This window comes from Zootoca vivipara, chromosome 16, assembly GCF_965207765.1.
Source record: "Zootoca vivipara chromosome 16, rZooViv2.hap1.1, whole genome shotgun sequence".
Classification (NCBI taxonomy): Eukaryota; Metazoa; Chordata; class Lepidosauria; order Squamata; family Lacertidae; genus Zootoca; species Zootoca vivipara.
The window spans coordinates 42,028,977-42,083,280 of record NC_142599.1 but is presented as its reverse complement, the minus strand read 5'-3'; the positions used below and the strand labels follow the sequence as shown (position 1 = coordinate 42,083,280).

Genomic DNA, 54,304 nt, shown 5'->3' with positions numbered 1-54,304 from the left:
CGCCTCTTCCTCTTCCAAAGGGGTCTGGGTCTCCTCCTGCGTAACCTCTGCCTGCAGTTCGACCAGCTCCTGGGTGCTCAGCTCCTGGTCTTGCCCCTCCAGAAGCTCGCAGACGTCCTCCGCTGTGACCTCAAGGCCAATGTCCCTCCCCAATGAAACAATGTCCTCCAGCACTGTTGTCTCTGGTGCAGGCGCAGAAGCATCAGTGTCTCTTTTTGCCACACAGTCTGTCCACAGCTTGTGCCAAGTGGAGTTCAGGACTCTCTGGCTGACCCCGTCCCAGGCTGTGACGATCATCCTCACGCAGCTGGCAATGTCGAAGTGGTTCTTCCAGAAATCACGCAGGGTGAGGTTGGTGGTATCGGTCACCTCGAAGCAGCGCCTGAAAAGCTCCTTGGTGTAGAGCTTCTTGAAGTTGGCGATGACCTGCTGATCCATTGGCTGCAGAAGTGGGGTAGTGTTAAGCGGCAAGAACATGATCTTGATAAAGCGGAAGTCCGGCAGCAAGTCGTCTTCAAGGCCTGGAGGATGAGCAGGAGCATTGTCCATCAGAAGCACAGCCTTCAGTGGCAGGTCCTTGTCCAGCAGGTACTGCTTGACAGCAGGGCCCAAAACCAGATTGACCCACTCCACAAAGAGGACGCGTGTGACCCAAGCCTTACTGTTGGATCGCCACAGCACTCTCAGCTTGCCTTTGTCGATCTTGTGTTTCTTGAAGGCCCGTGGGTTCTCTGACTGGTACACCAGCATGGGCTTGATCTTCAGGTCACCGCTGGCGTTGGCACAGAAGAGGAGGGTCAGATGGTCCTTCATGGGCTTGTGGCCAGGCAGCTTGGCCTCCTCTTGAGTGAGAAAGGTCCTTTTGGGCATCCTCTTCCAAAACAGCCTGGTCTTGTCACAGTTGAAGACCTGCTGTGGAAGGTAGCCCTGCTCAGCCACGACCTGAAGGAACTCTGGGGCAAACTTCTCAGCTGCAGGAACATCCGAACCGGCCGCCTCTCCATGCCTGACCATGCTGTGAACTCCAGATCTGGTTTTGAACCTTTCAAACCAGCCTCTGCTCGCCTTGAAGACTTCTGGTTCCGCGTCTGAGGATCCTGCCTGTTGCTGGATGAGGTCTGCGTGCAAGGCCTTGGCCTTCTCGCAAATGACAGCCTTGGTCACTGTGTCCCCTGCACGCTGCTTCTCCTGCATCCAGATGAGGAGCAACTTCTCGACCTCCTCAAGAACAGCTGGCTGGTTGGGCATGATTCTGGTGACTCCCTTGGCTGCATCCATCACAAGGATCTTCTCCCAATGGTCTTCAGGATGGTCCCAATGGTGGATGGATTCCTCCCGTACTCCCTGGCGAGGTCTGTCACCCGCATGCCATCATCATGCTTTCGGATGATCTCCTTCACCTCTATGGTGATCTTTTCCTTGGTCCTCTTCTCGGCCGCTGCTTGTTTGGGAGCCATGTTCATACAGTTGAAAAAAAGAAGACAGTTTTAAAAACTTAAAGAAAGACACTGAAACCCTTAGAAAATTTTTTTTATGAAACATTTAAGAAAAGTGCAAAGAAACTTACCTCACTGTAAGATGTTGGGCACCTTTCAGAAATCTTCAATCTTCCACTGCACGTGGAGAAGTCACCCAAGTCAGTATGAAACTAAGAAAAATGGGAAGGAATAGGAAACCTTAGAAGGCAGTCTTAAAGGAACACTTTTTTCATCCAAAAAAAATCAACCCTACCCAAGCAGTTTTTAAGAACTGCAAAAAAACTTACCTGACTGTAGATGAACACCTTTCAAAAATCTTCAAACTGAACGTGGAGAAGTCACCCAAGCCAGTCTGAACCTGAGGAAAAAGGGAAGGAATAGAAAACATTAGAAGGCAATCTGAGAAAAGCACATTTTTTACAAAAAAAACCCCTATGCAACCAAAGCAGAGCTAAAAAGGCACATTTTTACCAACAAACCCCTATGCAACCAAAGCAGAGCTAAAAAGGCACTTTTTTTTTACCCCAAAACCCCTATGCAACCAAACCAGAGCTAAAATGGCAGACTTTTGGCCCAAAACCCCCATGCAACCAAACCAGAGCCAAAAAGGCACTAAAAACATTTAAAAGTTTTTTAAAAGTTTTTAAAAGTTTTTAAAAGTTATGAAAAGTTGAAATAAACTTACCTTAAGTGCTGAAAAGCTGGAAACCTTGTACTGCACACTGTAGAAATCCTCCAAAAAGTTTTTCTCCTCTCTCTCTCTCTCCTCGAAGTCAATCCTGGAACTGCCCTCAAGAAGTGAGCCCAGGGTGCATTGGGGAGGCTTTCTAAAGCCCCAAACACAATGCCCCCTGGGTATTGGGACGTTTTTCCGTTAAAAGAAAACGGGGGGAAAGGCAGGAAAACCGGGGGGGGGGGAAATAAGGGACAAAAATTCGTCTAGCGAGGAGGTTGTGCACATGCTCTAGCTTGAGCCAGTCGTCTGCCTCGGAACTCCCCTGCCACGCTAAACAATTTATGGCCTAAAGGAATGTAAGATAAACTGAAAAAAGAAAACAAAGATAAAAGAAAGAGTGTGAAGCCTTAGAGAATCCGGGGGTGCCAAATTCAAGGCTGCAAACTTGGTAAGCAAGTTACTAAATTAGCTTTAAGCTTAACGGACGCCCAGCAGCTTCCTCTTACCTACTCAACAGTTTAAAGATGGCTAAATCAATGAAAGATTTGTCTGCTCAGCTAGCAACTTTTCAGGACTTAATGCTTACCTCCCGAAACAACATTAGAGACGATATTAAGTCAGTGAAGGAGGATGTCCTACAGATAGCAGTCGAAATCAAAGGGGTGAAGCAATTAGCAATTCAAGCTAAAGAGCTAGCCCAGGAAAATGAAAAAAAGCAACTACTCTAACCAGACAGGTTACTGGCTGAAGAATTCAGGGTCGGCTCGCCCATTGATCCTAGTGGCGCCATGCACCAGGGCGCCTGGGGGCTGAGAGGGCGCAGAGGGGCACAGAGGGGCGCCCCAGCAAGTGGGGGAGCTGCGCGGCGGCCTCCCTTTTCCGCTCTGCAGCTCCCACCTTCCGGCACTTGTCGCTTACCGCTGCCTGGTCCGGCGCCACTCCAGCTCCACCTCGGGTCGGCGGGAAGCGCGCGTAAAAGGCGGCCAGCTGTGCGCCCAGCCCAGTTCCGGCTTTGGCTCCTGTTGCGGTAGCGGCAGCGGCTCCGGCTGCCCTGCTGCCGGTACCGCAGTAGAGCCCCACGAACGAGACACCCTGCGCCGGCAGCGAGGCCACGGGCACCGGCAAGCCGTCGGGCGCCGCTAGCGCCTCGCTCTGCAGCGCCCACCTTCCGGCGCTTGCCGCTTGCTGCTGCTGCTGCCTGGTCTGACACCGCTCCGGCTCTGCCTCGGGCCGGCTGGAAGCGCGCATAAAAGGCGGCCAGCTGCGCGCCCGGCCCAGCTCCGGCTCCTGCCGCCCAGCTCCGGCAGCAAGGCCACAGGCACCACCGAGCTGTCGGGCGCCGCTAGCGCCTCGCCCAACAGCTTAGCCAGCGGCGCAGGTCCACAAAGACATCCCCACCGAGCCCCACGCAGCTCCCGCCGCCGCTGCCAAGCTGGAAGGACTGGGGGGGGTCCAACTCTGGGAAATGGGGGGGGGGCGCCGGAGGGATCTTCGTACCAGGGCGCCGGGTATGCTTAAGACGGCCCTGAAAGAATTGGAAGAAACATTGAGAACCTGGTTAGGCACCCAAGGAGTTAGTTTGAAGCCAGAAGATGTGGAACGAGCTCATCGTTTGCAAGGGCCCAAGGGGAGAAAAGGCCCCAGAGATGTAATAATCAAATTTTCAAGAGAGAAGTTGCAACAACAGGCCTTCCAGACCTTGAAGAAAATTAAAGAGTTGAGTTTCCAAGGAAAAAGAGTATGGGTAAAGCGAGACTTCTGCCAGGCTACTTTAAGGCAAAAAAGCCAAATGAAACCTTATGCACAAAAACTGCATAATAACGATATAAAGTTTTCCTGGGAATACCCTGCCTCTATACTTATTTTTAAAGATGGAAAGAGGCTTATAGCTAAGAACCCAACAGAGGCTGGGACTTTGCTGACTCAGCTGGGAATCGAAGTGGATGAGTTGCTGATCCAGGAAATGGAGGAGGAGATGGAAGAGGTGGACCCAGGAGAAGGACCCTCAGGAGAAGCTCCAACACGACCAGAGAAAAGACCAAGAACACACTCGCAGGATGATACACCCTAAAGGAAAGTAAAAAGGCAATTTAACTAAGTGTATCATTGAAATGTTATGGTTAAGGGGAGGGAGGGGATGTGTGCATTCTCGGAAGTGGAGAGAGGGGATGAAATTTCTTCCCCAATATATTTTCTCTTCCACAGGGGGGGGGGGAGGGAGAGGGGGGGTTAAAGAGTAGTAAGAAAAAAATTCCTCAGCTAAACAGTCACAAAAATCAAAACAACAAAGAATATGGTTAACTCAATTAAAATTATTTCACTGAATGTCAATGGTCTTACATCCAACCTAAAACGCTATAGGTTATCTAGGTTCGCCAGAGAACAAAGAGCTGATATAATGTGTCTTCAAGAAACCCACAAACCAAAAAAAGACAAAAAGCCACTATTTAATGACCCAGCCTGGGAGGTATTAGCAGAAGCAAGGAGTAAAGCGAGAGCAAGAGGGGTGGCAGTCCTGGTAAATAGGAGAATAGACCATAGCTGCCAAGTTTTCCCTTTTCTCGCGAGGAAACCTATTCAGCATAAGGTAAAATCCCTTTAAAAAAGGGATAACTTGGCAGCTATGGAATAGACATTAAGATAACAGAGATGGTGCTAGACAGGGAAGGTAGATTTATGCTGGTCAAAGCTAAAATGGAAAACAAAATGCTAACAATTGTAAACATATATGCTCCAAACAAAAGGCAGAATAAATTCCTAATTAAAATACTAAAAAAAATCCACCAGTTCTCAGAGGGCGAAATTATTATAGCAGGTGATTTGAATATGGATATCACAAAAAATAAAACAATTCTATTGAGTAAATGGGGATTGCAAGAAGCACATGAAACCCTAGGTTTAAAACCCAAATTTACACATATCTCTAGCAGACACAAAACAGTATCCTGCATAGACTTTTTTATTCTGGGAAAGGCTAGTAATTGGATAGTGAAAGGGATTACAACACACCCAATAATAATCTCAGATCATGCACCTTTAAGTATTGAGTTAGAACTAAGAATGAGTGAGCACAAGAGGCCCTGGAGATATAATAATTTAATAATGGCTAAAGTTCAGGACAGAGATTATATGGAAAATCAGATCAGGTTATTTTTCCAAGATAATAAAGGATCAGTCACTCCAGATATTCTCTGGGATGCAGCAAAATGTGTTTTGAGGCGGCACTGTCTAATGAAAAAAAAACTAATAAAAAAAGAATGGTACTCTAAAAGACAATTAAAAATTCAGGAACTAGAAATATTACAGAACAAACAAATTATTAGATACTGTTCCAAAACCCAAAACAAAATTAAGGAGATTAAAAAACAATTAGAGGAATTAGATCTGACTTTGCTGTGGAAGAAAGAAGTAATGGTCAGAAATGATTTTCAGAGGAACAATATAAAATCAGTAAAAAGACTTGCAAATTATCTTAAAATAAGGAAAGAGAAACAAAAAGTTAAAAGTATAAAAATAAACGGTATTAAAATGCAAGACCCAAAGGAAATTAAAGAGGCCTTTGCAAGCTTTTAAAAAAATCTATATAAAAAAGGGAGGTAGCTGTGAGGGACAGGGGATATCGCGAAGTCCCTCCCCTCCTGAGTTCAAGCCAATCCCCGAGCACAGGGGGAAGCAGAGAGAGTTCCGATTCCAGTGGGGAAGCAGGAAGTCGTGTCCGAGGCTCAGGCAAGGTAGAGGAGCCAGGGTCCCAGGTGGGACAGGAAGGGGCGAATAAGGGCGGGAGACCCATCCCCCCAACTCCGGAATTACGCAGAAAGAGGAGGGGAAAGAGGATGGGTCTGCCAAAGCTTTTGTGTTGGAGAAAGACGCGCCAAAAGCCATTAGGAGGTTCTGAAACCGACTGACCACATCACTCCGTGTAAATAGCAATGACTTAAGCACTGTAAATACGCAGCACCAATAAAAGAATAAAATGCAGAGCTGCGTAGCGTCGTTACTCTGAAGTAGTCCACTCCGGCCACTGTGACAGCAACCTCCTAATCCTTTTTGGGCTACTTTGGAGTTGCCGGGATGAGCGTGTCAGAGGCGGAGAGATGGCGGCAGATCGCGGAGCAAGCCCAGCAAGAACTGCAGCAGCTGTCGCTGCAGGCGCAGGGGGAATTGAAGGCAGCTAAAGAAGAGACTAAGAAGGTCCAGGACGACCGGCTACAACTTGCGGAACAGGTGAGAGCGCTACAGGAAAGAGAGCAGGAATTAAGGGCGGTGGCGGTAGACCTCCAAAACAAGCTGGATGCAGAGAAAAACAAGGCGGGAGGGGCACCCCAAGTCCAAGTGCTGCCAGGAAGGAGAGCCGGGACGCTAGTAAGCAAGTTTAATGGAGACCCGAAGGAATATCAGGGCTTTGAGACTGAGATTGTGTATGCTCTTGAGCTGCACCACGATGAGTTCCCTGATGATGAGCACAGGGTAGCGTTTATTGTGGAGCACCTTACCGGGGCAGCCAGGGAGTGGCTAAGACCGTTAATTGCAACAAAGAATCCTTGCATGAAGAATGTCAAACTATTTCTAGAAGGTTTGAAAACGATGTATTCGTCCGATAGTCATATGGACCAGACTAAGGAGGAACTTCACAATTTACGCCAAGGAAATATGACAGTTCGCGCGTATTGGGCGAAATTCACCATGCTGGTGCACAGATTGGGGTGGGAACTAGAGTCACCCCCAATGCAAGCGGCGTTCTACTTGGGGTTGCATGAGGAGGTGAAGGATGAGCTCTCGAGAGGTCCAAAGCCCAGTAATATGGATCAGCTGAGCAAAGCGGCTCTGGCGGTGGGGGTGAGACAGGAATCCCGGTGGAGCGACAAGCAAGCAACGCGCGCAAAGCGGGCTTGGTTCCCACGGTCGCAGGAGAAGCCACTCCCCCAACAACCCTTTCAAGCCACGCCTGGGGCCAGTCAGGACCAGGAACCCATGCAGATTGATAGCGCGCGCGCGCGGGCTTTTCAAACCCCAGCGGCGCCAAGACGCAAGGAGGGAAGGGGTGGGAATTGCTTTCTCTGCAACTCCCCCCAGCATCTCGTCAGAAACTGCCCACATCGCAGGGAGTGGCAAGGAAAGGCGGGAACGGTTGTGCCCTCCCCCACTGACGCAGCACCACAGCAGGGAAACGGGAAAGCCTGGCTGCAGGAGACAAGGGGCAGCAGCCAGGCACAGTCAGCAGACAACAGCCCCAGCCCACCCACCCGCACAGAGAGGAGCAGAGCCAGCCCACCCCTCCCAGAGCAGGAGTGGTTCTAGAAGTGACGCTCACGCTCCCAAATGGCTATCCCCTGACAGTCCTCGCCTTAATTGACAGTGGGGCGTCAGCGAACTTCTTCTCGAGGAACTTTGCAGAAGAGCACCAGATCCAGCTTCTGCAGCTGGATTTTCCTCTGCACGTGGCGACCATTGACGGCAGAGAGCTGCTGGGAGGGGCCATCACTCATCAACCCCCCCCCCATGAAAATGACGGTGGGAAGGCACTCAGAGACACTGGCATTCAACGTCACCACCATCTCAGACCCCCCCATCGTCTTGGGCATGAGCTGGCTGGCGCGCCACGACCCCTCCATCAGTTGGCACCAGAGATGCATCACTTTTGGATCGGACTTTTGCCTGGAACATTGCATGCAGCACCAACCAGGGGAGGGGCCTCCGATAGCCACGGTGGCCACCATGCACGTCAAAGGGGGTGAGGCGATACCCAAGCCGTACTGGGACCTGCAGGAGGTCTTCAGCGAAGCGGAGTCCGACCACCTACCCCCACACAGGCCTTTTGACTGCCAGATCAACCTGGTGCCAGGGGCAACTATACCCCCAGCCAAGCTGTACGCCATGTCAGACCAGGAACTGGAGGATCTGCGCGCTTTCATCGACAAGAACCTCAAGCGGGGGTTCATCAGAGAAAGCAAGGCAGCAGGGGGCAGCCCGGTCTTCTGGGTGGACAAGAAAGACACGCAACAGCGCCGTCTGGTGGTGGATTTTAGACGACTGAATTCAGTGACAGAGCCAGTGGCTTTCCCCATGCCCAGAGTGGATGATCTCCTGACAGCGGCATGCAGGGGCAAGATTTTCACCAAGCTAGACCTGAGGGGGGCGTACAACTTGATCAGGATCCGGGAAGGCGATGAATGGAAAACCACGATGTTCACGCCTCTGGGCTCTTTTGAATATCTGGTGATGCCCTTCGGGTTGCAAGGGGGCTCAGCATGCCTCCAGGCCTTCATGCACCACGTCCTGGGGTCCCTCCTCTTCAGGAAATGCTTGGTCTTCCTGGATGACATCCTTATTTACTCCAATGACCCAGTGCAGCATGTGAAAGATGTCAGGGAGGTGTTGCAGCGCCTGAAGGAGAACCACCTGTATGTGAAGCTGGAGAAGTGCAAGTTTCACACCAAGGAGGTGGACTTCCTGGGCTACAAGCTGTCAGACAAGGGGCTGGCGATGGACAAGGACAAGGTGCAGGCCATCCTGGACTGGCACAGCCCCAGGACGCGCAAAGATGCCCAACGCCTACTAGGCTTCGCCAACTTCTACAGGAAGTTCATCAAGAACTTCTCTCGCGTTACGGCTCCCATCACTGACTGCCTGAGAGGCAAGCAGAAGTTCAGGTGGACACCAGAGGCGCAAGCAGCGTTCGAAAGCCTCAAGAGGGTGTTCGCCTCAGACCAGAACCTGTTCCACGTGGTTCAGGACGCGCCCCTACGCGTGGAGACAGATGCTTCTGATAAAGCTGTGGGCGCCATTTTGTTGCAACTGGACGCCAACAGAGAGTGGAGACCCTGTGCCTTCTTCTCCAGGAAGTTGACCCAGCCAGAGCGAAACTACACGGTGTTTGATCGGGAACTTCTTGCGATCCACGCTGCGTTCCAGCACTGGAGACACTTCCTGGTGGGCGCCAAGCACCCCATCCAGGTGTGCACGGACCACAAAAACCTGGAGTTCTGGAGAACTGCCAGGGTGCTCAACCAGCGGCAGATACGGTGGGCAGAGTTCTTCTCGAACTTCAACTTCTCCATACACTACATCCCGGGAGAGCAGAATGTCAGGGCGGATGCCCTCTCCCGCAAGCCAGAGTACATGGAGGAGGAGGCGCCACCGGCACCCAGGCACATTTTCCCTCCGTCAGCATGGTCCTGCGGAGCAGCAGTGGTGAGCGAGGCAGAACTCACAGCACTGACGGCAGCGGATGAATTTGCCAACCGCATCTTCAGAGAACTGAGAGGGGGGGGGAGCAGGCAAAAGACTTTGCAGAACGCAGGGGGCTGCTTTTCTACAAGGGTGCACTGTACCTGCCCACCACCCAGCTTAGACGTACGGTCCTCAAGCAGATGCACGACAACCCAACGGCGGGTCATTTTGGGAGGGACAAAACCACTCACCTAGTCATGAGACACTTCTGGTGGCCAGGGGTGAGGGAAGATGTTCGAGACTATGTAAGGGGCTGTGACACCTGCCAGCGGGCAAAGGTGGTCAGAGCAGCGCCACCGGGATTGCTGGAGCCCTTAGCCACGCCACACAGGCCGTGGGAAGTGGTGTCCATGGACTTCATCACAGATCTGCCTTCTTCCAGGGGCAAGACCGCAGTGTTGGTGGTGGTGGACCTCATGTCCAAAATGTGCCATTTTATACCGTGTGCCAGGGCGGTCTCTGCAGAAGAGACAGCCAAACTGTTTGTGGATCACGTATTCAGACTGCATGGATTACCCTTAAGGGTTATTTCGGATCGTGGCCGCCAATTTGTTTCCAGGTTCTGGCGGCGGCTCATGAACCTCCTGCAGGTGGAGGTCAGCTTGTCGACGGCTAGACACCCGCAGACCAATGGACAGGCGGAGAGGGTCAACGCCATTCTGCAGCAGTACCTGAGATGTTACGTCAGCCAGAGGCAAACGGACTGGGTGGATCGCCTGCCACTGGCAGAATTTGCCTACAACAATGCGGTGCACGTCTCCACAGGGGTGTCGCCCTTTAAGGCCAATTACGGGCGTGACCTCAGATCTTTCCCTGAGAGGGAGGGGGAGGAGGAGGAGGAGGGCCCACAGGCTGAGGATTGGGCAGAGGAACTGGAGACGGTGCACCAGCAGCTCAGAGAACACTTGGAGAGAGCCAAGGAAGCGTACAAGAGGGGGGCAGATCGCCACAGGCGACCGGGGGAGGTCATTAGGGTGGGGGACAAAGTTTGGTTGTCCTCGGAGGGCCTTCCCATCAGAGGGCGATGCAAAAAGCTGGCGCCCAGAAGGTTGGGCCCCTTCACGGTCACGCAACAGGTCAACCCGGTGGCATACAGGCTGGCACTGCCAGAGGACATGAGGGTGCACCCAGTGTTTCATAGATCGCTGCTGTCGCCGTACAGGGAAAGCAGCAGGCTCCGAGACAGCGAACAAACCCCTGAGGGAGGGGGGGAGAGGGAAGGCAGGGAGCAACTCAATGAGGCCACAGCCATCCTGGATTCAAGGTGGGGGGTGGGGGGACTGGAGTACCTCATGGCATGGGAGGATGCTCCACCGTCCCAGAATGAATGGGTCCCAGCCACTCAGATACAGGAGGAATTCCTGGTAGAAGAATTTCACGCCCTCTTTCCCCATAGACCCAAGCCCTGGCACATGGAAAGGGAGGGGGAGGGGGAGGAAGCACGGGAGAGCAGTTCACCATGGCGCTGGGAAGCGGAGTTTGAGGAACCAGAGGATGAGGTATGGGTGTCACCGAGATCCACCCAGTCAGAGGAAGGAGCAGATTGGCAGAACATTTTTACCCCCACCAGCTCTGACGCCACAGACTTTTTGGGATTCCCGTCCTCCCAGGCGGAAGGGGGGGGCTTGCAGGACTGGGGGGAGGTGTTCACACCAACGGGCTCGGAAAGCACTGAGTTCTTAGGCTTCCAGTCGTCACCGACACCTGGGGGGGACCTGGGGAGGGGTGAAGGAGAGCTTGGGAGGGGGGTGGATGTGAGGGACAGGGGATATCGCGAAGTCCCTCCCCTCCTGAGTTCAAGCCAATCCCCGAGCACAGGGGGAAGCAGAGAGAGTTCCGATTCCAGTGGGGAAGCAGGAAGTCGTGTCCGAGGCTCAGGCAAGGTAGAGGAGCCAGGGTCCCAGGTGGGACAGGAAGGGGCGAATAAGGGCGGGAGACCCATCCCCCCAACTCCGGAATTACGCAGAAAGAGGAGGGGAAAGAGGATGGGTCTGCCAAAGCTTTTGTGTTGGAGAAAGACGCGCCAAAAGCCATTAGGAGGTTCTGAAACCGACTGACCACATCACTCCGTGTAAATAGCAATGACTTAAGCACTGTAAATACGCAGCACCAATAAAAGAATAAAATGCAGAGCTGCGTAGCGTCGTTACTCTGAAGTAGTCCACTCCGGCCACTGTGACAGCAGCTAATTTTCAGGAGAATATAAATTTAACACTGGATCAGTCTGAGAAAAGTAAACTAGATAGCAAAATTACAATAAAAGAAATAAAGGACATAATCAAGGAATTAAAAAATGGCAGATCACCAGGACTAGATGGCTTTACGGCCGAATTCTACAAGGGAATGGTAGAAATTCTGGCCCCTGAACTACAACAACTTTTTAATAGTATACTAGAAGGGAAAAAAGCCCCAGAAACATGGAGAAAGGCAGAAATAACGGTAATCCTAAAACCAAACAGAGACCCTAAAGAAGTAGGTTCATATAGACCCATTAGTCTATTAAACCAAGATTATAAAATCTTCGCCAAAATCATGGCAAACAGGTTAAAAAATGCCACCCCCAAAATTATAAAAGAAGACCAATATGGATTTGTTAAGGGTAGAAATATTGCCCACCCGATTAGAAATATTATTAATGTATTGTATCACGGACAATAAAAAAAGCTCGGGTTAATGAAATTAGACGTCTTTAAAGCATTCGATACACTCTCACAGGAATTCTTATGGGAAATAATGACTAAATATGGAATAGGAGAGGCTTATCGGTTTGCGATACAAGAACTATATAAAGATGGAACAGCAGTGGTAAGAGTCAATGGAGAACACTCCCAACCCTTCCCAATACGCAGAGACATTCGGCAGGGGTGCCCTCTCTCGCCATTCCTATTCATAATGGCTATAGGACAACTAGCGGAAAGAATAAGAAACTGTGGAAGAATAGAGGGTTATAAGATCGGGAAAGAGGAGATGAAAATTAACTTGTTTGCAGATGATATTATTGTAATCATAACAAATCCCAAGGAAGGGATAAAAGAAATAAAGATAATATTAGAAGATTTCGAGGAATACTCCGGAGTAGGGGCAAATATAACTAAATCAGAAATAATGTACTTTAATGTGAATCTACCTGAAAAAAAGAAATAAATAGCATAACAGGTATGGGCCTGGGTTCTAAAAGAATAAAATACCTGGATATTGAACTCTATAGGAATATTAACAAGACCACAGAATTCAACTATAAGAAGATATGGAATAAAATACTAAAAGATATGAAAAGATGGAGAAACAAAACTTTAAGCATTACAGCTAGAGTCAAGGCTACTAAAATGTTCTGGGTCCCCAAGCTAAGTTATCTTTTCCAAGCCATCCCACTAGAGATGAAAAAACAGCAATTGGAACAATGGAATGGTGAGATAAGACAATGGATATTCGGAAGTAAAAAACCAAGGACACAAAAGAGGTTTGTGTATAACCACAAATCAGAATTAGGGTGGGGCCTCCCCAACATTTATAATTACCATGAAGCCATCCAATTAAAAACTTTACTAGAAATTGGAGCAAAAAATAAACAAAAGTGGATCAGATTTGAGGATGAGGCCAACAACGGTGCAGCAAGATTTGGAATCTTCACAAATAATGTAAAGGAAGATCTAAAATCTGCAATAGGACCCAGGATATTGACACTAGGCATATGGAGGAGATGGCAACCTATATGGTTAAAAAGTATCTCTCTGTGGGCACCCTTAGAAAGCATATACGAGGCAACAGACGACCCCAAAGGGTGGAAAATTCTTAGTGCTAAGGGATATCACATAGTCCAAGATATGTATAGAGGAGAGTCCTTAAAGTCATTGCAGGAAGTAACAGAGAACATAGGTAACCTATACTGGTTAAAAATTGGAGGGTTATATAATAAAATTCGTAAAGCCCAAGAGATAGGAAATAGGAGATTGGAAGAGCCAATAGAGGAACTATATAAACAAATGGAAAAAACTAAACAAGGAATGATAGGAAAAATCTATAAGAAGATGATTACAAATAAAGAACTGACAACCCAACTTATTCAAAAGATATGGAGTAAAGAAGAACAAATCAGCGAATCAAAGGTCGAAAGGATAATGAAAGGAATAGATGAGATTAAAGTAAGCAAATTTAGGGAGCTCGAACTAAAATTCTTTCTAAAATGGTATAGAACTCCGGCCCAGCTAGCCAATATGATACCAGGATTGAACCCTAACTGCTGGCACTGTGAACAAGCCAAGGGATGGTTCTCCCATATGTATTGGGAATGCCCAGAGGTAGGGGGATTTTGGAATAAAATCCTTAAGGTTATTAATGAAGTTTTTAAAGTGAAGCTACCTATAGACTTCAATCTTATGACAATGGGTATACTAGGAAACATGGCCATAGAGAAAGGTGACCAGCACACCTTCAAAGCAATGATACTAGCAGGAAAGGCAACAATAGCTTTAGGTTGGAAAGATAGAGAAAAATGGACAGTAGAGGTCTGGACTAATTATTTGTTTGAATTTATTCAGTCAGACATCGTGGCAGTAACGTCACAGGAAATAACATGGAAGGCCAAGTCTACTATTATAAGGACCAGATGGAACCCCTATCTTCAATGGATAACAACTACTGGACCAGAAGACATTCAGTGGAAATTAAAGACATTGTGCCCATGGCTGAGGACAACTGTTTGAACCCTTCCAATGGATTATGGGTGGGGGAGGGGGTGGGAAGGGAAAGGAAAAATGGTACAGGAAATAAAAAATTGGAAGGAGAGAATATAATGTATGTAGAAATTCTCGTACTTCAATAAAAATCTTTTTTTAAAAAAAAAAATCGTCTAGCGAGTTGCGGCCGGGGGAAAAACCATTCGTTAAGCGATGCAACCTCCGCTCGAAAAAACCTTTCGTTAAGCGGAAATTTCATTAAGCAGGGCATTCGTTAAGCGAGGTACCACTGTATATGGCCTAGGACCCTCGTACCTGGTATGCCCCACGTATGCCTTATGTTCTGCTAACAACGCCTTAAGATCCCGGACCACAGGGAAATTAGACTGCCCTCGACTAGAGCCAGGGCCTTTTTGGCTGTGTCCTCGACCTGGTGGAACGCTCCGCCACAGGAGACCAGGACCTTGCGGGATTTGACATCTTTCTGCAGGGCCTGCAAGACGGAGTTGTTCCGCCAGACCTTTGGGCAGAATGCAGTTTGAGTTACTTTCCTTTCTATAAAACAAGTCTGAAGGAGGCCCCCAACCTGCTCACAGGTCCTTCTATGATCAGTGGAAACAGTTGGTCCTGTCAAGTATTAACCACTCTCAATTCTAACCTGATAATTACCACCTGCCCAGATTTTAACTTGTCTGAATTAATTTTAAGATGTTGTTGTTTAGTCGTGTCCGCGGACCATAGCACGCCAAGCACTCCTGTCTTCCACTGCCTCCCGCAGTTTGGTCAAACTCATGTTTGTAGCTTCAAGAACACTGTCCAACCATCTCGTCCTCTGTCGTCCCCTTCTCCTTGTGCCCTCCATCTTTCCCAACATCAGGGTCTTTTCCAGGGAGTCTTCTCTTCTCATGAGGTGGCCAAAGTATTGGAGCCTCGCCCTCAGCTTCAGGATCTGTCCTTCCAGTGAGCACTCAGGGCTGATTTCCTTCAGAATTGATAAGTTTGATCTTCTTGCAGTCCATGGGACTCTCAAGAGTCTCCTCCAGCACCATAATTCAAAAGCATCAATTCTTCGGCGATCAGCCTTCTTTATGGTCCAGCTCTCACTTCCATACATCACTACTGGGAAAACCATAGCTTTAACTATACGGACCTTTGTCGGCAAGGTGATGTCTCTGCTTTTTAAGATGCTGTCTAGGTTTCTCATTGCTTTTCTCCCAAGAAGCAGGTGTCTGGACCTAACGGTCAGGGGTACCTTTACCTTTATTTCAAAAATCTCCAAGGAGTGTCCCAAAAGAGAAATTTTAAGATGTACTGTATTTAATTTAATTGATGTCTGTTTCTATGCATATTGTGTTGTTTTTATGATGTTAGCTGCTCTGAGCTTGACCTCGGCTGGGGAGGGCGGGATACAAATAAAAAATTATTATTATTATTATTGTTATTAATTTATTGTTACAGCATGTTTAACCAAACTACAGCTGCAAATTGAACGACCATACCCTCCATTCCTTCCCAAGTGGTTTGTGCAAACATTGAACAACAGTGGGCCCAGGACAGAACCCGAGGACGCTCCACTTCTCACAAGGGCCACCAGGAACCATTAACTCTGAAAGGAATCTTACCCCGGTAAAGCCTCCAGAGGGCGGCATTGAAGCGCGGAAACAATCTGAGATTAGCCTTGGCTTCCCGTCCACCATCCTCCATAGGTCCAAATCAGTTTGTGTTTCCCCTTGCTTTCTGCTCCTCCAGCAGAAACACTCTCCCTTGTCTCCCCACCCTCACCTTGCCTATTAATCTGAAGTGAAAAGCACCCTCCATTCCTGTGGGGTGCCCAGGACAACTGTGTCTCAGTCCTTCAAGACTCCCGGACGGACGTGAGAGCCAGAGGCCGGGACTCGGAGTGCAGAAGGTGAAGGATCCTGCTGCAGCACCCCAACCCTCGTCACCAACAGGGCGGGAATGACCCTACCCCCCAACGGAGCCAAGCAGGGCCATGCTGCCCCACTTGCCTGCCCGCCCGACCACGCAGCCGGGAGCCCGCCCAGTAGACGCAGCACTTGGTGGGCACTACCAGAACCGTAGCTGGGTAATCTTGAACCCCTGCCAGAACCGTCCAGATTCCGCCCCCTAGCCACGGACAAGTTGGCCCTTCTTTCCACATTGGCGGAGGAAGGAAGTGGGGTGCGGTGGTGGGGGTTTTCCGCCCGGGTGTCATGGGGGGGGTGACATCGCCGCGGGGCCCCCCACATTGACTGCGGACAGCGCCCGCCCTCCCCTCTCCGTGCACGGCTAGCCCTGCCCCCGCACAGCCCCGCCCCCGCGTACACAGCATGTGCACCACTCCGGGTGCCGGAGCACCTAGTTCTACCTCTGCACACACATCCCCTCACCGCCACCTTTGCCCTGGAACCGTTTCCCCCCCTCCTACAGCGGGAGACGGACCTCTTTCTACTTCGGGAGGAACAATCTGCACATGCCCAGAGGCACTCTGATAATTCTTATTTCCAAAATTATATCTTTGCACTCTGGAACTCCCGCAGAGTGCAAAGATATAATTTAACCAAATAAATCCAACCTCGGATAACCTCTACACATGGAAACTCTACTGTTGACAACCAATTTACTTTTACTGGAAGGGGCACTAATTTTCCCTTTGGTCATACAGTCATATTACGTCTTAGTAATAATAGATCATTTGAGGAAACAGATCTACGGAGAGGTACTGAAAGTTGAATGAAAGCCAGATACACACATACAAAAAATTTTTTACACACAAAAAATATTTTCATATTTGGAGAAACTTTTCTCCACCCTTTTTCAAACACTTTTCCAGTTTCTCCTTTCTCCGGATTGGCCCTGTTTTAGATTGATCAAGTCCAATACCTAGCTTCTCTTAGAAAATACTTGTCTTAGGAAAGATAAATTACCTGGGGTTTTTTGTTGTTCCTTTAAAAGAAAATGAAGCAAGCTTGCCTTTAAAACTGCACATTTAAGATAAACAGCAGCAGCTGAAGTCAGGATGTTACCTTTAAGGCCAAATTAAACTCAGGGAAACTTCAAACTCCAAAACTTATGGCCAAAAGTTTTTCTTAACATTTCTAAACCTTAAGAGTGCAAATCCTGAGTTAACCGAAGCCTCTGAAAACTACTATTAACAATCACAGTGTCAAATGATATATACTGCCTATTTTTATGCCATTTAATAACAAATGTGTTGAGCTTTGTGTGTGTGCGGGTGCAAACGTGCATGGAGTGTGCGTGTACCAGACTAAGACTTTAACCCGAGTGAAAGAAAGCCTAGGTTTCCCCTTTTGCCACTAGCGAGCACTCCGGGTTTAGTCAGTCAACCAGCTGCAAATCCACCTTGTCCAGCCCACATTTGTATTTATATCTCACCCTTTCTCCAAGGAACTAAAGGTGATGTGAGGTGAAATAAAAGCTGGGGGTTTTTAACAAAAGAAAAAATCCTGAATCTGATTTTTAAATCCTTTCTCTTTTTCTTCCTCCAAAAGGAGTGCTGTCACAGTTAGCATTTGGTGCAGGCAGGGACAAAATGTGAAAGTCCCAGAAGTTCCAACTCCCCCCCCCCCAAGCACCTGTCCTGGATCTGGCTGCTCTTGGCAGAACTTCCCTCCTCCGCAAACCTCGCTCCAGCCATTTCTGTGACACCTTCACCCAGCACGCGTTACACCCCTCCTTGGTCTTCATCACACTCACACTCCTCACAGCTGCTCCAGCCTGTCCTTAATACCATAGTAGGGGAGGCTATTAGGGCAGGTTCCAATCTGAATCAGTTACAGGTGCAGGGAAGACATACTCAGTCTATACTTCCAGCCCTATCACTACCTGACTAGGCACAGCTGTGAGCGTTTCCTCAGGCATTCCCCACCTGTGTTTAATTCCCTCCAGGCTGCTGATCAAAGTGCACACAGCTGCTGGCAGGGAAATTAGGCTTTCTTCCAAGGAGTCAAAGACTCAATTCAGCACTAACCCCTCCCCGCCCCATGTGAGTTCACACCCAGTCACACACACAAGAAACTCAACATGTTTGTTCCTAAAGGGCATAAAAATAGGCATATTATTTGAATAAAAATTTTGGTTTATATCTAATATTTCACTGATTCCCAACATAATTTACACAACAAAAAATGCAACATGGCATATAACTGCAAGGGGGGAAAGAGGGGAAGAAAACTTTTTTACAGTATAAGGAGATGTAATGTATATCAATTTATAACATTATTATGGGTAGAACTGGGAACATGCCTGATCAGGAATCCGGGGGGGGGGGTTTGCTGCCAACCAGTGCAGACAATACAGCTTCCTAGACAACCTCTGAGATATACTAGGATCCTGCACCATTTAAAGTTCAGTCTACAGCCACAGCAGATTCCAAGAAGCAAAGCAGAAGGAAATACACCCCTCCCTCTGCTAGGCCAGAATGTGTGTGACCACTGAACCCTCCAATCTACTTTCCACAGAGGGGCTTGCAGGGGGCCCAGCAGCAGGACACAAGGCAGTGGTTTTTTTCTTCCTTGTCTCAGGGAACTGACAAGCAGAGGCAGCCAGAGTGCCCCTGGGCATGGAGGCACTATGCTCAGCTCTCATAGTTAATAGCTGCACTACAAATCCACCAAAATCTCCCTGCGTCCCCACAGGAAAAAAGCACTGGTTCTATGACACTACGTCAGAAAATACAAGGTGGCGTCCCCAAGCCACCTGCCTGATGTCATTTCTGAAATGCGTACACACACGCACAGGCATGGCCAGATTGAGGTTTGATGAGGCCCTAAGCTACTGAAGTAGTGGGGCCCTTTATATGTCCAGCTGTCCTTGTCAACAACAAATTGTCACTGTTTTTTGTGTTGAATAATAATAATAATAATTTATTATTTATACCCCGCCCATCTGGCCAGGTTCCCCCAGCCACTCTGGGCGGCTTCCAACAAAATATTAAAATACAGAAATCCATCAAACATTTTCAAGCTTCCCTAAACAGGGCTGCCTTGAGATGCCTTCCAAAGGTCTGGTAATTGTTGTTCTCTTTGACCTCTGGTGGGAGGGCATTCCACAGGGTGGGTGCCACTACCGAGAAGGCCCTCTGCCTGGTTCCCTGTAACTTGGCTTCTCGTAGCGAGGGAACCATCAGAAGGCCCTCAGCGCTAGACCTCAGTGTCCGGGCAGAACGATGGGGGAGGAGACGCTCCTTCAGGTATACTGGACCGAGGCCGTTTAGAGCTTTAAAGGTCAGCACCAACACTTTTAATTGTGCTCGGAAGCGTACTGGGAGCCAATGTAGGTCTTTCAGGACCGGTGTTATGTGGTCTCGGTGGCCGCTCCCAGTCACTAGTCTAGCTGCCGCATTCTGGGTTAGTTGTAGTTTCCGGGTCACCTTCAAAGGTAGCCCCACATATATGCTACAGTATGAGCTCCCATTGCTTGGTCCCAGCTCCTGCCAACCTAGCAGTTCGAAAGCACGTCAAAATGCAAGTAGATAAATAGGAACCGCTACAGCGGGAAGGTAAACGGTGTTTCCGTGTGCTGCTCTGGTTTGCCAGAAGCAGCTTTGACATGCTGGCCACATGACCTGGAAGCTATACGCCGGCTCCCTCGGCCAATAATGCAAGATGAGCGCGCAACCCCAGAGTCGGTCACGACTGGACCTAATGTAAATCTGGCACTGCGACACAGAACTGGCATTTGGCTTTTCATAAGAGAAACCCATCTGGCATGTTTCGTCACAGATGTTGGATGCGGACCTTCAGAGGTGAGGCCTGGCTACAAGTTCCTGATGTTGCAGAAATGGACTTGGATGGAGGCTGAGGCTTTCTCCATACAGTACATTTTGTTTCCTTTTACACCAAATACGTGTTTCCTTCCTCTGCCTCCAGAGTAAGAGAGGTTTCTCAGCTGAGGAGGACAACGAAAACAAGGAACACGATGGCACATGGAACTGTTTTCCCGGGGGCTCCAAATGCACTTCCACAGATTCGTTTTTAATTTGCCCACGTTTTGTTTTAATGAAGGTGAAGTGCTTGCTGCAAAGTGCTTTCAGAGCCATCTGCTGTAAAGTAGCAAGCCGAAATTATTCCCTGTGCGCCTTTCACTCCTCCCTCTCCGCCCCCCCCTTACAGTCTATGGCAACGAAATTCCATATCGCCCTCTACTGGCCAGTTTAAGAAGGCTTCAAAGCTCATCCCCCAATAAGGGACTTTCTGAGATCAGAATGTGTCTAAATTAACAACGCTCACACAGATCACAAAGAATTTATAATCCACCTATTGTCAGCAACAAGAAACATCATAGCCAGGCACTGGAGGGACCTGTCAGGGGTAAGCATGGACCAATGGTACCAAGTTGTATGGGAAACGGCCCTACTGGAAAAACTAACCAGTAAGCTGAAACTGACTCGGGGACAAACAGAAGAAGACACCTTCACCCCAGTATGGTTCCCCTTCATCACTTATACAGCCCAACAGGACAATGACAAAAACTTACCGTCAGCATACAAATCAATATGGCTAACCTGATCAAAACACCCTCCCTCCCTACTCACGCAAGAAACTAAAGATCATCACAGCCAACCACAAATGAGCAATCACATCCTAAGACGAATCCAGACCTCTCTCACCAACAGAGAAGCACGAACAAACAATAGAGAACCTGCACAAACAATGCTGACACCGAAGGCCTACACATATCAAGAAAAACAGAAACAGTGGCAATCCACCACACCCAACTCCCCATCCCACCCACCTCTTTCCCCCTTCCTCATAATGTCTCAACAAGTAATATTGATGTGTAAAAATGATGCATGAGACACTGCACTACCTTTGTAACCCAAGAAAATCCTTAATAAAAAATTATAAAAAATAAAGATTATATGAAGCTTCAAAAAAAAAAAAGAATGTGTCTAAATTAAGCGGGGGGGGCGGGGCGCTAAAATGCAGCTTTCCTAAGATATTAAAGGAGCCCGAACACTTTTTTTCATTCATGCAGTAAGTGTTTTGGCAACGAAATTCCATATCGCCCTCTACTGGCCAGTTCAAGAAGGCTTCAAAGCTCATCCCCCAATAAGGGACTTTCTTAGATCAGAATGTGTCTAAATTAAAGGGGGGGGGGGCGCTAAAATGCAGCTTTCCTAAGATATTAAAGGAGCCCGAACACTTTTTTTCATTCATGCAATAAGTGTTTTGCGCAAGATCCAGAGACTCGAAGAATTGCTTTCGTTTCATTTTGCATTTGTTGTTTCTCAGCGTTCAAGCAGAGGTCTCTGTTGCTGTTGGGGAAAGGCAGTTCCCCAATCTTCTCTCCACCCCACCCCAACCCCCAACTAATGTGCCTGTTGCTATGTACGGAGTGGTACGTGGGGAAGGCTATGCGAATGTTATCAGACTCTACTGAATAGGCCTCGTTGCAGCCGGTGGCGAGCGACACGCAACTGCCCCAGTGATCCGACTGACTCTGGTGCGATCCTGATGCCCTAACCTCGAAGGCTGATGGTGATGTTAAGCCTGGAAGGAAAAGGTTAACACTGGGCACACACCTACTGAACCGCGGCCGCCTAACCTCCCTCCCTCCCCCCTCCCTTCTGTGTATTTACTGGAGGGATTTCAAATGCGAGTCTTCACTCCCAGTGTGAAGCAATGAACTTGCTTGCAGGCGTTTTGAAGTCCTGCTCGAAGGGATGCTGCCGGTCGTTCTAATGCGCCCCTTTATTCCCCGGAGTTGGTGGTGGCCTCATGTGCCCCCCCCATTCCAGGATCCCATCTGTTCCCATTTTCAGAGGAGCCATCAGTAAATAAAGACCTTCCTTATTAGAAGCCGAGGGCTCCCTGGGGCCCCGTGATGTTCTCAGCAGCCCTTCGAGGTCTCCCCGCTTTGCAGTGTCTTGGCAAATCCCGACAAGGGGGGAGGCGAGTGCGCAGGTGGGCAGGAAGCTGAGCTGAAGCCAGGAATGAGATGAAGAAGGACGTCGGGGGGCATTAACCCGAGGTTTATTCTGCTTGCCCTCTCTTCCCTCCCCAGCCACTCTAGATAGAAGACGGTTCTGGGGCTCCAGTTAGTATCGGAAGCAAAATGCAACCCTCGGATCTGAAAGTCCCGTCCTTCCCTTCATGCGGAACCGGCGCTGTTACAGGTGCCGTGCAATACTCGCTCCGCATTTGTAAGAAATAGATCTCCGCTGGATCTCCCTCCAAGCACTCTAAAAACCAGCGGCTAACAAAAAACAGACCAGCAATCTGAATATCTGGACAGGCTCGTCTAAACAAAATGTTTTCAGCAGGCGCGTTTCGGCACCTGCTGCTATTCAGATTGCTGGGGTGGTTTTTTTGTTCGATGGCTTTTATTTAAAAAAAAATTTTTTTTTACTAATCTTACTGCTTTATTCTTTTTGCAAACTGCTTTGAGGTTTTCTACAATCAAGAGGGGTATACACGTAATTGAATAAATAAAATTAACAAATCTCCACAGTGGAGTCTCCTTTCATTTATGGAGTGGATATTTACTCTGCACGTGCTCAGGGACACTTTCTACATGGTGGTGGGAGGGACGGTCTGCAGAGTAGGAGCCAATTCCTGGGGCCGAGGTCCCCTTCGCCCCCCCCGTAAAATATTTGAGGAGGCCTCCCGCCCAAAAAAGTTGATGGTCATTCATTGCTGTTCAAATGGTGTGCGCGCGCCATGTCTTGTGATCGATTATGCGGGGCGGGACTTACCTGTGACCTGTCCCCATGAGTAGCCAAGGGAGGGCAGGGGACAACTGCCCCGCTAAATCAAGAAAATAAAAAAAATGCTTAACTAACTGACCAACTGCGTCGCAGATGATTCAGTTCTCCCCCCCCCCCCCAAACATAAATCCTGGCTACGCCCATACCTCACCTCCCCCAATATTTATTCAAGTTGGCACCCGTGGTGGTCTGCAGTAGCCAGCAGGCTCCGTTGCCTCTTCCGCTTAGCCATCTATTTTCCTCCATAGCCTCCTCTATCCCCGCCAGGGCCTCGGTTCGGGTAACAGCAGGAAAGTACCGGGCTTCTAGTGGGAGGCGAGGAGAGACCACTACTTCTAACAGCAAGAAGTGAAAGTTTTTTGTTAAAAATTTTTAAGAAAAGAAAGCGTTGGTTACTAAACCGCTCCTTTCTCACAGCATCATTATAAAGTTGAGGTGTTGCAGCACGTAAATGCATTTAAATTGTGTTGGTTTATTTATTGATTAATCAGTTAAATACTGGGCAGTTAATCAATCGATTTGCTAATCTCTTGGCAGCCCTGAGGGCAAGGGAGGGGGCATAGAAGGAGCTGAAACTGGCAAGGAACAGATGTCCTAAGGTCCATAGCTTTTAAGGAGAGGGGGGAGTCTGCACCCTCCAGAGCCACACCCCCCAACATGAGAGGGAACCTTCCTCACCCAACTCATTGCCGCTTTGCAGCTCAGCCTCCAGGGTTTTTCTGCATCCCAAGTTCCCAACCAGTTTGTCTCTTCTACCACCACCCCCGCCCCAAACCCCCTTTTCTGCCGACACTGCTGCTCCTACTTCCATCCCTTTAGGTCCTGCATTTCAGCTTCTCTCTCGGTGTCCCTGAGTCTCCACAGTTTCCTTCCTGACACCCCCTGGCCACGAGCGCAAGGGTCTGCAGAACTGCTTCCAGCAGTCCGGTGCTGCTTCTCACATGAAGGCATTGTTAAGCCGGGGCGGCCGAAAGTGATACTCATGTATCGGGGGGGGGGGGAGAGCGGGGTCAGCTTGGTGTCCATTCCACTATTTACAACTTGAGTTTCCGGTAACAAAAAAGTAATAGTCTCTGAGCATGCGGGGAGTCACGTCTGTGCTGGTTCAAAGGCGGCTTAAGCATAGCTGCCAAGTTTTCACTTTTCTCGCGAGGAAGCCTATTCAGCATAAGGGAAAATCCCTGTAAAAAAGGGATAACTTGGCAGCTATGCTTAAGTTCCAGCAGCTTTCCCGCAGGTGGTGGTGGTCTTGCTCTCTCTCTCGCGCTCCTTCCAAGCTCCCGCCGGGCACTAGAGCCAACCGCGACCACCGGCGAGAAGGACACCCTGGAAGGAGGCTGCTGGGGCCGCAGGAGCTCCTTTCCCTTCCTCTGTGCTCCAGGGGGAGAAGAGGCACATCCACGTGGCCATTGATCTCGCTGCTGTGTCCACTGAGACAGGCGGTCACTCGCTTGGAGAGGGAGGGGTTATGTGTTGTTGGAGGAGGACTTGGAGCAAACTCCGCCCTCTGAGGTTGGGAAATGAGCAGTTGTGTGTCTGCGAGAGGGTGCGTGCACATGGTCCATGACTGACAAGGAAGGAAGAGGCTCAGCGAGAGACCAGAGCCTGGCCGGACGAGGCTGCTCGGTTGGGTGGCAGCGGATGGGGAGCCGCGGGGCTTTCTGAGCCGACAGCCGAGGATGCCTCTCCCTGGAGGAAGGATGCTCTGGGGCTGTGCAGGGATGCTCCTCTGCCTGGCCGGGTTGCTCCTGCCTCGGAGCGCCGCCTCGCCATGCCTGGAGCAGTGTAGGTGCTACATGAACACCTTGTTCTGCCAGGAGCCCAACACCATCCAGAACTTGGCGCAGCTGCGGGGCTTGGAGAACTTCACAGAAATGTGAGTGTTGCCCGGGGGCGGCTGCCTGTGGGTAGGTCTGATGGGAACGGGATGGGTGGGGTTCTGCAACTCCTGTCTAACTCCTCCATGAGTTCCTGGTAGAAGGGCGCAGCGGAGGTTGGGGTGCCTTTGCCTCCAGAGAATTTGGACCTCTGACTGACACATTTCTTGCAAAGCAAGCTGGGGAAAAACATCTCTAGGCTCACAGGGAGCCGGTAGAGGTTTAGGGGATTTTCCTAAAAGTGAGAGAATGCAAATCTAGCATCTAAGGGGTGTCTTATTTTTAAAAAATCAGAGATGTACACACACACCCTAAATAAACGTCTATACAAAAGGGTTGGGGGCAAGTGTATGCACATATCTTGACCCACTGCATGCTCTTACAGCACAAAGATGAGTTTGAATAAGCCTCTACCCAATGATGACCCCCCCATGTGAAATCTTTAAGGGGTGGAGAACCCAGAACCAAAATGCCACCTGAGAACAGCACTATTTAGGAAGACGCTCACCCTGGGTAGGCGCCTCCACTGAGCACTTCCTTGAGTGGAAATAGAACCGGCATGAATCAATAATTTTCTATTACATCTTCTGAATAGCATTATTTTAACATCAAAGAATAGGTTTAAGCTTTTTATTCTTGGACCAAAATCCCAACTCCAGTTGGAGAAAGTGAATGCAGCCTACTTGAAAATGGGATTGGGGGGGGGGGCTTAAAGTGATCTGTCCCTTTGCGCAAACAGGTGTGCTCTCTCCTCTCCTTCCATCTTCGCAGGCGTCTCCCTCCCTCCAAGCATACACCCACCTTTCTTCTCCTATACAACAGGCACGTTGTATAGGAGAAGAGATAATAGGGGGCCTACGGCATCGCAGCTCCAGTTTCCCCCCTCCCGAAGAAACCCCTGCGCGTGCAATGCCCACGCTTAAAGGCACTGGATGCTCATTCCGACGTGGTAGCAAAACTCATGAGAGGCTCGCAATACACAGGCAGAAACTGAGAAAGCTGGATTGAGATAGGTGGGACAGTGTGCAGAGTACTAGGGACAGAGAGAGGCTATTGCGTGCGTGCTTGACTGGTGCTGCCCTCTCTGCCGAGGTGCCTCTTCTCCTGCCTTGCTTTTTCCTGCTCCGGAGGCTAGGACCGGAACCAATGGATTCAAGTTACAGGAAAGGAGATTCCGACTAAACATCAGGACGAACTTTCTGATGGGAAGAGTTGGTTGACAGTGGAACAGATTCCCTCGAAAGGGGTTAGAAGTTTTTAAACAGAGGTCGAAAGGCCATCTGTCAAAGATGCTTTTGCTGAGATTCCTGCATTGCAGGAGGTCCCTTCCAACTCTGCGATTCTACGAATCTATGATCCTGGCCAAGCAAGGAGCAGCTTAGACCTGCTCGCTGTGGCCCTCAGACTGTGGCTGCGTCTCCTTCAGCCAGGAGCGCTTCCAGAACAGCTCAGAGGTGGACCTGCAGCCCTGCAGTCGGAGGATGTCAGCGAGCCTTTCCAAGCCACTTCCGTACAGTGGGACTTGGATGGGGGCTGCTGCGGATACTTAACACTGGCTGCGCTTCTGTCCGTCATAAACCGGCCTCAAGAGGGACCTGTGGTTAAGCCCAGCGAGGGGCGAGCCGGACAGAGGCAGGCAGAGCCGGCCTGGCTTCTTCGCTGGGGGAGGCCGGCCGGCCGGCCAGCAGCCAAAGGACGGACAGAGGCGACGGGAGAAGCCGCAGTCTCCAAATACTCTGTGGTTCCAGTGCAAAGGGCAGTGATAGGCTGGCTGAGCGGTAGGAAGGCAAATGGCACCGTAGGAAGCAACAGGACATGGCAACGGCTGCTGGGGAGGGGGGAGGCATGTCTAGTGGCTTTAGCTGTGCAACATCTGCAGACAACATCCAGGATTCACCACCGCCCAAGCACACTAGCTTCCCTAGCCAATATTACTCGGCTATGAGGGATCGCCAAAGAAGAAGAAGAGAAGACAGTGTGATAAGTAATATTGCTCAATGAAATGCGCTGCTCTTTTGCTCCTCTTGGTCCCAGTCCCCCTACTGCACGGGTGTCAAACACAAGGCCTGGGGGCCAAATCCGGCCCGCCAGACCTCGTCATGTGGCCCGCCGAGCGCCCCAGCCAGCGGGACCCAGCAGCGGGACCTTGCCGCTGAAGCGCTGCGCCGACAAAGCGCTGACAAACAGCTGGGGCGGGGGAGGGTAGAAAGGTGGCCGGAGCAGCGCCGCACGGAGAGTCCCGAGCCTCTGCGACACAGCAGTGCTCTGTAGCACTTTGAATCCTCCTCCTGCCACGGCTCGGCGCCTGGAAACGGCTGCTGCTCCTGCTGAAGCACAGACAAAGCACCCAGCAGCAGCGCGTGGAGGAGGAGGAGGATTCAAAGTGCTACAGAGCACTGCTGCGTCCCAGAGGCTCGGGACTCTCCGCACGGCGCTGCCAGGCACCAACCCGGCAAGCCGCCGCCGCCTCCTCCTCCTCCTCCTCTTGCCTCACCTCCTCCTCCTCCTCCTGCCGCGGCTCAGCCTCACGAACGTGCAACTCTGAGGCTTTACGCACTTCTCCTAAAATGGACACCCGCTGCCTCACGCTGCACAGGAAATGCTTTTTGCCCCTGGGTCCCTTCGCGCTCTTTTCTGGCGCTGAATCAAGGTGGCGACCCTCCTTTCCCTTTCTTTCTTCCTCTCTCTCGTTCTTATTCTTTCTTTCCCTCTCCTTCCTTCCTTCTTTATCTCTGTCTTCTCTCCCTCTTTCTTTCTTTTTCTTTCCTTCTTTATTCCTTCTTTCCTACTCTTCTTTCTCTCACCTCTTTCCTTCCTCTCTCCCTCCTGCTCCCTCTTTTCTTTCTTCCTTTCTTCCTTCTGTCCTTCCCATCTTTCTTCCTCTCCCTCATTCTTATTCTTTCTTTCCCTCTACTTCCTTCCTTATTTCTCCCTTTCCATCTTCTCTCCCTCTTTCTTTTTCTTTCCTTCTTTATTCCCTTCCTTATTTCCTACGCTTCTTTCTCTCCCCTCTTTCCTTCCTTCCTCTCTCCCTCCCACTCCCTCTTTTCTTCCTCCCTCCCTCCCTCCCTCCCTCCCTCCCCTCCCCTTCCCTCTCCCTCTCCTCAGAAGCATAGGATGCTGCTTTATACTTCTGGCCCTTAAACCCTGGAACCAGGAGAGCAGCTCCAGTGAGTCAACCTCAGCCAGTCCCTTTGGTGAAGGGTGGTGGCTCACTGGCAGAACATCTGTCCTGCATGCAGAAGGACCCCAGCATCTCCAGGTACTAGTAGCTCTGCAAAGGTCCTGCATGAAACCCTAGCGAACCTCCACCACCCAGTGCAGTTACCAAAAATCATTTTTCAATAAATTGTACAATTGTACATTTGAATATCTACTTGCCATTATTCTGACTATGTTTCTGCTTTCAAAGCTAGTTATTACTTACATTATTACAAAAAACAGTAATAATTGAATGCAGTGACAATAATTTATGATAATAAAGAGTGGACACATAGTCCTACAGATACAACCGGCCCTTTGAGGGTGACCAAACTGCTGATGCGGCCCCCAATGAATTTGAGTTTGACACCCCTGCCCTACTGGGAGCCCGTCTGGGCTTCAAGGCTGCCGATCCTTTCCTAGAGACTCCCTGGCTGATGCCAGCTCAAGTCCAGGAACTAGCCTGGCTGCTCACAGTGTGTTTGCGGGCAACTCTGACTCCCCTGAGGAGTCTTGCCCCCACCTCGCCCTTTGCTGCCGGGATGGGAAAGTGCCTCAGCCCTGCCTGTTGAGAGAGAGAGAGAGAGAGAGAGAGAGAGAGAGAGAGAGAGAGAGAGAGAGAGGCTGTTTCCTGGAAAAACCACCCAGGGAAGGATGCTAGAGGAGTCCCCATTCCTCTCGCCTTCATCCCAGCTTGGCATCCAACCCTCTGACTCTGTGAACTGTTTTAATGCTAGCATGGTGAAGATGGTAGCCTAACGGTGTCTCAGTCCAAGAAAAGAGTGGGGGGGGGGGCTACTCAGTTGAATGGGTTTCTGAAAGAGGCAGTGTCGGCAATGGGAATAGTTAAGGATGGTGCTGACAGTCTAACAGGCAGAACAAACACCATGCTATCTACCGGTATCTATGGTGCAGTGACTCTGGTTATCACATGCCCAGTCCTGGCTCCAGAAGGAGAGAGCACAAATAAGCTGTAAAGCCACAACCAAAACAATCTCTGGGCTGGAGCACTTTCCCCACAGAGGAAGGCTGGGGTGGGGGTGTTGCAGTTTAGAGAAAAGACCAATTAACAGGTGGCTTCACCAAAATAAATTGTTTTGACAATTGTACTAGGTAGAATAAATTCTTCACACACCCATAAGAACCTATGGAAGTCCCTCATACAAGATGTGGCAACAGCCAAAGACTTAGTACACATTTCAAATGCATCCCATAAATTCCAGAGGGATATCAGAGATGGCCCCTCAATGCATCCAGAGTCCAGAGACAGTCTGCCTCTGATTTGCAGGTGCCTGGGACAAAGAGGAGGCAGATGAATTGGCTGCTAGAAGGACCTTTGTAAGGCAGGCCCAACACCTTTGCGGGGGCAGAATAGCACAGAAATAAGAACTCACAACTCCTGTTTATTAAAAACTTCATTCCACCTTTTAATTGTAGCTATTTCTGTAGTCCTTTTGGTACCAGACAAAGGCCTTTCTGTTCACCCAAGTCTTTCAAATAACTCAGGAGATGTGACCCCCTGTTTTTAATTTGATGGATGTGCTAAGTTGTTTGGATGTGTTGCTGTAGATTTTCTACCTCTCACTTTAAAATGTTGTTTTCCTTTGGTTTTTAATTGTTTTTACTTATAAGTGTCCTCCCCTGAGAAGCATAAAAATGTCACGAATACATTTCCCAAAAGTGAATTCTCAGTTTTTCCCCAAGCTGACCGCAGAGCTTTCAGGCTACCCAACACACCAATTTTTTTGAACTATCTTAGAAACTCTGAACCCCCCCACCCCCCCCCCCCATGTATTTGTGCTGTCTTTGTCAAAGGGAAGGTATGGAGTGGAGGTTGAGAAGAATAGGGCCCCCACCCCTGCCCTTTTCATTTATTATTATTATTATTATTATTATTATTATTATTATTATTATTATTATTATTTGTATATCATAGGGCAGTCCACGACATAAAAATACTAAATGAGAACACAAAATACATAATAAAACAAAAACAAAAACAAACCAATAAACACCCCCCGGGTCCCACAAAAAACATTTAAAAGGCCACAGAATGTTATTCAGTCCAAGGCCTGGTAAGATGATGATGAAGAAGAAGTATTTATATGGTTAAAGAGAAACATTTTCACCTGCCACCTAAAGATATGTAATGAAAGCACCAGGCAAGCCTCCTTGGGAAGAACATTCCACAAAATGGGGAGCCATTGCAGAAAAGGCCCATTCTCACGTTGCCACCCACCTCTTGCAGAGGTAGCACATGAAGAAGGGCCTCAGATGGTGAGCTCAGGGTCTGAGTAGATTCATATCAAGAGAAGGGATCTTGACCAGGTGAGCAACCTAGTTGCTGAATTCTGCACTAGTTGAAGTTTCTGAACCATCTTTAGAAGCACACTGCAGTAATCTAACCTAGAGGTTACCAGAGCATAAGACAACAGATGTTAGGCACAGCTTGGCCACCAGCCGAAGCTGATGGAAGGCACTCCTCACCACCGAGTGACAGCAAAGGATCCAGGAGGACCCCCAAGCTGTGTACCTGCTCCTTCAAAGGGAGTGTAACCCCATCAAGAGCAGGCAACCTCCTCTCCATCGGGTCTAGGGAACCACCCACTAACAGTGCGTCAGGATTGAGCTTCAGTTTGTTGCCTCTCATTTAGTCTCATTAGGGCAAGACAATGGTCCTGCAGTTGTAAAGGAGAAGCAGAGCTGTGTATCATCAGCATAATGTAGATGTTAAACCACATAAGGGATAAAACTGAACTGTGAGGAACCCACATTGAAGGTTCCATGAAGCCAAAGAGCACGCCCAAGCACCACCTTCTGGAAATGATCATCCAAGAAGGACCGGGATCCCCACAAAGCAGTGTCACCCATGGGAGAGAGTGGTCTTTCTCAGAGCCGACTTGGAATTCAGCAACAGTAGCCACAGACCCGAGGCTGACAGGACAACTGCAGTTAGGGACTGGCACATGGCAGAGTCACTAACTCCCTGTGCTGTGTGCCCCTTACCTGGCCTTCCATGTGGACAACTGACTTGCAAATAAAAGGGCAAGAAATAAAAGGCTGGGTAGGCCAGATTTTATTTTATTTTATTATTTTAGATTTATATACTGTCCTCAATAATAAGACCACAGATTTTGCTAGTTGATGGTGCAGAGAGTGACATAGCAAAGGTTCTGGGTTGTCTGGGGCGTGGGAGATCTGCTGCCTTAAAAGCATGAAGATCTGATTGTAGCATTATTGACACTTTTATTAAACAAAACTTTTGTCATGTTAATTTTGTATGCTCTATAAATATCTGGAAAGGCCCCTCCAACAGCCAAAAAGAATGAAACTGAAATATTTGAATGGAATGATAAAATGCATTTATGATACAATCCTCTGCAGGTCTACTCAGAAAAGTAAAATTATTTCAATGGAAAGCACTCTGAGTAAATGTGCAGAGAATTGCAGCTTTGGCGTGAGTTATATTCAAACAAATTCAAAGCTTTACTTGGAAACTGCTCTTATTGGAATACCCTCAAGGATTTTAAAAGACAGCACCTCAATAGCTTTTGTCATGTTTTCCCTTAGGTCAGTTTTTATTCTTTATAATGAAAGAGCTGAAAACTGTTTAATGTATTATTTCAGCAGACTGGAAATCTGTGTGCATTAATATTTGTGCTTTCTAGGGAAAGCCACCTGAGAAAGGTTAATCATTATAATGCTGATTTTAGAACTGGAGGTTGTAACCATGCCAGCTGTCCAGTTTGACTTGTATTCTGTTCATCCTTAAACTGGCAAATTTTGCACACCACCCCAATGGACATATGGGGAGTTCACCTACAAGAACGCTAGAAAATTCAGCCTCTTGTAGGACTGTGGCCAGCCAGCCCAACTCCTTTCTAGGTGCAACAACACAAATACTTCTTTGCAGGAGTGAGGAAGGGAGTGAGTGAGTGTGTGATCTGCATCTGACTTGGCTGTTCAGGGGTGTGGAGGTCCCCCTACCCTGATGCTACAGCCCCTGAGGCCTCCTTGTCAGAGACTTTGCTAATAGCTCTTCTCCATCTTCTGTACTATAAATGGAGGGCAGCTGATGGGCCATTACAATCTTCTCTCCAAGGGTCCATCAATTATCCCCCACTGGCTGTGGCTGGGAGAAACATTCCTGGAAGATCTATGTTGGGACAGACGCCAGCTGCAGGCTGAGCAAGTGTGGGCAATGCCACTCCCATTCACAGGCGGGAGACGACCAGTCATGCCAGTGACCATTAGCCACATGAGGCACCAGAAGCAGAACATGGTTTAAACAGGCTTAGAAATATTTCGCCTTTTCTCTTATAAATCCCTGCCCACTTGAAGGTGCTGTGAAGGGTGCTCTGGGATTTTTCTGCTGTCCCCTATTCCTTAAGCAACTTCAAGTTCTCTAATATGCTTGAATAAGTTAGACTAGAAACCACTTTCTATCCAGGGAGGCGCAAAGAGTGTGTTGTGTGTCATGGCCTAAACTTCATACTAGCAGCCACTGGGACCACTTTTGGGGTGGGTCAGCAGTGAATCAACTGTTGTTGTTGTTGTTGTTGTTGTTGCTGTTGTTACTATTACTGTTGTTATTATTATTATTTCATTTCTATACCACTTTATATTTTAAAGAAAAATCTCAAAGCGGTTTACAGCATATTAAACATCAACAAAACAATGCAGAATCAAACATTTCTTAAGAAAGTAAAACATGAAGTACCAGTACACAGTCAAAGCAACACAATTAACAGCAGACTAAAATACCATCTCAAATATTTCAAAATAAAACATTACAAAGAAAGTCAACTACAGAATACATATTTAGCAGAAACAAAGTTAAAAACAAAAATGAAATCTTAAACATTTCAAATATAAAATGCACATTTAAAACAGCATAATTAACAAGAGAATGAAATATTATGACACAGCTGTTTGGCAGGCACAAAAAGATGGGGCAAAATAATCCAATAATTAGGATTTGTGGTCAGGCATAGTGATGTCCCTCCGGTCTCCCAGGGGCCTCTTGAGTAGAGCTGGGTGAGTCTGGGCCAGGGCCTTGCAGGGAGTGGCCTTCACGCCTCATGCCTGATCAGAAAAGGTGCAAGGGAGAAAGTGTGGACTGCTCCTCCCATCTCCAAATGGGAATAATGATCATCACACTAACAGCGAGAGATGCAACAGCAGCTGCGTGGAACAGAATAAGCAAATGTAGCAGATCTCTATCTGCTACTCTTGTAAGATTCTGGGTGCAATTCAGCAAAGTGAGAGGGAAACTGTCAGGCCGCATCCTGTGGGCTTCCATTGGGCAACTGCAGCATCTGTTGCACATAGCTGCCAAGTTATCCCTTTTTTAAAGGGATTTTCCCTTATGCTGAATAGGCTTCCTCACGAGAAAAGGGAAAACTTGGCAGCTATGCTGTTGCAGCAGGTCTGTCCACCCCAGGGCATTGCCAAAGCCCCACTGGGCTTCTTTTGACCCAATACTTGTGGGAGGTTTTGTGGAGAGACTGCGGTGGAGGTTGCCCTGGGTGCAAGTGAAATCCCTCAAAGGGCATCCTCTGCTCTGCTGCCATTCCCGGCCTGTCTGTCACAACAGAGCCAAGGGGTCCATGTCTGCCCCCCCCCAGCCAGTCTTGAAATTGAAGCCTTTTCTTCTCTCCTCCCTTCACTTCATGCAGCCTTTGCCTGTTCACAGCAGCGGATGGGGGCTGCCTTGTGCTTGCAGAGGGAGCTCAAGGAGAAGCTGGCAAGGCTGCAGGGATGCTGGGTGGGAAGAGAGGAGGCAGTGCCACGGAAGGAAGATGCACACAGCTCAGTGGCCAGAGTAGAAAGCCCCACAACCATTTCCCAGCTTCTCAAAAAATGAGGTAGTGACCAACAAAGTTCTTCTTAGAGTACACCATTTGAAACGAATGCACCAGAGTTACTACTGTCCATTTATTACAATTGGTTTACTCTGAGCAGAATCAGTGTTGGATGCAACTCCTGAAGAGCTGCTGCCAGTCGGTGTAGGCAATGCTGTGTTAGATGGACCAATTCAGTCTAACTCAGTACAAGGTAATGGCTTCCTGTGTTTCCCTTCAGGCTCAATTTCTTGCTGGTTGCTTTCCCCTCTTCTTAGTAAAATGGCCTTATTAGGACATAAATGGGTTTTTTTTAGTTTTCTTCCAAGTCAAAAAAATAAATAAAATTAATCCATAAAGTAAAATTTGACAACTTCACAGTGAACAGACTTTTTGGGGGTGGGGTGGGGACAAGCCTGAAAATGTACACATGCCTTCTCTGACCCTAGATTAAGTCTGTTCTTAATCTCTGACCCTAAGTCTGTTCTTCCCAGGAACCATAACAGGGAATGTATTATCTATCTAAAGCAGTGGTTTTCAACCAGTGTGCCGTGGCACCCTGGGGTATCTTGAATGGTCAGGGGTGCTGCAGGCAACACTGGTCTCTGTCCCTCTTTTCTTCCCTCTCTCCTGTGATGCCCTGTTGCATCTCTGCCTCCCAAAGGCTTGCACAGCTGTTTGTTGCAGAAGCCCTAGCTACAAGCCCTGCAGGCAAATGGTGCCTCTGGGGCTGGCCAGGGGGTGCTTCCTAGGCCCCTGTGGGCAGTGGGAGGGAGGAGGCATCTCTCTTTGGGGCTGGGAGGGCAGCTCAGAGACCAGGGGTGGCAGCTGCAGCTGCTCAGGGGACTCCCAAGGAGAGGGGAGAGGAGGCTGGGGGAACACTCCACAAGAGAGGGTGTTCGAAAAAGGGTGAGAGGCTGCCAGCTCTGCAGGCAAGGGGTGACATAACTGGGCTTCTGAGCCCCACAGGGGTGCCGCAGAAAGAATGTTTATCCAGACTTTTTATTAGGCAAGCACTTAACCATGACACAGCGTGAATATGGCTTGACAGGCTCCTCTCCTTCACAGAGTCATTGAGAACCAGAGCCATCTGACAAACTTGACTCAGGACGACATGAAGAATCCTCGAGAGCTGAAGAACCTGTGAGTCTCTCAGCTGCTTGGTGGGTCTGTGGGGAGGCCACTGAGGCGGCTGGAAGTGTGTTGTGTGTGGTTGGGGAGCCTTCTCCTTTGGGCAGAGAGAGACGTTTCTGCCACAGCAGAGAGTATGTAGCTCTGCTTTTGCTCCCCTTCCAGCTCCTGGTCTGCTTCCACCCTACCTCCTTCTACACCTCCCCCATTTCAGGCAGCTTTGGAGGAAGGGGAAGGAAATGCTTTCCCCAATGCTGAGCAAACAGGAGGAGCCCTGGCGCAGGGCCCCCAGATTCAGGGCAGGTGCCTATTGCCTAAGCCTGGTGAGCCATGAGGTCTCTGAAGCACAGGTGGGCTTCAGAGGCGCTTCACTGGAGACATCCCCCCTGTTTCTTGGGAATGATGTCAGGGCCGGGTTACGGAGAGGAGAGGGTGAACAGCCTCACCCTGCCCCATATTCCTACCTGTCTTGGGAAATTTCCTCCCATTGCTGAGGATGAAAATTCCTCTAGTGTCATTTTCTAAGATGAGGGCAGAGAACCCCATGGAAGAGCCTCACCACCCCACCCCCACATAGCCCCATCTGCCCTCTTGCCAGCTCCCCTGACATGCAGGGCAAGGACCCTACTATGGCTTCAGGAGCCCCACTGCCAGGAGCACTCTCCACTCCACCTGCCTGCAACTGGCCTGCCTCCATCTTCTGCTCCATCCTGCTGAGGCCAGGGACATTTGGCCAATGCCTCTCCTGAGGTGGCACTGCTGCCTTCCTGGGCCCAGACAGGCATGGAGGTAGAGAAGTGTTGCTGCAGCAAAAACAGGCCACTCGGAACTTTGGGTTTCTTGGGGTGGCGGCTTCCTGGCCAGCTGTGCTCTGGCTGACTTTGCTCATTTGTTGCAGAACCATTTCAAGGACGCAGCTGCAGTTCATTGCACCAGACACTTTCAGAGGCAGCCTGAACCTGACGCATGTGTAAGTACCTGGCTCCTCAGCCACAAGCGCTTTCCAAGTCCACACCTTTGCATCGCCCAGTGCAGGGCAGACTGTGCCTCTTTGCGGGGAGGACAGGACTGCTTGGGCTCCTCTGCCCTGGGCCTCCATTTCCCCCTGGGAATTTCAGCTGCCTACCTTGTGACTCCCCTTCCACTCCCAATTTCCTTGCTCGGAAGGTCAGTTGGGTTGGGGCCAGGGGAGCTCCTGTTCTTCAGACTCAGTACTGGAGACATGCTTAGCAAGTTGTTCTTTTTTGGGATTGTGGTGACATGGATGGAGGCAGCAGGAAACTGCTGGGCAGCTGAACTTTCCTATGGTGGAGGTGAAGAAGGGAAGGCAGCCCATTGCCAGGTCTCCCCTTTCAAGAACCTGATTGTTTTCTGCTCCCGCTCAGGGTCTCCAGTCGCATCTCCTCCCCCTCCTGTGAGGCTTGCAGGAAGCCCCTCCCTCAAATGCAAACCCCTCTCCCCTCTCCAGCACCTTCCGAGGCCCTTCTTTGCCCCACTAGAAATGGAGGGCAGGTTGATCAGGGGAAAGTCACCAAGAGCAGGCCTCTGGCCCCTGAGGGCCCTTTGCCATGGAGATGCCCTGAAGGCCAGCTGTCCAGTTGTCCCATGCGGCCTCCCAGTCTGGTTGGGCAAATGCTTGACAGGCAGGCTGAGCCATGGCCCGTCAACAGGCAGGGTGGACCCTGGCTATGGCCAGTTTGCCAAAGCAGGTGTCAGCTCTGTCTTTGTGGTGAGGGGCTGCCCCACATATAAGGGATACAGTGGGACAAAGTGCGGTCATTCCACCCCTCATCCAAGAACAGCCCCCTCCCCAAACAAGCTGTTCGTCTCCCATAGACCATGGACGTGGAGTGGATGGAGACCCCAGCCTCCTCCTCCCTGACTGCCCCCACCTCCAGCTTTCCTCTCCCTGCCCTTCCCGGCATGTTCATTGCAGCCCTGGGCTGGGAGGACACTGTTTATCATAGTTAGTGTTAATGTCCCTGTACAACAAGGAGATATTGATTTGCTCCCATGCAGCTCATGGCCAGCGGCTGGTAGCCCACCCCCACCCACCCCCCAACTTCCTGCCCAGATCCTCTATGGGGGGCTCAGAGGAACAGGCATTGTTGGCCCTGGGAGATCAGCTGGGGTGGAAGGGGGGGCTGCCACTGGCTTCCTGGCTTCCTGCTCTTTGAGCTTTCCTTGTTAAGATCTTAGGCTGAAATGATGGCCATAAGCCTGGAGGGCTTTAACAGGGGACTGGACAAATTCATAGAGGAGAAAAGGCTCCCCAGAGCTACTAGCCACAATGGCCATGCTCTGCCTCCACAGTCAGAGGCAGGAAATGCTTCTGAATCCCAGTTACTGGAAACTGCAGAGGGGAGTGTTTGTGTTGCAATCGGGTCCTGCTTGGAGGCTTCTGGCTGGCCACAGTGAGGACAGGAGGCTGGATTAGATGGGCTCCCTTGGCCTGATCCAGCAGGGAGCCTGCAAGGCTCTAAAGGGATGGGGCATTGAGGGGGGTGGGCTGCCTTGCCTGGCAGCCTTTGAATGCCAGAGACCATCCTCTCATGCTGCTCCCAGGCATCCAAGGTTCAGCCTGGGCCTGTTTCCCAGGTTCTCTCAGCAACACAATCACTGTAGCAGAGAGAGAGCTGCCCTGCAGTTAACAGCAGTTTCAGCCAGGAGACCCTGCATCTGTTTAACTTCTGCCTGTCTTACACTAGCAGAGACAGGCAGAGGCCCATCCCAAGGCAAACGAGGCTTCTTTTTCTCTCTGTCCCCATGCAGGAACCTGGCCTACAACCAGCTGCGCTTCCTGTCCTGGAGGCTCTTCCACCACCTCCATCTCCAGGAGCTGTAAGTCTCCTCCCATTGGCCCTTTCTGGATGGGGCATTTGGGAGAGCTGTGGTGCTTCAGGGCCAAACCCCTTTCCCACATGCAGGGCCCTCCTGCTGGTGCTACTGAGGTTTGGGGTCTTTTTCAAGGGGGAAGAGGGGGCAGCTCTGCTGATTTGTTCATAGGAAACATCAGGAGGGGAGTGAGACTGTGCTCTGGTGCTTTGCAAGCACCAAGACCCCGAGGTTTCAAGGGCTTAAACACCCTTGTGGCCACTTGAATCATGTTGCTGGAGAGAAACTGAGGCACCCTCTCTGGGAGTCACTGTGGTCAGTGGTAGCTGCGTGGCCAGATGAAAAGATGCAATGTTGGGGTGGACTCCTGCTCCTTTGGTGGAAAGGAGAATTTCAGCTGGTGTAAAATGCCTGGCAAACTCCTTTTTTCAGGGGATTGCAGTTCCTTCCAAATTTACAATTCTATGATTCCTACACCTGCAGAAGAAAGCGCCCTCCCTCCTGCAACTACCCCACCCCACCCCACCCCACCCCACCCATGTCTCTGCATGGGCTGCAGCTGTTAATCTCTCCTGGCTAAGTCATCTGCCATTTGGGCAAGGGGCCAGCTCCCTCCTGGTGGTGCCCTTGTTTTCTTCTGGCTTCATTGATTTGGAATAATGACCTCAAGTTCTGTCCTGTCTCATGATGCAGTTCTGAAGATCCACTTCATGTTAAGAGGAGAGGGGAGAGGAAGCTGACTTTTTGTCCTCCTATTTCTGGCTAGGATAAAACAGCTCTTGCAACAGGGCCAGGGGGCACTCGTGCCGTCTTTTTAAACCTCCCCAAAGGGCTAGAAACTGATGGGATCTTTTTGTTTTTTAATGAGGAAACTGATGTTCTTGGGATGGCCACACCTCTTCTTCAAAGTTTTCTGCAGGGTTTGGTAGAGCATGTCATTCAGAGTTTGGGGCCACTGACTGAGTCTGACCTGCCCGTGACCTCCCCACTTTCTTCCCCCCCCCCCAGGGTGCTGACTGGGAATCCTCTCCAGTGCACCTGCCGCCTCCGGTGGCTGCAGGTGTGGCAAGAGAGCAGGCAGGCCGAGTCCTTGGGCAACCAGTCCCTTCACTGTGTGGCAGAGGGCGAGAAGGTGATCCCTGTGGCTAACATGACCATTGCAGGCTGTGGTGAGTGAGTAAGGAGCTGTGTGGGGCCATTGGCTGCCTCCGCTGGGCCCTCTCTGCCATCTCCCATGGCCCGTTTTGTGCCACATCTGGGGGCCCATCTGAGCCACTAGGCAGCTTCCTCCCTGGGGCACTGGGGCAGGATGTTGCTGACCAGAGCTTGCCTTCAGCCACCTCTGCTCTGTCCTTTTTCCTGGGGCAGAATTCCCGAGGGTCTGGATTGAGTACAACCAGGAGCCCTTGGGAGAGGGAGAGAGCGTCACCCTGACCTGCAACTTCACTGGAGAGCCACGGCCAGATGTGCGCTGGTTGCTGCCGAACGTCTGGATGGACCTTCCTCCTCGCATCACCCAGGCAAGCACCAACTTGGATGGGCAAGTGGCCTTGTCCCCAGAGGCCACCATGTGCCAGGGAGGAGAACAGAAATTGGGGGTGCCTCTCATTCCAGTGCTGGTTGGGCCTTTGAAGCATCACAAGAAAGAGATCGAAATAACTGGGGGGACAGGGGCTAAGCAGGCAGAGTCCAGTTCATGACTGACTGACCTCCTCTAGGAGGCTGATTATCCCTCAGTCACTCCAAGCTTTATAGCAGGGCTTGGAGGGCAGGTACTGTGGTGGGGAAGGAAACTGTAGTGTGTGGCCAGCCTTTCTCTATCCAACTTCATTGGTTCAGCCACATGTTCAATGCGAGCATCTCCTCTGTTCATGCAGAAGTCTGAGTCTGAACTCCAGCTACAGATCTGGAACGTCTCCTCTGACTTCAACCTCCAGAATATCACCTGCCAGGCAGAGAACGAAGCTGGACTTGGAGAGGATGTGGCCCAGCTGAACGTGACGTGTAAGAGAGTTCATCTGTCTCCTGCAGCCTTCTTGGTCTTTTCCCTCTGGGAGGGGCCTCCCTCCCAGGCTGAGTGGGTGTCCAGCACCAGCTGCCCTTCCAGGGGATGGGAAGGGGATGGTGGCTCTAGAGCCATTTCTAGGGTGCATCCAGCCAGCCTGGAGAAGGGCCTGCTGGTCTGAGGGTCCCTTTGAGACTCAAAGGGCTATTTCTGGCTGCTGGGGTCTGACAGAGACTCAGCTCATAGGGCAGGGTACGTGTGACCTCCTTGAAACATGCAGCAGAATAAGGTGCCTCTCTTGTTTCAGGCTAAGTGTTGCAGGGGAGTGACTTTTTAAAATGTTCCCCTACATGAAAAGCTCTTTGCAATTGGAGAAAGCAATGTTATGGGGCTGCTTTAGGGAATCTTTGTTCCCTGAAGGGCTAGATTTTCCTTGCAGGGAGCTTCATGCAAATGAGAGGTCAAAATAAATAAATGAAATGGCCTCACACACACACACACACACACACACACACACACACACACACTATATATATATATATATATATATATATATATATATATATATATATAAAGAAACAGAAAGACAAAACATAAAATGTCCCACTGATCCCATAATTCTGGCTTAACTCTTCATCCAGGAGTTAGATCTGGGTTTAAGGGGGCTTCCAGGTGGGAGGGATCCTGCTCATACAGACACAGAGATATTGCCAGCATCAAAACGTCACACCACATTCTCTCCTCCTCCATTCAATCCAATATGTGCTGTTGTTGTGGCTTCCAATCCCCACTCATGAGGCCTGGAAGCACACACACACACACACACAGGGTCCCAGGAGAGGATATGGGCACAGTGGCTGCTTCCTACCTCAGAGGCTCTGGCTCCCCCCCCCCACTCTCTCCCCAGTTCCTGCCGTGATTGTTGAGGTGGGCTCCATCCTGCGGCAGTTCCACAAGGACTGCATCCCCTTCATTGTGAATGGCAACCCCACACCCCACATCTGGTGGGAGCTGGACGGCGAAGCCCTGCATGAGAATGACTTCATGCACACCATCTTCTTCCGCGAGGAGAAGAACACCACAAAGGTCCATGGGTGCCTGAACTTCGACAACCCCACGCACATCTCCAATGGCAACTACACACTGCTGGTGCGCAACAAGCTGGGCAACGACTCCTGCACCACCTACCAGCACTTCATGGACCCCCCTGGGGTTGGCATTCGTCCAGAGGACCCCATTCCTGGTACAGGGCTCTCTCCTGTGAGGTGACCTCAAAGCTTGCCTTAAAACCAGAGGAGGAGGAGGAGGAGGAGCTGGTGGAAGGGCCTGTCGTGCAGCTGAAGTCGGCTCCTGGCCAGGGCGGCCCTACGGCAAGGCTGGGTGGCCGCGCTACTGAGCCTGCGGCAGCCGTGATAGGAAATGGGGCAAGGGCGGCGGCGGAGGGATCTTCGCACCAGGGCGCCAGGGCACCAGACATGCTTAAGACGGCCCTGCTCCTGGCTGCTGCACTGGCTTTGAAGAAAAGATCCCTCTTTTGGTTTGGATGGGGGAAATGGGGCAGGAACACCCATGGGGGGCAGGGGGCTCAGCGACACCAGCTTCCTCACTCCTCAACTGTGCTTGTGGGTCACCAAGGGGTGGGATGTCTGCAACTGTGGCCTCCAGAGGCTAACTGAGGTCTCCCCCCTCTTATTCCTTTTTACTGCTGCCTTAGTCTCCCTATCGCCAGTGGGTAAGTATTTGGGAAGAACGTGCAGGTCCCTTTGCAACAGGGCTGGAGAGAGAAGGGTGCCACAGAACACCCTAGATGGGGGTGGGGGCAGGACACCTACCTCAGCATGAGAAATGAGCCACTGAACTGCAGCTTTGGAGTTCAGGAGCGGCAAAATTGTCTTTGTGCCTTGTCGTGTCCATCTTAGCCAGGGGGCATCTGTGCCAGGAGAGGCAGACCCCAAGGAGGCCCTTGACAGATGTCAATCCTGGGTTGCATCCTGGAGGCCTCCACGTGATGTTTGAGCAAACGGAGTAACCTCCCTCTCCTGCTTCTTCTTTTGCATCCAGGAAAAGGTGACATGAACAGCACTGAGCGTGGAGGGCCAGTGGAGACTCCTGAGGAGCACACCATTGGGGTGAGGCCTGGGGACCAGCTGTGGGGGGCGAGTGGGCACAGGCCTGGACTGCCATAACTGATGGTGGAACCATGGCTACAGAGTGGCCCATCCAGCTTTGCCGGTTGGGCACATAGATCTCACCCAGGGCTACATATGAGCCAAGCAGGCCGGGTGGGGACCTGCGCAGCCAAGAACACTTGAGCTGATGTTAAAGGAAGGCATGTCTTTGAGCATGTGCAAAGTGACAACAAAGCAGGCCACAGGCAGGAGTTCCTGGACACAGGACAGAAATTACCCGGCTCTGGTGTGCTGTCAGCTCTGCCTGCTCCTTTGGGCCTTGAGGCCAGATGGCCATTGAAGGGCTTTTTCGCAGCTCCTCACATCTGACCCACTGGCAGGGAGAGGGCTGCTTGTGCGCCCGGTTTCCTGCACCTGGTTGGCCACTGTGGCTGGATGGGCCCCTTTGGCTCTTCTGGGGTACTGATGGTTCCCTTGTCCCTCCTCCAGATCTCGGTGGCCGTGGTCCTGGCAGTCTGTGCCTGCCTCTTCCTCTCCATCATGCTGATCATCCTCAACAAGTGTGGGCAGCACTCCAAGTTCGGAATTAACCGTAAGCCCCCCTCAGCCCTCATCCTGCTCAGCCTCTGGGTTGTGGGTGCCTCCCTCCTCTCCACCCCATTTGCCAGCTGCTAACGGGACCAGGGGTCTTGCTCAGCACCCAAACAAAAGGCTTCCATTGTGCCAGTGGAGCCAGGAGGACAGGGGCAGTTCTCCTTCCTCTGCGTGACCTGCCTGCCTGTGGCACCTGTGGCTGGGTGTCAGGAGGGCTCACAGTGGGGAAGGGACCCAGAGGAAGTTCTAGGGTGCCATATAGTAAGCCCTGCACAGCGCCAGGGCTAGCACCTGCTTTCCACTGGTGCTTTTGGGAAGCCCATGAGAAATGCTTGAAGGGACAGAAGCCCCCTCCCTCCCTCCCTCTGCTTCTTGTCCTGCAACTGGAGCTCAAGAGATAGACTGTCTCTGAAGCTGGAGGTTCCATTGAGCTATTGTGGGTAAACAGATACTAATCAGAGCCCTGACCTTTGTTATACCAACACCTGGTGTTTGGAAGGACAGGGGGAAGCAGGAGCAACCAAGTCCTGGGGTGGGTGGATGTTCCCCCACCACTTTCCATGAAAAGCTGTGCTTCTCCCCACCCCCAACTTTGGCCCCTCTGAGATTCCATTGTGGACCTTTCCCAACCACACAGTCTGCAGTGACTACCTCCACCCTTCCTTGGCCACCTAAATTATTGTGCTGGGGGGAGCAAGGGAGCGGCACCCCGCTTGGGGAATGGAAGGTGGTGGAGGCTGAGCTGGTTCCTTCCTCTCCTCCCCCATTTCATTAGCCTTCCTCTCCCTCCCCCTTCAGGCAGGCATCAGCTGCTAATTCACTGCTGGAATTGATTCAGGCTGTAAATGGGTTTGATCTGCCTGGATCACCCCCAGGGGGGCAGGAATGGCAGAAGGGAGGGGGGAGTGGGGGGGGAGGAGAAGCAGACACTTGTTGTTGTGCAGCCAGATGTCACAGCAGCAGCAGGGGCAGAGCTCAGAGCCCCCACCCAGTTGGACTGGCTACCAGCCGGGGCCGTAAATGGTGGAGGGTGGGCGGGCGGACCTGTGCCTACTGAACTGAGGGTGGGCTGCAAGACCAGCCTCTTCATTGCGCCCCCACCCCCACAGCAGTGCCCCCAGACGGAGAGGGCGGCGTTCAGATCACCGGGGTTTGTGCAAGTTTCTGGGTGCTGGTGAAGTGAGCACTGGCTGAAAGATATACGGATCTAAGGGAAATTTGTCAAAAATCAAATGGTCTTGGGTGGGTGGAAGGTTCATCGGCAGAATTCCAGCCTGGGGGGGGGGAGGCTCAGCAAGAAGGCCTCCCATGATGACGGCTGCCTGCTCTGACCTCCAGCCTCACAGAAGGAAAATCTGCTGGTCGCTGGGGTGGGCATGGGCAGTGTTTGAAATTAGCCAGGTGCCAGGCGCATTTTGCAACTGACAACTGGCCTTTTGTGACTGGGTGGTTGGTTTGCACTCAGTGGGTCTGCCGGGCACAGCAGCAGCAAAAGACACAGCCGACTCCCTGATTTACCTGGCAGCAAAAACAAAACAAAACATAGTTTATGCTTCTGCACTGCCAGGTGTTTGGCAGGATAGAGCGGTAGCAAAAGACACATATTTTGCTGCCATGCTCCTCTGCAGACCCTCTGATTCACCCTCAGCATCTTTATTTTTTGCTGCAGGGCTGCCTGGTCTGGTAGTGTGGGAGCAAAAAAGAAAGAAAAAAGGCACCTAGACATTTTGTTTTGGTGCCCACAACCTAGGTCCCACGAGTCACATGGATCGTAGCATTCCTATCCCAGTTTCTAACACTGGCCATGGGGGGCAGCTTACAAGTGGGGAGAGCTGACAGAGAGTCAGATGCCAGAGAGGCCTGCAGGGTCTTTCTAGGAAGAAAGGCTGGAACTCCATGGTAGGTGCCGAGTTCAATCCCTGCTGGCCTCCTTACTTGCTGTGGGTCATTGTCCAGAATGCAGAGCAGGATGGAGCCCAGTGGCTTCCTATTGTTCCTTTCTGTGGGGTGGATCTGGTCCCCTATCCTGGAAGAGGAGGCTGCCTCGTTGCACACACCATTTGGTTGACTCTTAGGTTGGCTCTCCAGGCTTTTCTCTGCCTTTGGAGCCCCCCCCCCCAATCCCTGCCAACTCCCCAGCCACCAGCCCTATAGATCTGGAGTCACTTTCTCCCCCCACCCCTGCCAGGCTCCTGCAGCCAGGCATCCTTGCCCTGACGTTGATGAAGATGCATGGGGGAGAAGGCTTGCTGGTTATGGACCCTCTCACGGTAATTACTGGAGGCTTAAACGCTCCGGTTACTGCTCCCTTGCCAATGCCTCCCACTCAAAGCAGTGAAGGGGGGGGAAGCAGGAGCTCCTGCTCTCTTTGCCGTCTTGCCTTGAGCATTTCGTGGGCCCACAGAAGCTGACTACCATCAGGCTAAAAGCATCCAGGAGGCCCACCTGCCCAGCAGCCCAAGAGGCAGGGTGTGCAGGGAGCTTCTCTGGCCAAGAGGCCTTGTGTGAAGCTCCCCCCCCCCCCGTGTGCCCTGGTCCCTGACCTAGGGCTGGAGGGCAGAGGGAGAACCCTCACTGGTTCCCCCAGGGGGATTTGCTGGGCAAGGTGAGCTCAGGAGGCCCCCCCCATCCTCCACAAGGGAATTTATGGGCATGCCAAAAGCTAATTTTGCTTCTTTTGTGGCACTTGGGATGGGGGATAAAACTCTGTGTGTGCATTGCATTTTTCAGCACAAGAGACTTTCCTCCCCAGGTAGGCATTCAGAGTCACGCTCATTGTTTTTTCCAGGCAGAGAGCTGGGGTTTTGAACACCCCACCCCATCTGGCCTGCCCTGGGGCGGAAGGTGCCTGTGTCAGAGTCTCATGGCTTCCATCTCACAGGGTCAGCTGTGTTGGCGCAAGAGGATGACCTGGCCATATCCCTGCAGTTCATGAACTGGGGCAGCAGCCCCCTTTCCTCTGCGGAGAGCAAGCTGGACGCCCTCAAGACCAACTTCATTGAGAATCCCCAGTACTTCTGCAATGCCTGTGAGTGCCTGGATTGCCCCATGGATGGAGCAATTCTTCTGCGGGGGTGGGGCCTTTCATGTGGGTATTTCAATGCATAGGCAGATTTTGCTGGAAAGGGGTGGGCCAGTGTGGCAATGGGGCGTGTCTAGAATAGGGGAGGGGGCTGCAATGTAAGCCAAGTGGGAGCTGCGGATGCACCCCCAAAGTCCCACTGCAAAGGGATTTAGCCGGTGGAACAAATAGCAGGGCATCCTCAAGCCCCCCCCCCCACTTGACCCTTTAGATGACAGGCAGCCCTGTCTGCTCTGTCATCCTCTCCTGTGCCAGTATCTGAGTGCCAGGCCATGGGACAGTTTAGCCAAGGTGGGATCCTCAGGAGCTCTGCATACCCCATGAGAGTTTCTCTCAGCCTCCCACTTAGGACTGAGAGCTCCCTTTCTCCTCCACACAGGTGTCCACCACATCAAGCGCAGGGACATCGTCCTGAAGTGGGAGCTGGGAGAGGGAGCCTTTGGCAAAGTCTTCCTGGCTGAGTGCTACAACCTCAGCCCTGTTCAGGAGAAGATGCTGGTGGCCGTCAAGGTGAGCCGAATGGACCCCTGGCCCCCTCCTTGGAGAGGCAGGGCAGGCGAGGGTGGCAGTTCTCCTTAAATTCAGGGCAGGTTTTCCCAAGTGTTTGTCCCGTTCTCATGAACTTCCAGCTGGGGTTCCCACCAGCTAAATTGTTCAGGCCTGTGCATCTCTGCCTCGAGAGCGAGCTGGTTGAGTCCCCCACTCCCTCTGGCGCTGTGCCCTTCCTGCCCTTGTGGCAGAGCCTCCTCTTGCTGCTGCTCCTGTAATGAACCCAGCTCACCTTCCTTCCCCAGACCCTGAAGGAAGCCACGGAGAACGCCCGCCTGGACTTCCAGCGTGAAGCAGAGTTGCTGACAGTCCTGCAGCATGAGCACATCGTCAAGTTCTATGGGGTCTGCACCGACGGGGAGCCCCTCGTCATGGTCTTTGAGTACATGAAACACGGAGACCTCAACCGCTTCCTCAGGTTGGCTGACTGCATGGAGGGAGCATAGGGATGGCAAGGCCAGAGGGAGGGGGCCAGACCCTGCTGGACGTGGCGGCAGTTTCTTGTTTAATTTAACAACAACAACAACAATTTATTACTTATACCAGGCCCATCTGGCTGGGTTTCCCAGCCATTTTGTTTACAGCACAAGTTTCCAATGCCTGTCAGCAATACTTCTTTCTTTCTTTTTGGCAATGTACAATTTAGGAACAAAACAAACCCATAAAATGTAAAAAGGCAACATGAGCCCAAACTCAAACACTGGTTAAAACAACAATGAAATGAAGCCACTAGCTCCTGATGTCTAAAAGCCACTAGGATGTGTCTTTAAAACCAGGAAGGCTGGGAAATTAGAAAGCTTTTCATCCGGCATAAGAAAGACCACAATGTGGACCCCTCATGGTCGGGCAGGGGCAGTTGATAACTGGCACCACCACTGAGCAGGCGCTCCCTACAGTAGCCCCCTGCCTCCCCTCTTGGTGTGTGTGTGTGTGTGTGTGTGCGTGTGTGTGCAGATGGTCTTATGGACCAGGCAGGTCTATGGAAGAAGAGACTAACCCACTTAGACTAGCACCAATATTTTGAGCTGTGCCCAGAAATAGGCTGGAATGCAGTGCAAATGGCAAAACACAAGTGTAATAGGGTGATATATTGGTGCCCTATTTGATACCTAGCCATTTTTCAGCATCCCGTAGCAGTCCTTCTTCAGCCCACACAGGCCAGAGTGTCCTGGACATGCCAGCTCTTTCTGCCCCTCTCTCTTTGTTCAGCACAAAAGGAGGCTTAGGCTGAGGGAGAGAAGCTGCCCAGGTGCCTGGGCTGCAATACACCCCAGGCATGGGCATTGCCAAGTCCTGCTCACTGCAGGCCCAGAAATCAACAGGCGCAAGTTATCCACGGCCACTGATTTCAATGTGTCTGCTCAGCGTAGGACTCTGGAAGCAACCAGGGCTGGCCCACCCATGAGATGAGGGCAGCAGGATCCACAGGGGCACCAGATGCCAATGTGGATCTTTATTGCCCTATTGTTCCTGATGTAGATATTCCCACATTCCTTCTTCCCTGGCATGGAGGGAGATGCTATTTGGTGGTTTGCCTCAGGTGCCAAAATGTCTTGGGCCGTCCCCGGCAGCAACAACCCAGTGTCTCTCTCTTGCACAAGTGTGCACACTCCCTCACAGTCCAGGGTCAAGTGTCCATTGATGAGCTAAGAGCTTAGATAACCCACAGACACCCCCCACCCTCCAGTTGGTGAGCCAGAAGCTTGTGCGATGTCGACAGTTGCCTGAGCTTTGCAGCAGCTGCCCCAAGGATACTGGACGCGCAGTCCAGCTTTGCCACCTTTGCTCCAGGTGCGCCTTGCACAGAGATTGGCACCTGTTTGGTTGTGCACCTGGACCAGGCAGAAGTGCCTCTTCAGCCTCCTCCCAGACGCCCCTGCAAAAGAGACTTTCCTTCCCTCTTCCTTTTGTTGTTGTTGCTGCACTGAAATGTCCCAGCATGAGCCTCTTCTCAGAGCCACCCCCACCTCCCCGAATGCCGCCTCCCCCTCCCCCTCCCCCACTCCATTACTGCAGCAGCAGCTTAGACGTCCCCCTCCCCCAGCTAATGCAATCTTCCCTTGCAATATTGATTAGATTAGCTGTCTGAGAGGCTCAAATTGAGGGGGATTGGCCATCAGTTGGAATAAGCAGAGTCTCTTTCGATTGGCCCCCCAGGTATTGCCAATAGACAGGAGCTGCCAACGGCCCCGATTAGCATCCCCAGGACAGGCTCAGAGATGCACGGATGGGGCGGTTATGCTTATGAGACTTGGCATTAATGGCTGCACTTTACTGGAGACCTGGGCTCCTTGCCGCAGCCACCTCACCTGCCATTGTCAGCCACACTTCGCGTCAAATGAGGAAAGGGCAAGGCCAGTTTGGGGCATGGGGTTCAGTCCTCTTTAGGGGTGCCCTGCCTTCCACCTTCATGGACTTCCCAGGGGGACTCCTGGCTGGCTAGTGGCTGGGGAACAAGGAGCTGGGAGAGGGGCCCCTTTTGGTCTGGTCTACCTAACAGGCCTCTCTCCTCCTCTCCAGCGTGATTGTGACCCTCCTGGCGCACAGGGGGACCACCCTCTTGCCCGCCTCCCGTTCTCTCCAGGGTCACCAAGGGCCCCCTTGCACAGGCAGCGGGTGCAGCCACACATTGGAGAGTAAGAGCGCTTAACAGAAATGCTGGCAATTTCACCAGACGGCCTTTGGTCGCGTCAGACATGTAGCCCACAAGCCAGGAAACTAAACTGAGGACCACTTTTAGTGCTGTACAACCAAATCCACATTGAGGAATGAACTATGTGCATGCCCCATGTCCAAGCAGCCACTAAGGTTCTACCCAGTGTGGGTGTGGGTGTGATCCACTGCCTTAGCATTTGACCCTCCTTCCCTGCAGGTCCCACGGACCTGATGCCAAGATCCTGGACAACGGGAATGGACAGTCCTTTGGCCAGCTGAACCTTGGCCAGATGCTGCAGGTGGCCACTCAGATCGCCTCCGGGATGGTCTACTTGGCCTCCCTGCACTTTGTCCACCGGGACCTGGCAACACGGAACTGCCTGGTGGGCCACAACCTGGTGGTGAAGATTGGGGACTTTGGCATGTCCAGGGACATCTACAGCACCGACTACTACCGGGTAAGTGCGGAAGGGAAAGGGTCTCTGAGGGCCAGGCATCCTCCCGCTGCAGCCTTTGCCAGAGTCTTCTCTGCCAGGCAAGGGCCTTTCTGTTCCAGATCCTGTCACTTTGTCTTCCTCCTCCTCTGACTTGCATCCTCCGGCTTCCACTCTGCAAATCCCTCCCTTCCACCCCTCTTCTCTTAGGAGGCCTCTGCAGAGAGGCTGTTTCTCTGCCTGAGGCTTCCCCAGCAGCAGCAGCAGCAGCAGCAGCATCCTCAGTGGGGTCATGGCTCATCCACTCTGGCGCTGGACATGATGAAGATAGTGAAAGCCATAGCTCGCCAGCAGGAAACACACACATGGTTTTCTCCCAGCTCAAGTCGGTCCCCTCCTCTGGGGCTCCCAGGGGCTCCTGACCACTTTTCCCTCAAGGGCTCTGAAGGGATTCACCTCCCTTACAGGCCAGGAGCCCAAGGGGGCCACTCCCAATTATCTTTTTCCCTTTTAGCTTCAGCCCTGGACCCCTATTCATTTTTAATGGGACCTACAGTGGAAAAAAAAACCTTGGAGCACTTAGCCGGTGGAAAGATGGGAGGCCTGGCAGGGAGGGAGGGGAGCTGCCATTAAACGGTTAATTAAAAGCGGGGTGGAGTGGGTGGAGAAGAGCAGTTGTGGGGAAAGTCTGAGCAGGAAGCAGACTGGAAAGTTCCTGACTTCCCAATGCCTGGAGAAGCTGAGTAGCAAAGGCTTCCCCTTAAGTGCACTTACAGGAACTCTCCGAAGTCAGGACGGAGTGTTTGAGACAGGACCTCTCCACCAAGGTCGGGCCCAATATGGACTCCTGGCTGCAAGGGAGGGAGGGTTCTCCACCATCCATTTGCAAGGAAGTGGGGAGGCTCTTCCAGCAGGCGAGGCCCATGGTGGACCTAGGAGGGGATCTCTCTTCTTTGGCTATCCAGGACTGCACTTGAGGAACAGAAAGAGCAGCCTACCTGGAAGTAGCCAGCCCAACGGTTCGGCAAAGGGAGACAACTACATACCTCAAGCAGCTGGCTCTGGCAGCCCCTCCCTGGCTGCTGCTCCTCTTAAGCCCCCCAGCCCAGCCCTTGCCTTCTACGGAAGGGGGCTACATGTGCCTCACAGCCTGCCCTGCCCCATCTCCCATAAGCTAGACAGCTGCCTCAGGCACAGCAGAAGATGCCACAGAGCTCAGGCTCACCTGACTGCCCAGCCAGTTTCTGGATGCAGAATAGGGGAGGGGGTGGCCATCTTGTCCTTTGCCTCAGGTAGCCCAGTGGCTTGACCTGGCCCTGCAAGAGAGCTGACAGTTGGCATTGCTCACAAACTGCTCCTGGCGGATGATGGCCTGCCTGCTTTCTGCTCCAGACTTCTGCTAAGATACAACGGATTGGATGGGGTGGAGTGGGGAGCACACTTGTGCCTTCCTCACAGCCCCAGTTCCTCCTCTTTGTCCTAATCACCCCCCTTTCATTTTCTCCCTCTTGCTGACCCTCTGCCCATTTTGCCTCCTGCACAGGTTGGGGGCCGGACAATGTTGCCCATCCGGTGGATGCCCCCAGAGAGCATCCTGTACCGGAAATTCACAACGGAGAGTGACATCTGGAGCTTCGGGGTGGTCCTCTGGGAGATTTTCACCTATGGGAAGCAGCCCTGGTACCAGCTCTCCAACACGGAGGTAAAGAGTGGGGCGGAGGAAGAGTCTTGCAGGCAGAGAGAGCCGTGTGTGTGTGTGTGTGTGTGTGTGTGTGTGTGTGTGTGTGTGTGTGTGTAGAGAGAGAGCTAGCCTCATCTTTTCAAAGATGCTTTTCAAGGACAGAGGTGTTGGATGAATTTAGATGAGTAGGAGAGTATATCTTATTTAATAATTATCCTCCCTCATTGGTGTGCAAATATCTATTTCAGCAGTTAAAAATCACCATCTGCATGCAGCTTATCTCTCTAGAAACTATTAGGACAAGGTTGCATAACCTTCTGGAACAATTATGATATCCAAGCATGCTTTTGGCAGACTTGGATTATCTTCTCTCTGTTTTATGTTTCCCTTTTAACAAAGAAATCACTTCCAGATGGTTTAGCAAACAAGAAAAATACAAAGTTTACTCACACCAAATGCCAGGATTCAACAGATACAGTGATGAAAATTAGGCAGACAATAATCCTGGAATCCATAGACCAGTTCAAAAGGAAGATCAAAATGCAGTTAGGAAAAAGTGTACAGTATGGGGAACCATGGTCTTTTCCCCAGCACCAGCTTTGCAGTTATGACATCATAGAGTCCCCTCTATACAGGTTCTGAAACTCCGTGGTGCCATTGCCCCGTTGGGACTGTCTAGCAATCATGCATTTTGATTTTAGCTGCACCCCCCTCCCACAGGAGGGAGGGATCTGTGTCTCCTCCCTACCAGCCCTGTGAGCCACCTCTGAAATCTGAGGAAGCCACCCACCACCCACCCCCAACAGTCCAAGGCCTTCTCACTTGGACACCCAATTTAAGTCCTAACTTGCCTATCCATGGGCATTGGCTGAGTAAGCCGAGAAGTTCCTTTCATTTTGGACAGGAAGAAACTGAGGCAGAGCCCAGCCAGAGCAGAGCAGGCAGTCATGTCTCCCTCAGGGCGAAGAGCTCATCAGAGGCAAGTGCTTGAGTTTCACCCTTCTTCTCCCCCCCCCCTCACCCCCAGGCTATTGAATGCATCACCCAGGGGCGTGAGCTGGAGAGACCCCGGACGTGCCCCTCGGAGGTCTACGACATCATGCAGAGCTGCTGGCAGAGAGAGCCTCAGCAGCGGCAGAGCATGAAGGACATCCACAGCCAGCTGCAGACCCTGGTCAAGGCGCCCCCTGTCTACCTGGATGTCCTCAGCTAAGGCTGGGGTGGGGCGGGAGGAGCGTGAAGGAGGGAGAGGCGGGCAGGTGGGTGCCAGCTTCTCTGCACCTCCCCAGCGCCCACCAAGAGTTGCACGCCATGAACCCTGGAGACCCTGCTGCCATGGCCGGCTGCCAGCTGGTGCTGGTGAAAGCTCTCCTCGTGTCTCTCCCCCCCCCCACCGCCCAGCACCTCTACACCTGGCAGAGGAGCGAAAGGCAAGGCAGCAGGTTCTCCATCCACTACAAGGGCCTCTTCCTTTGGGGGTCCCTAAAATGCATGCAGAAGCCAAGAGGTGGAGGAGCTTCGTTTTCCTCTGGAGGCTGATGCCCCTTTCAGGCTTTTGCTCTGGTACTGGACAGACAACAAGATGCCCAATTTGAAGGATGGGCACATGGGAGGCGCCAGCTCCCCCTCTGTGTTGGGAGAAGGAGGATGGCTCAGCGCCTGGCGTCTCCTGGGACTGGACCTCCCAACCGCTTCCCTCCCTCTACTCACACCAGGATGACAAAGGATGGGGGGCTGTATGTATTCCACAACATGTTGGGGTTGGGATGGGGGAAGAAACTGTTGTTGCTGCTGCTGCTGCTGCTAAGAAATAGCCTATTTATTGTCCTAAGCGTTAGATTTTCATTATAACAATACCCTCTGCAGGGGGTGGGGGGAGGGGGTAAGTGGGGGCCCCATGGATTTAAATGGCTTCATGAAGTGGGGTGTGTTTCCTGAGATGTGGGGGCAGAGGAGTGGCTTCCCAATTAGGGGGTTAAAGACCAAGCCAGGGTGAGAGATGAGCTGAAGGAAGGCCAAGTCCTGCCTGCTGGTCTCTTGCTTGATACTGAATTCTGAACCATCTGGGGCTAAAGCCAGAAGCAGGGAGCCGACTCTTCTCAAGTGGGGCTCTTGGAGGTCCCAGGCCTCCTTCCTCAGTTGGGGGGCTGCTTCTCTGGAGATGGAAGGTGGTCTCCCTGCAGGTGAGCCGCTAAAGAGAGGCAGGCAGAGGAGGAAACGGAAAACGGAGAGCTGAGCAGGGCCTCATCCATCCAGGGCGTGAGCGACTCTGGAGAGCAAGCCTGAGGCCCAGCCTGCCATTTCACTCCCCGGAGACACAATGCAAGACAATCGCTTCCTTGAATCAATGGGGTGGGCCTTGCCTTAACCCCTCCCCCGAAATAAACGATAAATTGCAAGAACTCAGGCCAAAAGAAGATGGATTTCAAAAAAATCTTCACAAGGTTTTATTGATGTGATGCAGAGTTTAAATGGGAATCTATCCCAATGTTGAAGGCAAATAAAGATAAAGTCCAGTAAAAATCAGGACAAGGCCTGTTTCGACTATTCTTCGTCAGCAAAGATTCACAGGTCAAAGTGTACCAAGTATGTTTGCCTAGCTAGCAATGTTTGCTAGTATGTTTGCTTTGCTAGTCGAAACAGGGCCTTGTCCTGATTTTTACTGGAATTTATCTTTATTTGCCTTCAACATTGGGATAGATTCCCATTTAAACTCCGCATCACATCAATAAAACCTTGTGAAGATTTTTTTGAAATCCATCTTCTTTTGGCCTGAGTTCTTGCAATTTATCGTTTATTTCTGGACTTTCCCAAGAACTCCAATTTCCACTCTAACCCCTCCCCCAGCTAACCAGATTCCAGTCTCTCTGCCACCCCTTTGCCGCTGACCTTAGTCCTGCCAGGGCTTTTGATTTGGCCCATGGGTCTCTTCTGGGAGAGCCATGCCCACCTGGCACCAGGTGATTGACCATGGGAGATTGGCGTTTGGGGACCCAGCCCGCTTCATGGTTTCACTGGGCAGCATCCATGTGCTGAGGCCCCCCCCTAGGGTGCTAGTGGCCTTTCCCCTCGACTGAACCCCTCCCCACCCAACCCGGCTTGTGCAAGTTCACCACAGGCTGTGGCCCTTCGTCTGTGGGGCAAGGGAGCCTCTCCCTCTCGGAAGGCTGCCTGTCAGATTCTGAAGCAATGCTGAGAATATACTGTGCTGAATAATGAAATAAAGTCTCCTGTCTGACTGACTCAAATCCCTCGGGCCAGATGTGTCACTTGCCGTTCTTTCTTCTGAGTTGCTCACTATGCTTCCTCGGCCGCTGGCCTGTGCATCTCCAGGCTGCCGGGGTCTTCACAATGCACAATATGTGGGTGTTAAGAAGGGGGTGCCCCCTCGACTGTGTGTGTCTCTTTGCCTTCCTCCTTGCCCTTCAGTCGCAGTCTTCACCATCTTCTTCCACATCTCTTATTTGCACGCCACCTTTCCCTGGCTGAATCCATGC

The 54,304-nt window shown here is 51.1% G+C and overlaps 1 protein-coding gene across 2 annotated transcripts; it reads left to right on the top strand.

The window, feature by feature from the left end:
- Positions 1-24,331: 24,331 nt before the first annotated feature.
- On the top strand, positions 24,332-54,063 carry NTRK1 (neurotrophic receptor tyrosine kinase 1). Of its 2 annotated transcripts, XM_088659374.1 has the most exons (17): positions 24,332-24,667; positions 34,781-34,855; positions 35,742-35,813; positions 37,616-37,684; positions 38,687-38,847; positions 39,047-39,198; positions 39,556-39,682; positions 40,591-40,926; positions 41,398-41,415; positions 41,745-41,812; positions 42,302-42,404; positions 45,288-45,434; positions 45,868-45,998; positions 46,283-46,455; positions 48,910-49,150; positions 50,670-50,828; positions 51,835-54,063. In XM_088659374.1, the coding sequence occupies exons 1-17, from the start codon at positions 24,471-24,473 to the stop codon at positions 52,018-52,020; spliced, it is 2,415 nt and encodes an 804-aa protein (XP_088515500.1). In that variant the 5' UTR covers positions 24,332-24,470; the 3' UTR covers positions 52,021-54,063. The 2 variants fall into 2 exon arrangements, with proteins under 2 accessions (XP_088515500.1, XP_088515501.1); XM_088659375.1 differs by lacking the exon at positions 41,398-41,415.
- Positions 54,064-54,304: the final 241 nt, after the last annotated feature.

Coding starts and splice junctions, on each gene's coding strand:
- NTRK1 (XM_088659374.1), top strand. CDS start 24,471: ATGCCTCTCCCTGGAGGAAGGATGCTCTGGGGCTGTGCAGGGATGCTC. Junction 34,856..35,741: donor CCTCGAGAGCTGAAGAACCT/GTGAGTCTCTCA, acceptor CATTTGTTGCAG/AACCATTTCAAGGACGCAGC. Junction 45,435..45,867: donor CCAGTACTTCTGCAATGCCT/GTGAGTGCCTGG, acceptor TCCTCCACACAG/GTGTCCACCACATCAAGCGC.